Genomic DNA, 72,089 nt, shown 5'->3' with positions numbered 1-72,089 from the left:
CTATGGTAGTTTAACGAGGCAAAGCTGCGCCTGGGGTATAAGTAGACGGTAAGTAGTATGAATTGATTGAGAACATCTCAATAATCTTTAAGGGTGCCTGTATCTCGACGTTGGGTATTTTATACCGTAGGCTGTATTAATCTTGGTACGAAGCAAGAAAACGCATTCTTACATGAATGAATCGTAGCGCAAAACTTACATTAAAAGTAAGCCAGGGTGTGGCCAGTGCTCTGTGCGGTTTCCGAGTGTAAAGCTCTGATTACTCGTAGTACCGATGAGAAGGAGTGGTGAGGGGAGATATGTGAAAGGTGCAAGGGTGCGTGAAGGGTGCGTGCCATTATAAAATGATACAAGCATGGCGCCGGCGCTGCATCCTAGCTTCCCCCGCGTTTGCGGGATGCTTTCCATGCGAAAACCGCGTTATAAGTCCATAAACTTAGTTTAACGGTGTTCCACCATGGCAATTTTTTTGTGTATAGCCCCCACCAGGAAAGCGGCCACTGCGGGTGATATAGGCCTCGAGATTCGCGATGGCTGCGCCACCTGCCGCCGCTTCTCCTCGGAGTTTCCGGGATGTGTGCTGCGTGGCTGATAGGGTCGCATGCAGTGTTTTTGTCCTCTCTCGCTTCTTTTTTATTTCTCTGCTCCAACAACTTTTTATGGGTACATCTGCGGACAAATAGTACGTTTAGGGCATTTCGAAAAACAGCTGCGTCATTGTAGACTGCTGTAACGCCAATAAAAGCTATCCGGGAACGCAGTCAACGCGGTTCTGCATGCTTCTTGGCCGTTGCAGCATTGGCGGCCGCAGTAGGTCACCGCTGTCACATCAGAATACGGCATCACCAATGAATTCTATTGGCGCTCCGTTTAGACCTGGTACTGGCACAGTGAAAGGCGTGTTTCGTTTTGCAGTGCGGGCAATGAATGCGACTTTGTTTCGACTATATATTTCATAGAAAAATATGATTCGGGGATGTAACTGCCAATACATGACATTAACTTGGGCCTTTTATACGAATGAAAAGTAAGCGAAAATGTTAAGTATATTCCAAGGCTGCGCGCCCTTAAATTAATGTGTCCACTCACAAACTAGAGCAAGAACCGAGAAAAGTTAATGAAGTAAGGGAAAAATAAGCGGTCTCTAATTCTAGAAGAAACAGAATAGATCACACGGGAATGAAAACAAATCAGTGCCGCTTCGGCAATTCTAAAGACCTTCGTCCCGAAGGGCTCACCAGACCAACTAAACTAGATTGGAAATGCACTTCTACTTGGCAAGACAGATTTGAGGGGGGAAGAGGACGCTCAACTGCTGTTGTGCGAAATGCGGAGCGAAATCAAGTAATGACCGCTTTTGTAATCCCACACACTAGCTGCAGGTTTACTTTTGTTTCGTTTTTCGACATCATTGACCAGCTGATGAATCGGCGGACGCATTTTTTAAGTGTAAAGGGCGAGCAGTTCACAAGCTATAAAAGTGTCGTTAGAAGAGTGTGGTATCAGATAAGAACCTCTGAGTTCTGTTTGTTCTATATTCTCTAAACTCTCTGTGTGATATGATAATGTTTCCAAAAAGCGTTTAGCTATGGGCGCGGATAACTCTAACAGCTCGTCTCCGCGTTCCTGATGGTGGATATATGAATGTCTCCGGCCAATCACCTCACAAAAAGATGAACTCGAACTAAATTTTTGTCATGTACTGATTCCGAGTATAAGTTTGCATTATCTATCGTACCTCTTTTGTGGACTGTTCGTGAAATTTATGCAACATCGGCTTGTCCAAGGCAGTGATCAATATCTTAGCAAAATATTGACAAGCTTAACAGGCGTACAATCAGGTATGAGTGCTCCGCTAGATTATGTAAAAACTCAAAACCGTTTATGTCTTAGTGTATAGGCGTAGGATGATCATTTGAGTAACCGCTGCTTGCGGAGACACTGCTAATAAATGTCAGAGCAGTGTAATGACGACCAGCTTCATGCATATGCCAGTTTCGCGACGCCCACGTGTGACACAACTGGAGCTTGTACAACGCGATTGTACCGCGCTAAAATCGGGTCAGAAACATTTACACGCTAGTGATTATACCACATTGGCGAACAAAAGACTTATACTCATAAATATGTATTCCCAACGCACACAGGCGGTAAATCTGAGTCGTGAATGTGCAGCAAAAGCAGCAGCGATAGTGGGGAGTAAATTCGAGCCTTCCGCGCCTGATTTCGAAACGGGCCACTAGGGGGATTTCAGGGGTGCCCCTACAGGCAGCGCTCGAGGCGCATTGATTCTGCGTGTCGCGGTTGGCAGCACACGCCTTAAAAGGGGCGAATTTATACAGTCAAACTCCGCTACAACGAACTCCGCTACAACGAAATTCCCGCTTCAACGAAGGTTTTTCGATTCCCCGCCCGCATCCCATAGGCCCCAATGTATTAAAACTCCCTCCACAACGAACCACTTTTTTTATTGTTCTCCCGGTTCAACGAAATTTTCCCGGGACACAAGTCACTCGATCTGCAACGGACTGAACCACTCTAACTAATTTTGATAAGTTCTAACAATGTAAATTATTAGTAGCAACATTTTCTCCGAACATCCGGACATCGAGAAGCTGCCGCTTCTCGATGTCCGGATTACTGGCGTTGACGGCGCTCAAAAGCGGCGGCGGCGGCGGCGGCGGAGGAGGAGGAGGAAACGGCCGAAGCATGGGCAGCTTTCGAGGAAGCCGGCATTGTTCCTGAGAACGTAGCATTGAGCGACTACGTAAATGCCGACGCGGACGTGATCGTCTACGAGAAGCTGAGTGATGCCGAGATCCTCAAGAGTGCTCGCGCCGCCTCCGCCGCCGCCGCCGATTCATCCGACGACGAAGAAGTCGGGCATGGTGTTCCGACGGTCCCGACGTCAGTGACCGCGTCGCAGGTCATGGAATCCTTGGACGTTTTACGTAGTTTCCTTGGCGCCCATGACGATGATGTCGCCATGCAGCTCCTCGCAGACTGTGAGCAGCGCATTCTCCCGTTGCTCGTGCGAAAGCGCAAACAGTCAAAAATCAGCGATTTTTTCATGTTTTGGAAATAAAATGCTCCCAGAGTGTCGTGCATATCCTGTGCATATCCGTGACCGCAAATTAAAATATAAACTCCGCGCTGTGATTCACGACGCCTGCTTTTGCGCGGATCTCCACGAGTACGACGCGCATATTACAACGCTGGTCTAAGCGCCGCGAGACGCGTTGTGACCGCAAATTACGATATAAACTCCGTGCTATAAAAAGGGTGCTATTTTTGGCGGAGCGAGCTCCAAGCAAGTTGGCAACATTGGGGCGAAAAGGTAGGTGGGAGATTTCACGACGCCAGTTAGACGCCTGCCCTGTTTTCTTTATTTACTGATTTTCCGCGACAACGAAATTCTCGCTACAACGAAATTTTTTGCGATCCCCGTGAATTTCGTTGTAGCGGAGTTTGACTGTATACAGTTTCAAAGGCAATAAGGTCCGGAGCGTTCGATCTTTCGTTGTGCCTCAGAGCGCTGTCTATCTCGGAGCAAAACAACCTAGAGACATTTGTCAGGTCCCATGTGCCCCGAGTAACACGCAGCCATACGTCCCGCTTTTTTTAGCAGCTGACGCGCAGTATCTGCCTACTACTGGCTGCGCGGCGTTTCTTCTCGTCTCGGCCGGGATAGCCTCGGCCCGTCTATTTTACAATAGGGGAAACGAGATTTTGAAGGCCAGGTAGGGTGGCCCCAATTACAAAATGATCGGTCACGACAATAACTGAAGATTTCTATCAACGTCTCTTGCGTGTGCGGCTCGTCTATTTTACAATAGCGCAAACGAGATTTTGAAGGCCAGGTAGCGGGGCCCCAATTATAACATGATCGCTCACGACAATAATTGAAAATTTCCATCAATGTCTCTTGCGTGTGGAGCTGCCGCAGTGAACATGTTTCTCCGAGGTGGGACACGCAGAAAAAGCTTACTGTGACCGTATTTATTCTGTCAGTCGCGAAGACCGCGCAAACGATGATACCCAGTACAATATTTCACCGCACTATCATCCGCATTTACGCAGTTGGAAAATGATTTTCAGGAATTCTTTGGCCGGCGGCAACCATTGTTCAAGCGAAAGCTTTCTTAGTGAGACCATTGGCACTCTGCAGAAAAACTAATGCATCTTCCCATAGACCGGCTGGACGACCGAAAACCTCTTGGTACACCATTTGTGGCGTAACCGGGCTTCTATTGTGTCAGAACGATTACTCGAAAATCGCCATAAAGCTACGATTCTAGATGGGGCAATATATAGATCACGAAGATGGAGTAAAATAGCATACCTCCATCTAACAAACAATGCATCGGTATTTATTGCGATTATTCGTAGATGCGTTTAATCAGTCCGAGAAAAATCGTCGCATGTGTTCATTGAATGAGTAGCGCGCGTACTGTTTCTGCCTCCATGTGACGTTTAGGGCTTTAACGCGTTATTCATATCTCATAACCTACGCGCTATATCTTATAACCGTCAAACTCAGCTACGTTGCGAGCTAGATGGTGACTGTCGACATGCGTCCCCACAAAGATACGCTGTGCCAGAGTGTCGGCCGCACAGACACTGCTCGAACCGCTGACACCATCGGCGGGTTCCCGATATCCGGAAACGCTTATTGAATGCAGCATTTTACGGAACCCATAAATAGCGGCGCCCTAGTCTGCAGCGACATATGCGTCATAGCGGCTACGTCACGGACGAAATGGTACGTCCAGGCTCTGTGGAATGGCGACAATTCAGATGTAAACAACGACAAAAAAAAGCACACGTAATATTGCGAGCGCATTTTTAATTGCGAGCTATTTGCGTCCATTCAACCACGGAGCAACCGCGGTGGCTATATTTGCGTTTTGCAAGGAGAGTTTTGCAAGAAGAGTTTTGTAGTGTACGCCCCAGGCGCCAACTCATGGCAAAATTGTTCGCTGATATGCGTTCGGAAACTCGGGAATAAATCCCGTGTACGCCACTTGCGCGTGCCCGTTACGTTTATGTTCGCTGATATGCGCCCCACGCAGCACTGAATATTTGAAAACTGTCCTCACAAAACTGATTGAAAGTGCTACCATTCGGGAAAAAGAACCAGCTTGTTATCAGTGATGCTCACCCGAACAGTGCATGTAATCTTAAGCGCTTCAGAAACCAATAACGCGCCACTCCACGCCACACAGTAAATTGTGTAAGTTTCCCTTGGTGTTATTATCGTTACCGTGCAAAACAGAACACTGTTTTGTAGCCTTTTGCTCATTTTGGTCGTAAACTGCACAAAATTCTCAAATGACATCCAAAAAGCTGCTGATCCGCCAGCTGTAGGAAAGTTCTCACATGTACGAGAGGCGATTCCTATGCAAAGCCGACCACGCGCCCGCTGCGCTGGCACGAATTTGGCAACAAAACCCTAATGGTGCCCGCGTGTTGCCCGCTGATGGCGGTACTATCGTAGTTCCAGTGACTTTAGTGAAGACCAACAGCTTCCCTGTTTCTTCTGTCTTCACTGCTCATTTGTGAAGAAGGTGCCCGATTTTTTCTGATCTACTGAGCGGAAATTTTGAACACCTGCTGTGATGTGGTCGCACCTACTGGGAATCTCTGGGACAGCTCAGCCGGCGCCATCATGATCTGAAAATAAAGAGAGAGGGCTTGGGGACAGAATTTGTTGTACGCCGCCGAGAGAATTTGGCGTTAAAATATTATTTCTGGGTGGCTGAAACGAAAGTGAAAGGCTGTAAATACAATGTTTCAAGAAGATGGCGGTCATCGAATAAGGTTACGCTCGGATGGCCCTGATTGCTGTGGGACGGACTCTCTAACGTGACGAGAAAAGAACAGAGAGATAGCAAAAAAGGCAACCTCGATTTTATTTCCCGCTAAATTCATGCAATCTTAACCATAGGATGAAAGATTGCAGGCACACACTATTCGTTACCCGAAATTCCATTACCTTATTTGACCCGTACGTGGGTGATATCACCAGCTCCAACCAGCATCACCAGCAAATTCAGGTAGAACGGGCGAGACAGGCCTCCTAGATCCAGGACTTGAAGACAGTCGTCCACGTGGGGGTCAACCAAACACCTGTGACTGTTTTAATACGCGTATATATATTTTTCTGCACAGCTGAGAAGGCGTCGTTGTGCATGGAAAAAAACCTGGGGAACCCATGCAACGTCTAATATTTCAGTTAAAACAAAACAAATTATTCAGATTTCGTGTCCCGGCATGCTATCGTCCAGAAGCCCTAAAAATGAACTAAATTGGGCTCGAAAATGACGCTTCAAAACCGAATACCGAATATCTACACGTGTTTTACAGCAAAGGCTTCGAATACAAATAGATTGGTTGCATACGCATTTGACGGTTCCATAAAGTAGGCCTAACGCAGTTGCGGTTCCAGTTTAAACCTGATGCGGAGCCTACAACAGCTGCACGTAGTGCCTTTGTAAAACTCGTTTGAGTTATTTCGGTAAACACTTAGCACACATGTTCTGGCGCAGAGATTGCGTAGTGTTTACCTCAAAATGATCGCTTGCACAGCTGCGAGCAGACGTTGTTTATTGATTGTTGGCCTTTGTGCGGCATTGTTGAAGAAAGGACGCGCTCCAAGACCACAAAGCGTCGGTGAGAATAATATGACACGTTACTTCACACCCTTTTCCCTCCGGTTTTAACTAACGGCGCCAGTGTGCATGAAATCCCGCATATGAGTAGCCGTTCTGCTCTATGTCTCACTTTAAAATTCCGCTTTTTCTCTGATTAAAACTTTTTCGGAGAGCATATTGGTGGTTCTGTCTTGCAGGCTTCACGTTTTATTAATACCTAAACTGGTATCTATATCCAGGATAGGGTCACATTTTTCGGAAGGGTTCTGTAGTCGCGGATGGACGTATATTATTTGATTTATGAGGATGTGGCGATAGCGCTGTCACATTTACCAAACTCCCTCGAAGGGAGCCTATCGAGTGTCATGGTTTGTTTTGAACGCCATAAAAAGCGAAACACGTTAATCTAGTGGGTCGTGTTCACTCCACAGTACAGTAGGCATTGACTTTATGCAGTGCGCATGCACATCCCGCTATTCTTGTGCTGCTTGTACTGCCAAAGAAGGGCAAGGATTTTTTGAGACCATCTGACCTTTGGTACCTCAGACCAACAATTGCTGGCATCGCCGTTTTTGTACTTCGCATCTATAGGAGAAGCAATTGTCACGCATCTTCATATCTATCAGCGCACCATAGCCACAGAGCCGCCACTGCTGATGTTTTCATATTATAGCACCTTTAATTAGAAAATTGGAAGTATTTAAGAATGCAGTATTGATTTGGGATCAATATTCAACTGGGAATAATTTTAACTGCTACCAATATTGTAATATGCAGTACCTTTCTTATAAAAACATTCGTAATCAGCTGTGTTTAGAGACCCTTCCTGCAAAAACTTTCTAGGTAGGTAGTGCCCTCTCCTGAGTGACAGGTACGAAGCAAACCGCACGTACCATTCCGAGAGAAATAAAAACAAAATGTATCGGTGTCTTTTAGCCTTCTTGTGGTGGTGCCTAACGGAGCCTTCTAGTCAACAAATAGTACCCGACTGAACAACTGTCTGCCGGAAGGGGCTGCATGCGACCAGGAACTTACTTGTAGTTAAGAATTCCATCGGAGCCAAAATTGAAGCACCCGCCTCTTTGATCATTTAAATGGCAGCCATACCGACAATGTACAGAAAAACTCCGCTTTTTTACAATTGATATGATGCTGAGATGCTTTATTTGTCACCGTTCTACTTCATCTTAGCTTCGTTCGCTTTTCTGGTAATGATTCTACATAGCGTGTTCACTTCGTGAAACGTTGATAAAAATACCTTTGCAGTAAACTTGATAGGATACCTTTCAGCTTTTTGCCCACATGGTTTGTGTACCGAACCTTTACCATTTGTTGATGAGGGCTTTCCTGCTGAGCTTCTGGCTGTGCTACGTTGCGCGCGGTTTTCGCTTGCCAAACAGTAGTCCGCGGACGCCAACAATTCGTAAGAAACGCTGGTGTTTGTTTGGCAGGGTACTGGAGTAGAAAAGTACGGACTGCGATCTAGGAGGACATCAAGATTTAGTTTGAAAGAGAAGCTCTTCACGAGTATGTGTTCATACCAATAATAAATAGCTTTAATAACGAAATTAAAAGTAGCTTTAAACTTCTTAAACAAAATTTCTAACCCCTTGAACTGACTCTGAGGCTTAGTACGCTGCTTCAATTCCAAACATAGCCCAAAGACGCTGTTCCACGGGCTCTGTTCTGCTGTGCCCACAGACGGGTGTTCCACGGAAGTAGCGGTGGCTGCGTTTCAATTAGAAGCAAAAGCGAAAACGTTCATATGACGTTTCGGCATAGATTATATTCCCAGGTTGTAAAAAAGTAATCCTGACACCTGCTTTGACTACGGCGCATCTTATAGCTAAGACACGCCACTCGATATCCCCTCTTTTGGCTCGATCTGGCGATCGGTCTCGCGAGCGAAAGAACGCGCGTGCCAGGAGAACTTGAAGCACTGGTCATGGTGGCAGTTGGGAGCGCAGCGTATCGGCGACGACAATGCCTTGCACCGGCCTCATTGCCTTGTGCGAAGGTGGTATTCTTTCTACTTTGTGATACGTTCACCCTACCTCCACCTGGTCAGTCTGCAACCTTGATATATTTTTTATGACTGCTGTTCGCTTTTACCCGTCTGTGTATGAATTGCACTGCAAGGGTTGCCTCATATATATTTACGTACCGCCATGTAAGCCACACGCCTCGCGAAACCCAGAACTGTGCTACCAGCTGTCGTTGTAAGAAAGCCACCAGAATGATTGGCTGTGAAACATATCCCTACAAGGGGCTGACAATGGCGGCCAGTGACAGCCAAGCTGTCAGCCAAACTCTAAGACCGTCGCGTTTTCGTCAAACTTCACCGCAGACGATTACCAGGTAGGAATGAAACGTAAGTTGCTGTTCCCTCACCTTCGCCGAGTCAGTTCCCGTACCATACGATAATAAATGTGGCCGTCTTGTTCCAAGAAGCGAAGAACTATCTTCGCGTTCCACGGAAGGCGTACACACGAGCGAGCAATTTAGGAGACCCAGCGTTCGTGGCAGAAAAGCAAAGCATCCTTTTATAGAAGAACCCGAAGATGAAAGCGCAGACACTGCATGCCAACAGAAAAAAACGTAGCTTCGGGACAGTATGCCAATGGCGGTGAACGTTTGGAAAATAGATAAACAATTGAAGTATGCAAGACCTCACTTGACCTAGATATACTGCAAAGACAGACAGACATGTCCACTGGCTTTAAGTGGAATACAGAAACTAAACAGGCGATTGAAAAAAACGTCCGCAAACATTTGACCAATATAGCGAAAAAGCTCAGCAATGTCAGGACAAACCAGTTGTGCAGGCTCTAAAGACCTTTTCGGAAGCCGACCAAAGGACAGATGGGAATGCGAATATTGTCGTAAAACAGATTATCAACTCTTACAAGGCGTGGCTTACTTGGCAGGAGGCCTCACTGTGGGAATGTTTGTGATGGAAGGCGGCATCTTGCAAAGGTTACCATGAAGTTCGGGGAAGAAAACTGCTGAAGCCGCCGTGTCCAATCACACTGCAAAAGTTCGCCGTATCTGCAACAGGGGAGACCGGGGTAGCCAAACCAGTGAAAAAACGGCTCCAAGTGTAGAGACAAAGCTTGCAGGCAATAAAAGAGTCATACTGCAGCCTCATTACTGGTGAAATGTTAATAAAGCAAAACGTAATACGATTGTAAAGCTAACAAAATTTTGAGGCGTTTCAATATTGGATATGAACATAGAACTGGTGGTTCCACTAAAATACCCAACAGGCTCATTTGTTTTGCCCTTCGGCGGCTTCCCACGGCTTACGTTAACCCCGTAGGGTATTTTAAATGCAGAGCATTTTTTAGCCTCGCCTCTTCCTGCGTCGGACGGCGTCCACAGCTCCGCGTCCGCAGCAGGTGCGCCTCTACTCCTTCCCTCCTCTCTCTCAACAGCAGCTGGCGCGCGCATGCGTCGTCGCGGTCTCGCCGTAACAGGTGCGTGATAGCAGTGCGGTGGGGTGTGGAAGGGCGCGCGCTGCTTGCGCATGCGCGCTCTCCCCCCCCCCCCCCCCCCCCCCGTACTGCTCTCCCTCTACTGCGCGCGCTGCAAATATAAAGCGGCTAGCGGTCGCTCGTGCTTCAGTCACTGCGTTGCTCCATCCTTCCTTGGTTGACGCTCGCTCCACCCTAACGCGACTTTACTCTCCTCTCTCTACCCCAAACCAACACCAACGCAACTACGACCCAACTACCCACCCTAACGCGACTTTACGTGGCGTTAACGACCCCCAATGCTATGCATTTACCCGTGTTTCCCTCGCGGGAAGGCGCGGGAATTTTTTTTTTTATCAGAAATTTGGAACATGAACGTCTCCGCAACCTGACACTCACTGTGGATAAAGCAATCGAAAGGGCGGGGTTCCTTATTATGCGTATTGTCATGGACCATAACCAGACAAACCCGGTCATGTTTCGAGGCATGTCCGAGGATAACACAGTATAGCTTGTTTTGCCCCATGTATGACGGAAAAAGGAGCCATCATTCCTCTCATTTGACCGGTACCACCAGTTCTTAAACCTTAGAATAAATTTTTTTTGGTTCCGCCGCGGATGCTTCGATTTTCGATCCGGCTCCACGTTGCAAATAGCGAGCGTCACAGGTGAAGCGACGCAGTGAAAGGGAACTATAGCTCTCACAGGAGGCAAAAAGCACTCGGCAGGCCGCACGAAAACGGGGACGTCGACTTCCCGCGGCTCAGATGTATCTTCCGCGTGTTCAATCGCGGAATCGGTCTGTTTTTCTAATACCCTTCATAATTTAATGCGTTTTAGGTAACATCCATAATCTGTACTAATCTGCCTAAACCAATTTAGTTTGGAACCGCTTTAAAACGTTGAGTTCCACAAATTGAATAAAAACGATGATCCCAGTTATGTACGATTCCTGTATTTCTTCAGCGACCATTTTACAATTTTCGGTAAAAGAAAATTATTGTAAGATGAATTCCCAAACCTACTTTTTTTAAGCGTCTTGTGTACATACCTCCCAGGAATGTGTTGTGGTGGTTGTTCTGTGGGACCAGGCGGTAGTAGCCTCGCTGGACATGCCGCAATTGCTCCGCTGGAGCTCCTCCTAATTAGTTAATGTTACTGTCCTTTCACCATGAGTTTGCCAGTTCTACAGTCCGACCCGGCTATAACGAACACGGATAGAGCGAATTATGCTATATATCGAACAAAAATAATTCAGTTACGGAAATACATGGGAAACATATTCCTTATAACGAAGTTCACATCCGATATATCGAACTCTGGGCGCCTAGAATGGCCGCAGAAATGCATGATCTCGGAGCGGCGATTGAGATGTGGATTGGCCGCACCAACGCAGCAAGAGCCGCGACTCAGACATTGCACCTCGCACGGAGCGACGTGACGCCCAGTACTTTCCGCAACTATTTCCGATGCGCGGGACTCGCGATGGAACCCGCCCAGTCAGCGAGTCCGGAACAAGACATCAGCATCGGTGAACTGTGGGAAGAGCTCGCCAACGTTCCCGATGATGTCGCGAGTGAAATCCGTTCGACGCTTATAATGAAGCTCTTTCGGCAGTCGATGCGCTCCGCAAATGCTTCTTAGATTTTTGAGGACGCGGACTCGAACTGGTGCAAACAATGTTTCGTGTAGACACTGCTATGCTAGTTGAAGCCGCCAAAATGAAAGTCAAAACAAAAATCACCGTTTTTTTTTTGCAACGTGGGCAGTTAAGGTGGAAAGTAGCTTTGATGCTTGCAATAAATGGATTATTTTGGTATGGTCATGCCTACTGTACTGTGTTCGTTTCTGCATACGCTGATGACGGAGTTGGGGAGGGGGCGGGATGCTCCCGCAGACTGCGAACTCGTAACAATAAGCTCGTTATAGGCGGGTACGGCTATATCGAACTGTTGGATATATCGAACTAATCGCGGTGCATATTGCAGTTCGCTATAAACGGGTTTGACTGTATCTCCCGAAGGAATCTTAGTAGAAGGCGCGACACGTCTCTCCGCAGCATCCAATCTCCCTTTGGAAAGACGATGTTGTCCAGAGAGCTGAGTGTGGCTGCCAGCTTTCGAATCGCTGAGATCATTGCAGTACGCTCGACATCGTGCTCTTGATAACATTTAACGTAGTGGTGTACATTACCTATCACTGCACATGACGAACACAGAGGCGATCGCACGAGGCCCTCCTTGAATACCCATGCTGGGGTCTTCGCTGAGCCCGTTCAGAGGCGTTACTGCAATGTTTTCTCCGATTTTGTACGTCCCTCTGTGACACAAAGCTGTTGATAAGAATTTCCTAAGGGCTTGAAATGTTCGGCGACTGTTCGCCTGAAGTCGTTCAAGTGATTGGCGGAAACATTAATATTCGGTTCAAATTGCAGCAAATTCCATGCCATCTGGTCAGCGTTCTCATTGCCCTTGGCAACTACATGGGATGGAGTGCATTAAAACCGCACATTAAAACCTTTGCTGCTGAGTTCTTGCACAAGCACTAAGGAACACTGGCAGTCCCTTTTCGTGGGATCCCACGCGGCAAACATTGTAGGGCTGTTTTGAATCCGTCAGAATTACAACTCCCTGCGGCTTAAATGACTTCAGTTTCCTCGATGGAAATAATTCGGATTCGTTCGAGGACACCACATGATCCGGGTGTGCTGCCCAGGAAACCTGGGCGTCAGGAATGACCCCGATTGTGGAGTATCAACTTCCACCTCCCATCAAGTTACAGTACACCACAGGCTAACATCGAACAGCAAGTCAACAGATTTCGCGCATAAACTCGGAAGGTGCCTACGGAAATTAGAAAGTTAAAAAATGATTTTTCACATACACTAGAATCTCGATAAATGGAAATCGCTGAAACGGAATTTCCGCTTAAACGGAACTGTAACCTGTGAGCTGGTTGGTTTTGTATTGAGTTAAAAAAAAAAAACTTTGGGTTATAGGAACTAAAATTTCTCCCTCACCATGTAAACGGAACCGGAAATGGAATTTTTTGTCAAACTCATGGCCAATAGCATCAGCTTTTTCCTGTTTCGGCTGTTTAGTTTTTGTTTTCTCTTCTCAGCCCCGTCGGCCTCGTAAGCCTCGTCTCCTTAGTAGCCAGCCGTGTTAGCGAGATGAATACAACATCACAGTACTTGTTCTGGTCATTCGGTCTCCATTCAAATCGCCGAGGTCACAGGGCTTAGCTGCTGCCGCCTCGTTAGTGCCATCGTGGTGCTATTTGTGCTTTCTTACCGCGTTGCCGTCTTCTGAATACGGTAGCTCGTAAGCAATCGTGAAGTCGAGGCCGGAGGCGTGCGCCCCATGCGGTTACGCTTAGGTCATTATTCTTGACTTCGAAAGCAGCTCTTTGATGCATTTGACGCGTTTCCATGCATTGTCTAGGGCACAGCGACTAAATGTTGCCAAATGAACTTTGTGCATGTTGTCCTAAATCTTTTGTAGTATTGTTGCTTTCTGAAAAACTCTCGGCTACATTCACCTTCCAGTGCTTAGAGTTCCATGAAATGCCCTTTAGAATGCGTACGCATATAAATATGCGCTTTTGCATGTATCTCTGAGTAAATGAAGCTCCTTTTAAATAGAACAAATTTTTTTTGCCCCTTGAGGTTTCGTTTATCGATAGTGTACTGTAGTAGAATAACGCAGCGTACGGTCATGATGTGGCGGCGCGTGTTTGACTCATAAGTGACAATTTCACGAACCCATTGAATGAGCCAATAAACCAAAAACACTTTCACGAAAGCAATCAACAGAGGAATTAGTACCAAATAAGCAATTAGCATCCAATAAACATTTAGCAACACACTTAACGAACCTTGTTTTAAAAGAATTTCAGGACTGGAAGAGTGGCAACCTAAGCCCAGTGCGCCCCACGCAGGTTGTAACATATGTCAATACTGAAGCAACAGGGCATGCTGCCTTGTATTCAGATTTGCCACAGGAGAAACAACAAGAGTTAGGAACACCACAGGGTCTATAATCCTACATGAGGGGGCCGAGAAAGGAAACTTTAAACGAGCAATGAACCTAAAGACTTACATTGTTTCCCCATGTAGCATAAATAAGTTATCTTCAACGCATATTTGTTATGCAAGAAAATTCTATTAGAATAGAAGCCTTAGTTTTTTCCTAATAAACAACAAGCTAACATCCAAGAAGCAGATTTTGGGGCAGGTAAACAATGGGTCAGTCGAAAATACGTCTGTTTCATGCTTATTGCGCGTTTGAGCGCATTGTTGCTCTGAAACTGTGTGAGCGGAACCTTGAGGACACTCGCAATCAGTCATACCAGCAGGTGGTCACGCTTTCGTGACCAAAGCCTAGACCGCACAAAAAAAAAGGAATTGCATTGCGTTCGCAAAAAAAGCGTTTATGCTTCCCTACATTGTTTACGACAAATGCATTCGGAAACTTTCCTTAGACGATTGTTGCGACTAGAGGCAGCATGCGCTATCTTCCTATTGCTTGTGTTTTAGGACTGGCTGCTTACGGTTACTGCCTGTCTTTAGCCTACCTCTATCAAGTAAGCCATGATTTTATTTTCAATTTTTGAGGAAAGAGAGTGCTACCACTGGTACTTTTTTACAACTAAACTGTGGTCCCCCTCTAATAGTAAATGTTCTCTATTACTAGTACAGTTGTCAAGTAGTGTATCGGGCATTATCCCTGCTTACAATATCTAAGTAAAGAGTGGAGCTACCATGTGTTTCGTAATAAACTTTCAGTGTTGGACAAAACACCATTTATCTGAAACAAAAACTTCACGCGACCAGCTCATCAACAGTGAATACATGTTAGATGTGAAAAACTGCTTCAGCGAAACGACACCCCTAGAGCAAAAGAAGTCACGAGTGCTGACGTTAAACTAAGTATTCTATGATCAAGCGCTGACCATTAGCAAGCCCCATTACCCTCAAGAAGAACACGAAGAAGAAGATTCTCAACCAAGCCAAGTTTTTATTGACAAGTACGCATAATATATTGAGGTGCACATGCAAAAATCAGAAATATTCAGAAAAAACGCAATAAAGAAGCGTAACCATAAGTTCACCGTGTGTACCTAAGCCACCAACAAGTGCTTCTCTTATTTCTAGATAGCGTTTTTTGCTTTATCAGAGGCAACAGAGGCTGCCCTATGCCTGCGTTTGCCGCTGGCAGGGATGTTGGAAGCTTCTACAATATGTCCGGCTGTATACCTTCTTGCCGATACAAACACATCGTTTTTTTTAACTTCGGAAAACCGCTCCACGCGCGGCAATTCTCTGCTGAATGCTGATTAACTCGGCTTTTTAGGCTGACACGCGCTGTTTTAGTATGACATTCAAACCCCTTCTTGCGTGTCCAACGGGCGACCGCCAGACGTAGAAGGGACCATTGTACACAGCAATGCTGGCGCAATCCAAGCAATTGTTTACGTGTGAAACTATCCAGGCTACTGTGCGCATGGAATAATGAGAAAGATTAAGAAAAACTCAATAAAGAAGCACTGCTTTGGTGGTGATGCTACTATGAATCAGAGGGGATCCTGCTGATAGCTGGCCAAGTTTACAACAGCAAAGCCGTTGATCCGCTGAGCTGTCCGCCGTACACAAGCATGCTTCTGGCCGGCGGAGACACTCAATGTGGTCATTATCTTATGACACACACAAAATTGCCACCAGTATATCCGCTATTTTTACCCATACGTATTAATGGGATATCGTACGCATATGTACAAAACATCATTCACCCGTTCGTCTAACGATGACGATGGGTGTTCGCCAAGCTTTCTTGTGAGGATCCCTTATTTGCCGCCTGAGGTGGAACTTTGACTCGCTTTTGGTCTGGACTTTGAATCGTTGAGCTTTGACTTTGACTCACACGATGTTACGACTTTTTATTGCAGCGGATTTGGATTTGAGAAGAATAGCTCGCGTTCAACGATCGTCGTCCTTTGACGGAGATTTGCATGATTTGTGTCTAATTTTACACGTCCATGCATGCCTGTTTAAACCGAAACTGGGTTTGTTTTGTCGGAACGCCTCAATCGGATAGTCGTCGTCTTCGTAACGCCAGGGACCCACGTTTGTTTCTGACCCCATGAAGCGTTGTTTATTTAGGCTCCTCCATGATATCATCATCGTTAGAGAAAGTGTGCTTTCCTACAGTGCGCTTTCGTCGCTCATGCACTGATATGTGAAAAATCGAAAGCTTTGATTGAAAATACTACGATACCTAAGAACATGTCATGAGTACCGTATGCGAAGGCAATATTGTCCTATTGAAATCCCGCTGACTGCTCCTTCCAGTTTTGCCCTGTTAGTAATTGTGACTTTTACGTCGCTGTATACCAAGTCAGCGAGGCGTATGCTTGGGAATTAGCGAAACAGCGCACTCATGCTCACAGCTGCAACGCCCGCTTTTCACGTGGCTCTTCGTTGCCGAGCAGCACTATTCTTTGGTTCTTTTTGATTGTGAAGCCGGCACTATACACGGCTTGTGCAGGAAACCATGGCAATTTCTTCTGAGTCGCAATCAGACTTCTCAGCACAGCTCGAGATAAGGGCGGCAGAGAACTTCTAAGCATTCCCTCGTGGACTAAGTGCCCCATTCTGTCAACCACAGTTACTTCAATGCAAGCTATCCCAAGCAGCCCACCCCAAGGGAGAGAGCTTTTTACTGCACGACAAACACTGAACTAAATAAATGTACAGAACAAGTGAAGAACGAACAAACAACTACAATTTATTCGCAACAGCAAAGAATGTATACATGATCCATCAACTTTTCCAACCAGTGCGCGCATACTTCAAATGTATTTATTTATTCTGCAAAAACCTTGTTTGTCTCCCCGAAAAAGGTGGTACTGTAGTTTAAAAGCGCTCTTCCGTCGAGTACGTATCCATACTTGCGACCCCAACATAAACCGTTGGTAAACTTAAGAAGCTGTTTTTTTCTCTCAGAGGTTAACGACTACGCTTACTTTTCGCGCAGTGACCATCCCATCCTTTCGTATGAATATGCCGTGCTCAGACATTTTCTTTCTTTGTCGCCTATTGCGATGCGTCACATTCATTAAAGCTTCAGTTTTTGCAATCGTCATTGCCAATAGCCCAGCTTGTGACAAGTATGCCACCCAAGAGGCGATTGAACTCATTTTGAGCCACTGTTCCGGATTTCAAGCGCTTAGGCAGCACTTCTAAACCCCGTTCTACGTACAGATACATTGTACAGCCCTGCAGAATGCACTTGATGTTATCCCGGCATTTGAAGCAAAGGTTGGTCTTACTGTCTACGCCGAGAAGACGAAGTATATGACAGTCACTAACAAAGCTGGCGGCAAGAAGCTCACCGTCCAACTTCCATCTATGCTCACCGGCACTCATCAGCTTGCGGAAGCAACAAAGCTCCATTTTATGGGTCTGCATATTCACCAAGCTGGTGCCGCTACAGGATGGCTGAAAGCTGTGAGGCAAACGACGGCGAATACCATTTGCCCAATCCTCCGCATTGCGACAAAAGCGGTTGGTACAAGAACTGAGGTCTCTCGGATGCTCGTGTGCGCTGTGCTCCAACTAAGTTTGGTTTACGAAGCCCAGTTTCAGCGTCTACCTGTTTTCCAGCGTGCTAAACTAAAGGCTGTTAACCGAGAAGCCATGCAAGCCATCACCGGCCTTCCTCGCATCACCCCAATACCGGTCCTTCAAGAACAAGCTCAGCTCAGTATACAATTCAGGAGCTTATACCTCGACTCCGAGCTGTGCGTCTGTCAAAGTATTCATGTCTGCAGAACACCCATACACGGTACGAGCACTTTAATCGGGGTACCCGGGTCCCTCAGGAAAGTAAGGATGGCCTTCCGGCGCAGGGTTATGCGATTTTATTCTCCAACAAGAAAAGCCACGGCAGAAAAGGTGACCAAAAGGGTCATGGTTTGGGCCTGTTGGTGATGCATAATGGAAACTGAAAGCGCAAAATAGACACGGACAAAGAAAGGGGACAACAGGACGAGCGCTAACTACCAACAAAATGTATTTGGAAAAAACCACAATATATACATGCCACATTGTGGTTTTTTCCAAATACATTTTGTTGGTAGTTAGCGCTCGTCCTGTTGTCCCCTTTCTTTGTCCGTGTCTATTTTGCGCTTTCAGTTTCCATTAGAAAAGGTGAAGCGAGGATGGTAAAGTACAGCTCGTTCCCCTCGCAAATAAAACGGGTGCAGGTGATCAAGGCAATTTATACACTGACACAGCATGCAGAACGATATATGGAATCACAGTGTGAACCAGCCCCACTCATGCCAGCATCAACGGCCGCATTCCCTATGCTTCTGCCACATGCACCCCGATCCTGCTATAAGTGAGGCTATGCACGACGCCCTGCTACGTGCGGCCTCCTCCAATCAAGTCTTGACAACCATCAGTCTTCGTACCGATTTTACGCAGTTAAAGTATTATCTGAAACAGGTTGCGCAGACTCCTATTTTCTGCCAACGAATTCATGACCTCCACTGCAAAATGCCATCAATGGTGATTGTGTCATGGGTTCCTGGTCACACCAGTACCGTAGGAAATGAACAGGCCGATTTCCTTTAGCACAACTGACCGGCCCCAGCATCCCCCCCCCCCCTCCCAGCTCCGAAGTGGCCCATAAACCACATGAATTTACAAAGGGGGCTCTTCGACGCCGAACGCGTGCTGTCAAACCTCCGTGTTTGGTTCGCCTCCCCCTGAACCTTTCCAGGGTGGAGAAGTTTGTACAGTACTACGAAGGATCCGGCTCTTGCTGCTACCCGCACGAATGGATGGATAGGGCCCTTCTGAGGGCGCTTGAAATGTGCAGAGAGAAATAACTTTTATTTGTCCAGTTTGTGGAGGAGAGCTAGACCTCCACCCTAGGCGTCGGCCAGGAGCCCTTAGGTCCTAGCAGCGTCTTCGGCTAACTGGATGGCCCAGACGTGATCCGCCGGGTCTGAGCTGAGCAGTACGGTCTCCCAGTGCTCATTACTGATAATTTTGCGTCTCTGAGTAGTCGCATGAGGACATGCCGATAATATATGTGCAAGATCGGCGCGTTCCTTGCATCTCCTACATTTATCTTAAAACTGTTCAGGATAACAATGACTATAGCCGACGGGGTTTGGGTACGAGTTCGTCTGAAGATGCCGCCAAACCACATATTTCCTTTTACTGAGGGATGGATGAGCGGGGAGGAGGGGGGTGGTTGCGGGCTCGTTGAAGCCGGTAATGAGTAGTCAGCTCCCTGTAAGACACTCTGCCCGTCCAGCGAGGCGAGTGAGCGTCTCGGTCAGGAGTGTCCACACCAGCTCGGTCGGTACAGCCTCGAGCCGCATCGTGCGCACACTAGTTTCCGGCCAGGCCCGAGTGGGCTGGTGCCCATATCAAGTATATCTTCCCGTTCCGCTCGTCATGGGATCGGGATTTTAGGATTTGGGACGCCTCGGGTGAAATTCGCCCTCTCGAATGGTTTAAAATAGCCGAATTAGAGATGCTAACGACGAATTTATTTTTTGGAGAAGCTGTCGTCGCCAGGGCGATGGCCGCCTCTTCGCCCACCTCGAACCACCATGAGGCAAATGAATCCCCACAGAAACTGACCACTGCGAGGGCCATGGCGTCGCGAGGAATGTAATCAGCAGCGTCTACGTATACCCCATCCTCAGATTTTTATGTATTTTGTGTAGGGCTTCGGGCCTGGCCTGTCGCCGCTCTTGGTTATGTACGGGGTGCATATTTTTCGGTAGCGGTGGTCCTGCTCTGATGAAACGGTTCCGGAAGACCATCATAACCTAATATGGCTATCCACTGGACATGAAGACATTCGAAGGAAATGTGTGATGGCAGCGGGCGTAAATTTTCTGCAAGACACGCATTCCATCGGAGGCTCCATGGTTCTGCCTAGCGTTTCTTGCTGGATTGTATCCTGGACGCCAAACTAGTTTTCTGAATATAGATAGGACTCGCTTAATGTCTACTAAGCCTTGAGGCTATTCACTAAACGAAAAGACAACAGCAACCATTCGTCAACCACGCATTAACAGCATAGGCCGTGACGCAGTCGTTGCACGTGGGAGTATTGCGAAAGTCTGCGAAAGTCTTACTTCTATCTTTGAAGGCCACAGGCATGCCTCAGAGCGCGAGCGACGTTAAACGTCAGCTTGTTACTAGTTTTGATTGTTTACGTGCTCTGGTTTTCATGCTTTTTGTGTGGTTTAGACTTCGTATTTCCACTCCTATACTAGGTTTTATTGATCTTCATCACACCTCATTTTTATATATGCCGCGATTATATACCGCAATTTTACACTTCTGAAGTGTACTCAGGATTCTCCGAAAAAAAAAAAACCTCGGGCATAATACCTTGATATACTGTTGATTCACGTTAAACGAAACTTACTTACGAAGAATTCTCACTGATGCGGAAAAACGTGAGAAGGTTTGTTTGTTTTTTCATAGACCCAATTAAAAAAAAAAAACGCCTAACACGAACAGCCTTGCACGTATACTCTTTGGTTAAGACAAGGAACACACGTGGTGACCACCCCGGCTGTTGATTCTGCGTTGCGAACATAGCAGTCGCGGCGGGGGTGCAGCGGAGCAGTTACGCGACCAAGGATAATGAAAGGTAAAAGTCAACCACGAAAAGAAGGGTAGGGAGAAAGGCAGACACGCCCATAAAACTGCCACTTCTCCCACGCTTTAATTTGCCAGCCAGCGACAACGCAAACAAAAAGCGAGTTTTGTGGCCGCTCTGCCCTGGAGGAGAGAGGGGCAAAGATAGGCGGATAAAGAAAGTTAAAAAGAAGCGGTGATGGATAATTCCAGTTCACGAACGTTGCAGCTCTCCTGACCAATGCTGTCTCTCAGCGAGAGCTGCGCGTCGCGATTCCCACCGCGTCACTGCGGAGAAAGCGAGGAATTTCTTTTCGATCTCTGCTGTGCTGTTGCTTGAGGTAGCAACGGTACGCTCTCCCTTAGACGCTAGTACTAGATAAAATCAGACAAGAGCCCTTCAGGACATCTTCTATGATGTCACGCACTCGAATAAATGATTTTTTTGTCCTTTTCCTCTATTGTAAGTCTACTTCATTCACCGCGTCGAAGCAAGAATTTTTCATCCACCTGGGTGTGGTGCCGATTCTTTTTGGAAGGGCTTTTGATAAGACGAACCTCTTATAAGACACGCAAACCACCGTGGTCACTTCAAGTTCGTCTTAACAGGAGTTCACAACATTTTGAAGTTCCCTTTTTGCTCACGCAAGTTTGACCTTCCATTCGAGTCCCAGACATGACTGTTAGAAAGCGAAAACTTGTTTTGGGGGCGCTTTTCTAAACATGGACAGTGACATAATAAATAGTCCATATATCAGAGTCCAACAGCCGCAGCCCAACTTTGGGACGCTTTGCTCAGTGCAAAATGTTTTATATATATTTTTCGTCAACAAATTAAGAAGGCAAGTACACACAATAATTTTCGTGCTACCTATTCGCCGTTCATTAAGCACACACGCACACAAACACACACACACGCGCGCGCGCACACACATACACATGAACCCACATACCACACGGCCATACACACACACGCACAGACGTGCACAGGCGCGCGCAAGCAGGCACACACACGACACGTACGCACGCACGCGCGCACCTAGGCACAGACACACACGCACACGCGCAAACATGCAGCGCGCACACACATACACGCACCCTCACGTGCCCACGCACGCGAGCACCCATGCACACACAAACGCAAACACACGAACGCACATGCGCTTGCATGCAGCCCACGCTCGTGCACATAGAGATACACACACACATAAATATTATTATTGGTATTAATAAATAATATTTTTGTATGTAAAGTGCTGCCAACGTTTCGATTTGCCTTCCTCGCGCCCTGACGGAGGCAAGTCTCTATGCCTTGTACATTTTATGAATTCATATCCATGTGATACTCCTTAAACGGATCGGGCAGTTGGACGCATGGCGCCGCCACTCGGTGCTTTCCTCGTTGACGGAATGAGCGGGTGCATTGAAGTACGCAGCCTTCTGTTGTTTGTGAGGTTTTTGCTTCGGTGCTGTGAATGTTCTGGGGGTGTTGTGAGCGGTTATGTGCGCTGAAGCGAAGTCTAAACAGATGTGTTGGGTTCTTAGATGCACCAACAGCTGCGTAGCTGTGCTGGACGCTTCTAATGTTGCGTATCTGCTACAATAACATGGGCGCTTTTTGTTGCGACCTACGCTTGGCTCCACTCGATAAGAGTGGAGCACGCGCATTGTACAGTTTCATTCACCATTAAAAAGACTCACCCACGTCCCGCGGTCACCCGCTTCCGTTTCTTCGACAAATATGGGGCCATAAACAAGATTGAAAGATCTAAACAGTTGAAGAACGTAGTTTGCGGACTGCCATCAACGATGACGTGAGTGACAGGACTGCGATGGCACTGGACTGCTGCTCCTGACCCATGACCGCAAGAGTCCGCGAAGAAAACCCAAGGGATTGAGGACGCGCCAAACGTGTACCGCATCCCACGGCCTCAACAAGACTGCACCGACTCTGAATGAACGTCTTTAGGAATCAGCGGAATAAACGGCTTCGACCTTCCACTTTACCGATTCTTGGCGAAAGCCTTGCGAAGACCAACGTACAAATGCTTCGATTCCACCGACCATGACCGTTCTCGTCGACCCACCGACACTAACGACGCCGAGCGCGGGCATGGAGTCTGTGTACGAACGACGAACCCTCATCAGAAACGACGCAATTGCAGTGATTAAGGACATAAGGGCAGAGATGAATGCAGAGGCCCCATCAATTGGTAAGGTGATTTTGCTCCGGAAAAGCCTAATCGAAAAACACGTGATTATAAAGAAGCTGGATAGCCGGATTGAAAAACTGGTCGGCCTGGATGACTTAACAAAATTATGTGAAGCATGATATGAATTCGAAGATTCTATCCTGCTGAAAAAAATTTAGAATGGACCGAGTGTTCACGGAATTGCAAAAGCACTTCTACCGATGACACTGCAAAAATAGCCCTAGAGGAAGAGGACTGTACCGTAAACACCAACGAATCGACTTTGCAGAACGGTGACCTTCTGAACAGAAACGGTGATTTAACGATGCCTTTGAAAGCAGCTCATCAGGAACCAACAGTCACCCCACCAGGTGCTCTTTTACAAGGAATTGTCGCATCAACTGACGAAGTAGAGGGAGCCACTTGTTTTGAATGCTCAGATAATATCGCTCCCAACGATGAAGTTTACCGAACTAGTCATAAGAGCAACGCAGGGGGGGGGGGGGGCGGGGAGAGGGGGGGGCATCTGACTAGTTGCCCTGTTTGTGCAGTCTTTCCTAGGCGGGGAGATCAGCGCGCCAGGAATGACCTAATGAACGCCCACGAAGACCACAGGTTAGCAAAGTTGCGCATTATAAATATAGAAACCCTAAAGGAAACCAAGGCTCACCGATGGAGACACTTGATGGAGTTCGTCATCACAGCAGCACAGCTTCCATGGGAATTGTGTTGGCCAAGGTACAACGTGGAGATTTTAGGACCCCGGTGTCAAAACAGAAAAAGCGAATCAAGGTGGACCCACAAAAAGCAGGTGCAAGTACTACAAAGACGGCTCCACGGAAGTGCGTGAAAAATTGCCGACTGATCGGGAATACGAGGAAGAAAGGAAAAACCCCGTATAAATGGATCGATGCCCACATTACAGCCAACCGATACCCGATATCCTCCAAGAAAATAAAAGCGATCCGACGCAAATATCACGTGACGCCTGCACAAGCACTGCAAGGTCATCCAGGACAAACGACGGTCGAGACAACCCACTTACCGCGGCCCGACTCCACAAACCGCAGGTATCACCGAAGCCTCAAGCATCGATAAAAGCAAAAGTAGGGACTAGCACGGGTGGCAAAAACGGGCAGGACATCGTTTTGTATCATGGACTGCTTAAAGAATTTGGTTGCGACAAATGCAGTAGCGTGGAATGACCGCTGAAAACTGTTTAATGTCAGCTTCAGCCTTGTTGTTGTTTTTGTTCCTTGTGACGTAGCTCATACCCACGTGGGGGATTGGCCAGGAATCAGGCGTGAGAAGGGCTAATGCTCCCGCGTAAAACACCGGAAACTTATACATCTCGCCATTTATACGCAAAAAGAAAGAAAATGGAATTGGTTGAAAATTTTAAGTGGATTTTTCAGTATCATCCTGTGCTAATCGCGCGCCCGCGAGGATGTTGCAAATATTAGAGAAAGAAGACGTGGCTATTGTCTGCTGCCCCCCAATATCGCCATCATTTTTCAGTTCCATTCGCCATTAAAAAAATCACCTACGTCCCGCAGTCCCCTACTTCCGTTTCGTAAACAATACTTGTTACGCATTATGAGCTGTTGCGTATTCGCTATGTGCTAACTTCCTAGTAGAAAAACCCACATGTTGCAACTGCCATATAGCGCATGCAGTGCGATGAAAAAAACCTCCGTCGCATGCCACCCGCGCGAGGGACACGAGTAAATGCAGAGCATTGGGGGTGGTTACGTGGCGTAGGTTGTGGTAGTTGGCGGTGATAGTTGTAGTTGTTGTTGTCGTACGGGTGCGTCGACGGCGCTTGAAGGCAAAGTACGACGAAATGCACGAGGCGTTGGAGCACGGGGAGTTTGCCAGCTTGGACGAGTTCCTGCGCGCCTTCAACGTGCGGTCCGGGGAGGAGTACTCGGATATTCTGCGGGCTGGCGCGTCGCGTCCGTGCGTGCTTCACGCGAGGAGCCCCGCCGAGAAGCGCGTGAACGCGTTCAACCCGTGGATCGGAAGGGTTCTCGACTCCAACAGGGACCTGCAGATCATCCTCGACCACTACGCGTGCGTGGCGTACGTCGTGCACTACGTCATCAAGGCCGACCGCGGCATCTCGTTCTCGTAACGCGGGGTCCGCCGCTCGCCGCTGACGTTTCGAAGCCGTGTCTCGCTCTCGATTCGATGGATCCGCACCTCGACGCTGACGACTGGCGGCGGCCTCTCGTTCTCGACGCTCGGGATCGGCCGCTCGACGCTGACGCTGCGCCGCTGCCTTAGCGCGCGCAGTAGAGGGAGAGGAGGTAGCACCTGCTGCTGCAACGCCTCTTTCAGCGCTGGAGCACGCGCATGCGCGCCCGCACCTGTTGTTCAGAGCGTACAACCGGTACAACGCCGAGGGACGACGGGTGACAGTGCGAGTTAAAGAAATGCTCTGCATTTAAAATCTCACACGCTTGACTACTGCCATTCGGCGCTCGCGTGCAATCGACCGCGTGCAGTAAATTTTATGAATGTTCAAAACTGGTTATCAAGCTTTGTAATCACATATAAATATTTTTGAGCCGGCACATAAGACGGCGGACATGAGCATTTTCGTATTTTCATAAGAAGTATTACATAACTAGTTTAGTAGGATATCCGACATGACACTTTTTGAATTTCCGCAGTTTTTGTTTTTACTTGTTTACTTGTGCAATTGTGCATTCTATGTTGTCCCATTTTCTGCTGCAAGTTTTATTTATCCCCAACCTAATGAATTGACTGCGATAAACAGGTATGCCGCCTATTGGAACCCAACATTCAATTTAATTACAGAGAGCTGAAATGGCAAACTTACATTTTGTGCAGCGCCAGTTTTGCTTCTGTATTAAACTACGTTGAAAATGTACCGTTAGAGAAATCTGCTTCAACAATTTCCGCAGGGAAATGTATCGCTCAAGATGTCAGATACGTCTGTTACCGAGAGTGCCCTTCGCAGGTTGCGTGATGCTCGCTCAGGGGGCACACTGAACATATGTTCCAAGCCACAGTTGTAACCGACAACGTTATTTTTCTGCTTATCCACACTTCCTCTGATCTACCTCTCGTAATAAGCGCCACATGTTGGCCTACTGGGGGCATCTGAATTGGTAATGAATGACTGAATCACGATTGGTGGTGCAGCGTAGGAGACTTCACATGCGTACGTACATTGGGGCGCTTCTGCGAACGTTCTGTTCCATTTCGCGACGGCCAACAGCAGCTCCGAATCCATCCACAATATTCAATTATGACTTTTCTTAGTGCCTAACCCATTTTTCTAACCACGAACATCGAGCGGACAATGGGAGTCTCCGGCGTAATCGAAACTGGACGAGGGTGCCAGCGCGAGTGCGGTGCTGCGCCATCTGGCTAATGCTGGACGAGCAGCTCTATGTAACCGCTCTATATTGTTAGTTAGCGCCTGACACACTGGTAAACGTGGTTTTAGCATCAATACGATGACGTCGCCACTGGAGTATTATAGGACACAAATTTAGGGATTTTTACTATTTGTGTTCCTTGTTGTAAATGTGCTTCCAAGATGGAATTGGGTAAGTTAAGTTCCACGTGAATTTTGCTTCAAACTTAGCAAAGAAGGAACTTTGTCATTATGACCTGTTAGCCACAACTCTGATAGAACGATGAAATTCCAGAAAAAATTGGCGCTCGCTGCAGTGCTTTAGATGCGTGTTAAGTCTTTTTCTTTCCAACTTTGAATGTGTACAGCATATGTTTAACAAAACTATTAAAACTGTTTCATTTGCCTTTTTCTAGTTCCTCGACACCGAACATGATATTTGGTCGCTGTACAGAAATTACTTGCGTCCAACAAAAAATTATGGTACAAAATGTGTTCGGTATAGAAAAACATACCTCAACAACACTGATTACAGTTTTAACCTTACCTATCAGGTTGGAATCCAAGAGTGAGTATGCACATTCTCCATATACCGAAATGGGCTGGAACATTGTTTCATTATGTGAAGTAAGTGTGAGAAGGTTTTTTTAGAGTTAATACATTTAGGAATAGCAGTGGCATTGTAGGGCATACCTCAAAATATGGATACCAGAGAACCAAGCCCGAAAAGTGCCAAACGAAGGGAAAAAAGTTACCTAAATGCTTCTGTAGAGCGCATGCTACGGAGGTGTTGAAAGGGAGGAGACCCGACCACGTAGCAAGGCCGGTTTATTCGGAACGCCGTGGGGTCTTTATCTACAGATGCCAGGGGCGCGCAAGGGCTCCGACGAGTGAGCGCACTCGTTGGCCTGCGGCACCTTGCTGCCGCTGGTACGGTGGCTTGTTGCTACACTTCTTCTAAGGAAATGAATGTTAGAAAGCGATGTCGCTAATTTAGAGACATAAATGCTGATAAAAAAGCAGACAGGAAAAAAACTTAGTTAGTGCAAGCTGCCTTACAATATTTTTAACGATTGAAGAGGTATTCAGAAAATCAGGATTACCACCTCAATAGCGTATTTTTTGGCATAGTAATTTTTCGATCTAAATACAAATATGGCTACTTGCTCCTAGGGAGAAATACCAAATGTTGGGTACATAAAATGGTCAAACCAATATACTCTGTCGCTACAGGCCAGAAAAAGAGCGACATTTTATTGCAAAATACACCCAGAAAAGTACTTCTCACCTGTAACAAATACTGACAGTGAAGTTGACATCATGTATATCTTGTTGGTGAACTGGTGTGAATAATTTCACAAATATTAACAATATTCGCGTGCGCCCTAGCTATCTCCTTATACGTGAATGCCCATCAGTGTCACTTTCAGTTTTGTACAGAAATCACATGTTTGTGCGTACGCGCGCGTCACTGCCAGCTGTAATTGGGGAATATGTCGTCAGCCTCGGAAGGCTGCAGTTTTTTTAAATATAAAATTACTCTGAGTGGCTACGCGAACAGTCCCGGATGGTATGTTGGCGACGGTCCCAAAATAAAATGTGCAAATCGGCCGGAAGCATAGCATAGTAGCCGACACCGCAGTTAACCAATCACCTTTATGAGCATGTGTTGGTGGTTGTGTGAGTCCCGCAGCCAAAAACACTTGATGAATCGGCATTAAACTTCTATCGGCTACTGTCCTCGTAACTGATATTTTTAATATAGGGGTTTAAAGGGCAGCAGCTACATGTGGGCTATAAGGCAAGCCGTATTAAAAGGCTCCGGTTCAATTTTTATCTTTTGGAAACATTTACGTGCTTCGAAATATAGACACACAGCCGAATATGCTGCTCGCCTCCTCTTGATGACATCGTAGCTGACCTCATCACTTGAGCTGGTGTGATGTTAGACTTTTATTCAATCTTAACTTTCGGTATTCCTAACTTTAACAGTAACGAAATGTAAAGCAAGGGAAATCCCATTGTGTTTCATGTTGTAGTATTGGTTCCTGATGCTAAATTTCAAAGTCAACGTTATGGTTAACATTAAGACACCGCACCACAATGAACGGGAAATAAAGCTGCCCATCCCCGCTGGCAGCAAAAAAGGAATCGTTGAATGTTCATGGAACCTATGATAGCTACTGTCATCGTCAATGGTATATTTACCTGAGCACGCATTTTTAGGCCAATAGACGCTACTAAAACTACTAAGGCAGTTTCAGGCTACGGTTCGCCAAGAGAAAGTTTGAGAAGATGAAGTAGCCAATTAGGATATTCATAAAAAGGATCTGGCCAGGCTGCTTTGTGGCGGTTCAGTTTTTTCCCAACCACACAAATAATGCTTCAGTTTGCATTACTATACAAAATATTACGTGAATGAAGTAGATTCGTTAGTTCCGATACTAAACAACCGTACAGGAGGAACGTTAACGTAAACGTCGTTGCAATGTATATCAGATCACGGCGTGCGTTGGATCATACCATTAAAAGAAACAATGACATCTCTTTGCACTTGCAAATTCTTAACGCGGTGAAATGTTTCCAAGGAAAGTTACGTATTTCATGGAGCACTTTCTTACTGGCTCAAGGTGACAAGCTCTCGACGTCACAAACAGACACCAACGCACCCCTCACGTAGATGTTTTTCGATAAGAATATTGGGTAAAAATGCCAAAATTTTCGAGTTAATAGACTTCACGAGCGCAAGCTACAAATATGTTTGGGCGGCATGTAGCGGCGCGCCGCTGCTTTTATTTTCACCCGTAGTCTGCACGTCCACTGAAAGTTCCACAGACAGGAGTTTTACTTTTCATATATTAGGAACTGCCACCATGGACAGAACTGAACTCAATTCTTTAGGCACAGCGAGCGAATCCTTTAACCACTAACGATGGCAGCGGGTAAAAGACGCTAGGTGTGGACACAGATTGTGAGGATTTTTTCGTAACCACCCTCTAATGTAACCAAGAACTTTGTTTGGCGGAAGTAGAGTTTTCTACGATCCGATTCAGCCAAGCTGTTTGCAATAAAGTATCTCTCTATTTCTATTGTGCCGTAATGTTTGCCACTTCAGCAAAACACAAGGAAACCTTAAATTCAAAATTCCCGAATGTTACCTACCGTATAGAATGTTATTGAAAGAACCCTGCAGCGCGTTCACGATAAACGCTTTCAATTTTTTGTACATGCCTGGAACAATTGCTTATGTTATAGTTTTCCCTAGGACACAGCCGCCCTGCGTGCTTCGCAAAGCGCCGCAGACATGTGTTAGAATTTCTGGTTCACTTTTGTTGCATTTTGTAAGTGCCTATCAAATGCATTGGGTGCTTTCTCTATACATGTTCAGGTCCGCTCTACGTAATTTCGAAGACGAAATGAAATGAATATCGCGAATTTCTCTTATGGCTGTGCAACTGTACTGAGTTTTGATACGCGGTGTATTTTTAAATGCGCTATGTTGGAATGAATTATGCAAAATAGAAACAGTTTTCCTATCTTAAGCAAAAATACTGGTTCATTTTAATACCTCATTGTTATTTCTCTGCCCATTTTCTCAGGAAAACTACGCCTCTCTTTGGGAAGCTTTTAGAAGAAAATACTACAAAAATCCCGGAACTGGATGTCAGAATACTTCAAGGTGAAAGCCACATATTCTTTAATAGAAATACTGCGTAATCAAAATTTTTGGTCTTGTCCTAGCAATGGGTTTGCTATAAAACCGGTGGTTAAACATTTTTTGCATCTCTTTTTTTAACCTCAGTAAAGCTTTGAGAGCACGTTTTACGTTTTATTACTTCGCGTCATGAGCAAATATTTTATATTGGTAAGGAACCACGTGCATTATTATGTTTGGTCAACGTCTATTTTGTAGGCACCATTCGATGACTGCATACGAATTTAGAGATCATGCTTATGAAAGCCCTGAAACCCATGTTGTTTGTCAAAGTTTAAGAGTTTGACGAATTGTATAGACAGCCCACAGTTTGCAACAACCATAGAGGTTGTTTAAAAAAAGTAGTAGAAGAGGTTTTTAAAGATAGCAAGAAGAGGCAATACAGTTCCAACTTGATTGCATTGCCAAATTTCCAAGATCTATCGGTTTTCTGCAAAACAGTCTTGCTATGTATAAATGAGTTGTTTTCTGCCAATACAAGAATACGTTTACTCAAAGAGGATGCTTCGAGCGAAGACCCCTACATTGTCAGCGTCCCGTATCTAGTGTTTTTCGCAAGACGACTGCGCAAAGCCTGGGCTTGCGACCTTTCTAGTACTTCAGGGGAACTGTGGTAGTCTGCAGTACTGCACAAAAAGCAGACGCAACTTTACTAGCGATTGGGTACGTCTTGTATGAACGTCTGTTTCAATTGCACGGGGTGTCGTGCTCAGACTGACGTCTGCACCGACAGAAAACTCTAAATGAGCTCTCTGGACGGCGGCTAAGTTGGCGTTATCGGCGTTTTTTTCTGAGCACCATGAGGGGTGATGGCTTAGGAATCGATAGGATGGACCCGCCGCGGTGGCTAAGTGGCTAAGGCGTTGCGCTGCTGAGCACAAGGTCGTGGGTTCGATTCCCGGCCGCGGCGGCCGCTTTTCTGATGGAGGCGAAAAGCAAAAACGCCCGTGTGTACGAGATTTCGGTGCACGATAAAGATCCCCAGGTGGTCAAAATTAATCCGGAGCCCTCCACTACGGCGCGCCTCATCGCCTGAGTTGCGTCGGCGCGTTAAATCCCACAATCAATCAATCAAATCAATCGAATCGATAGGATGGGCGACGCTGCAGAATCGCGCAAAACTAACGAAAGTAAATCTGGTGCTGGTAGTGATGCCTGAAAGTTTTGTTCTTCATTGTGACCTGCTGATAACCTGCTATCGGTGGACCTCTTTGATTATAAGTAGCGGTCCATCCAGGGTCAGTCCAGGACGCAACCGGGCGCTCAATCTTCTTGTGAACTTTTATGGGTACCCAGTGTAAAGACAGTCTGGGTAGTGCGCCAGGACTACCTGGACGTGCATTTAAATTTTATACCCCGTGGGGATCGAATGACCGATGAAACCAGCAAGGGAGGCGTTAGTCGATTTATATGCGTGCTTTTTCCACTCTCTTACCCAGCGTGTGGCGGCCGGTCTCGAGGTCCAGAGGTTCCGCTTCTTGTTAGCGATCGTAGAAATCAGTTTAAAATCAGTAAATAGGCGACTTTTTAACAGCAAAGCAAGCAGGTTAAGCCTTTAGTTCGGCCTTGGAGCGTTACCCGAAAGCTAAGCCCAGAACGGTATGAAGAAGAAAAAAGCAATTCACCTGCCCCGTGGGGGGGCTCGAACTTGCGATATTCACATCATGATACTGCCGAGTTGCTTTGTACGGTGCCGAGGCTATCGACAAAGGCAACTACTGAGTACATAAACACAGCAGTGCATGTCTTTGCAACAACTTTCCAAGTCAGAAATTTTAAAAGCGGACCTGTTTAGTTCCGCCGAGGGTTGTTACCAGAAAACTCAGCCCAGCCGAGAGCACGTGAGCGCGCGCCTCGTGACGGACGTCCGGCGTTCTCTAGGTATGCGCGTGGTGTTGCGCCACGTGAGGAGCTCGCAGAAAAATACAAAGAAAAAAGCCGAGTGCACGTGAGCACGCGCCTGGTGAGGAGCGCCCGGGGTCGGGCAGTTTGACCTTATAGAACACACTGTCTTGCGTTCGTAGCGTTATATCTGGCGTGCTGTTCTTTTCGCAAATTCTCGCTTGTTCGCCTCTGAAGTGGAAAACACAAACGCTGAGTTCGCGCTACGGATCGCGAGTTCGCGAAGCCGGTGCAGGGGGTTCTAGGGCACGCTAGCGCGGTCCACTCTGGGAAAGAAAGATATGAAAGCATGTGGACAAAATGATCCATGCCTGTCAGCCATGGTGAACGTTCAGCGGCAACTTCGGAAATGCACGTAAGGGGAAATATCCGGGTCTCCGACGAAGAAAGGGTAGCCGCCACCTCTGATGTTTCTCTCGTCTTCACCCCACCTAGAGCAAGCTGCGCTAATTGTTTTACTGCGAATGCGAAGAAGAGCATGTCTGACCTCCCTTTTTACAAAACGTTTACAAAAGGCTTTCCTGAGTCCCTTTAAGATAGACTGAGAAGCGAGACCACAACGACGCCATTTGAAGCGACCAAGTTGAAGCGGTAGATCCGCCGCGGCCAAAAAACGAGGCTGGTCAAGGTAGTAAAGTCCGCCATCCAGTCTGGCAGATCTCCTGTGGTAAACCTTCAGTCAATGCTTAATCGTCTAACCACTTTCAACGCATATCTCACCGCCATTAACGCTGAGTTAGAGCCCCACCTTCCAATAGACTCCATGGATTCAGACCTTCAGCACTGCATGGAGAAAGACGAGCAAATTCTTGATAAAATGTCGATTCTCCGGACTACAATAGACCCAAACAAGACCTGTTGTCTTGCAAACAGCTTCCGGAAACAGCGCAATGTCACATGAGCAATTGGAATCTAGGCACATAAAACCTACACTTCCGCCACTTGAAATGGCACCATTTAGCGGTGACACTATGAAGTGGTTGACCTTTTGGAAGCAGTTTGAAGCAACCATCGACCGCAACAACACCTTGACAAAAATCGAGAAGTTTTACTACTTGCGAACCCTTCTTACAGGTAACGCAGCAGCCTCTGTACCGTATTTGCCGACGGGCGAGGCGTGTTATCCGACTGCCAAAGATATCTTGAAGCAAAGATTTGGCGACACCAAAAGAATTGAGCAGAAATATTTATACCGGCTACGATCCCTGCAAGATCTTTTTCCCTTGTCCAACACTGTAGCTTTAAGAGGCTTTATTATGAATTGATGAGCCACATCGAAGGTCAAACTGCGTTGAACGTACCGACTACATCATATGCTTCTATGCTCATTGATATTCTTCTGTGACCTTCCCCCAAGATATAAAGATATAAAAGTGGACTATCACCGAAAGAAGGCTCACAAAAGAACTCCCTCAGCCTCTTCAAGGACGGACTCAGCCGAAGAGCGCTTGCAGAACCTTCAAGCTGTGAACTAACGCGAAAAGGAGACAAGGGCCGGGTGTTCTCTAATATCGCCTCAGCTACCTCTCCCTCTTTATTCTCTACTAATCGAAAACCGTAACTAAGCGCCTCTTCTGTCTGAACAGTAGGCTTCAGGTCTTCTCTGAAGACATCCAGGAAAACGTCCAGGGAGGTAACGGAGGAGGCCGTCGTCTGGGAAAAGGCAATATATTTACATTACGTACAGGGAACCGTTCTCAAAGCAGCCATCTCGTCGCCTCGCTTGCTCGTCTTCCTCTTCTTCGTCTGAGTGTCTGCTGAGCTGCGTGCGAGCTTCTTCGCCTTCCATGAAAGTTCCAACATCTTCCCGCCCCACAAGCGTTCGTGTATGCGGGATAAGACAAATCGATGAAGGTACTGCCCCAGTCCTAGCAATGGTGTTTCGTCCATTGATGTCCAGCCGGAGTCTCAGGTTCGTTTTTTTTTCTGATCTTCGGCCTTCTCTTTCTTCGTGACTTTGCCTTTTTTCTCACTTTTGCCATATGTTTTCTTTTGATATCTGTGTCAGGCGACTGGTCGCAGTCGTATCTTCCTTGGCAGTTCACAATGGGAAAAGGCTGAGAATGTAGTTTCCTTGACATCTTGCCTTTGCACCTGATGCCCCGGTTAAAACCCTGAACGTTGACATCTTGTTCTGTGTGAACCTTCTCAGGACCACGCTGTCCAGGTTTCATTACTTTGTGAATACGTCTGGTGGCCTGCTTAGTCGTACATGTGATCATGCCGACGACAGCGTTGTCATCTGGCCTATTTCCTGGAAATGGGGATGCGTAGTCTGCAGCAGTGGCGAAGTCGACATAAAGGTGCACGGTCATCGAGGAATCTGAGTCTTTACGGGCAGTGCGTTTAAACAGTTCGTTTCTTGTAGCACTGATATCATGTTGTTGTAGCCGCTCCACTAATATCTCGGTCGTAAGTCTCACTCCGTTAACGCACTCCTGTCGCGGACACACATCCGGAACATGGTCGCGATTCTGTCTCAGTGATGACTCGCTATTGCCCTGTGTAGTTCCTTGCACTTTTTGCAGTAGCCCACTAGTATCTAGATTCACTTCTTCCGTCTTCAGAAAATCCTCCTGGATACAGTCTGCACGTACATATTTTGTATGGGCAGGGCGGGTCTCAAGCACTTCAGGGGCGTAGGCTTAGCCGGTAAGGCCTTCGGAAGCCGGTTCGTCGTCCACAATTTTCTCTTCGGGCACGGATGTGGTGTACACGGGCTGCGATGATCTCAATTGATTCTGGCTATCTTTCGGTGGCTGGTGTGGTGTATCCAGTATTGCGGCGTCTTCATTTCTGAGCGAGGGATGCACCGAGGTCTGGGGTGTCGTTTCAGCCGAGTGGTCATCAATAGAGGCCCATGCGTAGTTGCGGCTGGTGATGCAAATATGCTTGATGGTTCTTGTGTTTCATGAGCGATTACCGAAATGCCCATCGATGTCGTCGAAGCCGTTGGCATCCTGCAGGTTTCGATTCCCTGCTCAGGCTCGTTACTCTCGCTTGTAGGACTCGATTCATAAAGCGGTAGGTGTTGCCTTCTTTCCTCTTTAGCGAGATGTCCCTCCTAAGGGGCGAGGGCTTCTCGCCCGTAAAGTCTTATTTCCAGGTAACAAATATTTCTGTATGCTTCTCTGACCGAATCTAGACCATCGTCGTGTTGGCCATCGACACTGATTCCGTATGCAAGGGCATCTACCTTCTCGCTGATTGCAGCAAGCCGGTCGGCACTGTGCTGGAGTCTTTCTATCGAAACTGCGGCCTCCACGTCTTTGTTGTGCTCTAGAGTAGGCGTTATCTCGGGGCAATAAGCTTACGATTGAATTTGAAAAGGCTGTTCTGGGAAATGCGGAGCCGGTTCCGCTGTCTCGATGCCTTCTCTTGGCTTCGGGGTGAGCATGGCGGTAGAAGAATATAATTCCGCTGCATGGCTCACGTCGTCGTGTGGCTTGACGCCCCGGGTGTCGGCACCATGTGGAAAACGTCCAGGGAGGTAACGGAGGAGGCCGTCGTCTAGGAAAAGGCAATATATAAACATTATAGAGAGGGAACCGTTCTCAAAGCAGCCATCTCGTCGCCTCGCTTTGTCGTCTTCGTCTTCTTCGTCTGAGTGCCTGCTGAGCTGGGTGCGAGCTTCTTCGTCTTCCATGAAAGTTCCAACAATAATCATTTTCCCGGCGGGAGATTTAAACGTACGCATCAAACGGACCAATGTGACCTGTCCGCAGCCTCCGTGGTCGAGCATAGTCGATTGGTGACCCAGAAAATGATGATTAGACGCAGGTGGGAAACAGACAGTAACACATTTGTGGAAAAAACACTCAAGTTCATCCATGTTTCCTTCAGCTAATTGGCTAGGAAGTAGGCAGAATCAAAAATTATAAACAAGCGTATTTTGTTGCGTGAACTCCGTAGACTGCATGTAGATTCACAGGTATTTCTTCTTCATAGAAAAAAAGCACAATATTTATAGTGTTTTAGTTGTTTTGTTTGATTTGAAACGCAATTTGTATTACGCGTGGCATTTTTTATGACACTTTCATGCCTTATGAACAATGTTATGTGTAGGTTTGTTTCGTCTAGCTCAGTCGCAGCTCTTGTATCATATTTCAGTGGTTCGGAAAGTTTCCTCGCAGTTGCGATTGCTTTTTTGGAACATGCTTAGATATTAGTGCGAAGTACTGCGTGGTTAGCTGGCTTTTATTAAAAATCTTTTTCATGTTGAGGAGTTTTCTCACCTTTACATACCCAGCTTTCCCGCTCAAAATTCTAACCTCGCCCGAACCTAGGAAAATTACTTCAGGAAAGTGATATTTGGCACAAAGCAAGACTTCAACGGGAAGATAGAAACACTAGAACTTTTCAGGATTCTGAATAGTTTATGTGTAATTCGCGATCAAATTTTACTCCCCATGCATTTATATGGGATAGTTTCTATGGCTCAGGAACCTAGCCGCAAAACGTGCAGGTCTTGAAACTGTGCGCAAACCAAGTTTTCACCCCCAATATTAGCAGTGCGAAAGAATTTACATTAATCTAAGTAACTACAGATTAATCGCTGTTGAACGGACTGCCATGAGCGGGAACGCTGCACATGGTCGGTTTCAGCTATTTTGTAGCTACCTGTGACAGGGATAACTGCGGAAAGAAATGTCCATGGGTGCTTTTGTAGCGCCAGCTGCACTGGCCGAGGTTGAGCAGTTTCGTGTGGCCCGTGAAGGGCCGTTCTGCGCAAGCGCGAGAACAATTGTATTAGTTTGGATTAGAACGGATCGGATTGGATTCGCTTGGATTCGATTGGCTTGGATTAGAATAAATTGGATTGTGTTCGATTGAAATCCAATACAATTGCAGTACGGATGTGTAGAGAATTGGGTCTGCACATTTGCCGGTCTGCGCCTTCCAGAGGAGTGACGTCATAGCCGCGGCAGAGGCACTGGCATCTGCGCGTGTCTAGCTGTGCCCCTCCGTTGCGCAGTAGCTAAGTCTCACGCTGCGCAGGAACCGCTCGATAGCCGTTTCGCGTGGTTCCTCGAGAGCCATGCTCCGCATTCGGGAGGAGCAGTGACTGGACTGGACTGGACTGGATTGTATTGGATTGTATATTGGATTGAATTGAATTGTATTGTATTGGATTGGAAATCGTTTTAGCAGCAGTAAGCATAATCAGCTAATCCTAGACAACCATGAAACCTAAGAGTAACCAGCTGAACTTTCGCTCATGAAGTATGGCGTTGGGCTAGTTGGTGCATAGTGACCATATCGAAAAGTGAGCATAGCGCTGTGTCGTCGTTAATTCTTCTTTTGATCCGTCCTTTTTTGCGCTGCCTGTTCTTTATGGTCATTTAGCTCACGGTACGTATACCCTGGCATAGCCGAGCTATGCCACTGCTAATTTTTCTTTAAACAGGGAAGCTGTATAGCAACTAGTAAAACGAAGCTGTTTAGCAAATCGTATTTTTTGTGTCCGCAGTTAAAACTATCAACAAATTTCTAAGCGTGCTCACGTGACTACACGACTCGTGGCAATCGCCCGGGAGTGTACAAAACGACGAAAATGCCTAGCGCTCGAGTAGGCGGGCCTCGCGGCGAGCGCCCGACCTCCCCAGAGCATGTTCGTCAAGCCAAGCATAACCACTTAGGAAGATTGGCGATGATGGGCCAAAAAAAGTTTCAGGGGCATCTACGTTTGGATACTTCGACTCCCACGGAGCGTTTCCATACGTAGTTCCTGCATTTCCGATCTATGCTTCATGAGCACTAAAGGCCATCGATAAGAGAAAGACTAGCAGCGAGGGTTATCAATCGCCGGGGCCCAGGAGAGACAAAGGCTCTCCGCGCTTCTGTGGCTTAAAATGTGAGCGCGAAATATTGCGGATGTGAGGTGTTGGTAAGTTTTAGCGAGCTTGCGTCAGTGGGTCTGTATAAAAATATTTATTCTGTGATATCTTGGGGGTGTGAGCAATTTTCCTTTTTTTCGAAGAGAAACAGAGAAATAGAAAAAGAAAGAAAATCCTTGTTCAGGAAGAAATAGTTGGGATAGAAAATGGGGTGAAGAGATGGCTAGAAGGTCAAAGGTGAAACCGGAAGGGTATGCTGACGGGCCAGTTGGTACATTGTTAAACTACAGCGCCTGTAGTTTAGTCTTACCTTTCTTCGTCCTGTCGTTTGCGCTGTTTTTCTTAGTGAAACCGGAGTCTACGGCCCTAGATGCAGCAGCTCCGTCCCTTGCTTTCTCAATCAGCTCGCGATGATCTTAAAGTAACGAGCTTGTCAAAGGTTCCTCCCATGTCTCGAAGAAAAGGATTTTATTGTTTGTTTAATTTGTTCTCCCCTAACCATAGCCTGTCACCTTGCTAGTTTACGTTAAAAGGGTGGATATTTCTCTCACGTTAGCACAGCTTTAAGCAAATATCTTAACTTCCCTGTGAACACCTCAACGCACATTCATTTTGAGATAGTGGGGTTGTTTTTTCGTCCCCAGAGTTTGTAATTCTATGGCACTGATACCTCGTTGCAGCAAGACGAAAAATCGCGTATTTAGGCATAGGATGATGGTTCCTTCGTAACGTTTTTCGGCGAGGGAAATATAGTAGTCGTGGTCACAAGGAGTACGGCATGTGAGCTTGATTTGTTTTGGGTCACAGCGTTGGTCTCTGCTTAAGTATGCTGCCTGCAGAAAACAGTATAATGTCCTTTGAGAGTCTGTAATCACGTTACTCTTTTATTTCATACTTCTGCTGTTCCGATTCCCACGACTATGATTCCAACTCTTGTTTGTTCTTTTATATCTGATGGTCATGCAGTCACGATGATTTTCAGAGTAGTCAGCTACCGCAATTGGAGACTCGTGCTTTTGTACAGCCCGAAATCAGTGCTTACTGTGGTCTCATGGTATTGGAACTTTCCCCGAATGAACTCGTATTGCTATATCGCCACTTTGTGTCTACAATATGATCCATATTACTGGTACAGGAATGTTCTCACGCGGTATCACTGGATCGGTGCCATGTCTGACATGGAGTGCAGTGGTTTTTTTTTTAAGGTGTGGTGCCGGTCGGGGTAGAATGGCCCTCCTGAGTTTGTTTTAAATTCGACTTCTTGGTGCTAAGAGAGAGATTTCATCGCATTCTTAAAATGCGTTTAAAAGACACAAGTTGAGGACATATTCATCGTCATTATAACCAACATCCTATTTAGGACGACTGCATAATGAAGGACGCTCCCACTCACCTTCACTGGGCCTTGTCCTGCGCTTTCCAAGTCGGTTCTTTGCTCCGAATATTGTTATTTCATATCTGCAGGGAAAGTATGACCTTCTCTTTCTTCTATACCCGTGCATGCAAGTCCCTTCTGTTACCCGGATGATTCACTGTTTGCTTAAAGGGTTGCGAAAATTGCGAGGTTGAGAACTCCCTTATATGCTGTCCAGATGATGGTTTTCCTTGCACTTTCTTCGGTGCGGGTAAATTTTTGGCGGGGTAGGTGCTGCAATATTCGGGTCATGATCAATTGTTGTATGAGTATTATCATTCCTTTTTCACTTTTGCTTGCTCTGTTCTCGGTTGGGCGTTTGTTTGTGGGCAACTGATTAGAGTTTAGATTTTCGCGATATGGAGTATGGCACTACCGCTTGTCTGTATAGCAACGCCGATCCTTCTTACGGGACTTTTCTCTGGGAGGACATTCGTACCCATTTTTAGGGTGATGTTTACCTTGGCCGCGTGTCGCCATTGGTCGCGTGCAGACCGAGCATTCAGAGGAGACGGAACCGTGGAAATATTGAAAGGCTTTTCAAAATGTTCGAGAGTAGATGACATATAGTGGGCTCTTTTTTTAGTTCAGTTTTACTTAGAATCTATTCCTTCCTTAATTTCTTAGAGACCGGCGTTAATTGTTTGTCCACATGATTCATTTAGGCCACGCAATGTTGGTTCGGGCGTAAGTCCAACTGTAAAACACGCCGAGGTGGCTCAGTAGGTAAGGCGTTGAGCTACTGATCCCAAACACGGGTTCAATTTCTAGCCCCGGAGGCCGTTTTCCTGATCAAAGCACACACAAAAAACGCCATTGTGTCGAGATTTCGATTAACGTTAAAGATCCTAAAGTGGCCTGAACTGTTCCGCAGACATCCGCTACGGCGCGCCTCGTAGCCCACGTGTAGCTTTGAGGCGTGATTGACCGGAAATATATTCTTGTGAAAACACGCTTTGATGCGATGGCGTAAGTTGCGGACACGGCTGGCGACCGTGTCGGCCGGGCATGCTACCACGAACTGGGCGTGCTACTGCAGCATTTTGAACCAAAGAGCAAACGTAACTGCGCAGGCGCGGCACCTGCTGAAAGCGCGTGTCCTTTCATTCGTATCCGACGTTGTATTATTGTCCTCCTTTGCAAACATCTGTTACCGTTGTGCCACATTACAAATTCCGCGGAGCCGTCAAATCTGGCCGCCTCAGTCGTAGCCTTCGGGTGGCATCGGTGACGTATTTCCGTAGACGCCCGGTGAATAGAGCTCAAAGCGGACGTCTAGGAGCCACGGATAAATCGAAAACTGAGCCTAATAACGCTATCGCGTTAAAACTGGTCCTTTCGTCGTAATCGTGGCTACACTGTCTCGGAACGAGAAAGACTTCAGCATTCGCCGTTATTGTGGCAACACATTCTCGTAACGAGGAAGACACGCCATAGCGTAGGCCCATTGAAGCTGCTGTTCAATGTTTATTTCTTCCAGAAAATTAAAAAAAAAACTCACTCCTATAGCAGCAACAATGGAGGAAAGGTAGTTGCGGCAGCGAAAACGAAGCAAATTGGCTGCAGTCATAGACTTAAACTTTCGTGATGGTTATGAAGGTTACGTACGGCTTCGCTACCTTCTAGTCTTACGCGTGAGTGTGAGCTTTATTCATTATTTTATTTGTAAGTGTTTTTGCCGTTCCAGTTTGGTTTCACCTCATAATAATTGACCTAGGGTTTTTTATCTGCTTTAGGGAGCTTTCTTCTGTGAAGCGTTCCCCAGGCAGGCGTAGGTCATTACTGGACAACAATTGACAAGGCGCATCTAGGAATGGTAAATCGAATGTGCCTAAAGTATGGCGATCACGACGAAACCCCCCAGACTTTGTCACTGTCAAAAAATGCTAAAAACCCGCTGTGGTGGCTCAGTGGCTAAGGTGTGCTGCTGAACCGAACGACGCATAATCGATTCCCGGCCGCAGCAGCCGCTTTTCTGTTGGAGGGGAAAAGCAAGAAAGCCCGTGCGTACGATATTTCGTCTTACTTAAATATCCCCAAGGGGTGAAAAGTATTCTGGAACCCTGCACTACGGCGCGTCTCATCGCCTGTGTAGCGTCGCCGAGTTAAACCTCATAATCACAAAATCATGGTTACAAAATGTGGCGGCTAAGCTTGTGAGCTAGGTCTATTGAAGCATCTGCATCAGCTAGTGCAACACGTTGTGCAGATGGTCGATGGGGCTTATGAACTTGTGCTTTCATACGTGTAGCCATCAACCGATACACAAGAAAACTATGTGAGGTGTATCTGTTGATGTGGTGAAGAGGACAAAGTAATGGTATGATCCACGCCATGACACTTTTCTCACTTCATTCTAGAGCTACAGGCCTCAGTGGACCGGAGCGATCACATACCTGCCCATATCAAAATGGTCCAAACAAATACACTACCTCACCTGGCAAAATGCTGACCTCGCTAACATAAAATTAAAGGCCCAAAGCACCTGAAACAACTCACCGAAGGCATCAGAAGAGTAAACGCGTCGCGGAAAGAAATAAAGGTCTTAAAAGAAGAACTCAGGAAAACCATTGGGGAGCCGTATATCAAAGGATATGTTTAACTACTTATTGGGAAGCTGAGACACAGCTAGATAAGGGAAATATAGTACATAAATTCTTCCCGAGCATAGAACTTGAAGGGTGAAAACATGCTCCTACTAACCTGATAACCGAAACAATTCTTAAGAACCGTTAAACATAAGAGCTGCTCCCGTGAAAAACTTCAAACGCGAGTCACAACGCACAGGCTGAGAAGTCATATCCTCGGTCTTGCAGGGTACGATGTAAGGCATCTTCCTTCTCTGCATGTACTTATTCGTATGTGGATTCACGTCTAACAGATTATCTATACAACATAAGATGACATCGCAATAAACAAATGTTGGCACAAAGAAAACGCTCCACTGCCACTCTATTTTATGTGCGTAGCTTCACAATATTCGTATTGAACGGTGACAGAAGTTTTATAATCAGAGCGCACTAGATACTCCGTGAATTCAATTGTAACTCCGTAATTTCTTTTTCCAAACAACGTAGCAAGGAGAGTTCTTTTAAACGTTTTATATTAAATATATATTAAATACAACAAGCTGGTGTCAAGTAACACAATTTTTTGCAGATGATCCTGGCCTCACTTTCAAATTGATGTACTGCAACCACACCCTGCATTGTGCAATATTCAAATACGAATCTCAAGGTAAGCTAATATTTCTATTTGTGTGTGTAAAAAAGTGCCGAACTGACAGCGCCATATTGATCGATAGGGAAGCTAAGTTGATACGACCAGTTAATAGTGCTGTACATGTGCCGTCAAAAGTACTGGGAACACGTTCTCGTAAATTAAGAGACATTTTTGCTTCCTGAAACTTCCTGGCTGCACTGGTGTTTGTTTAAAGGAGTCCTCCATAATAAAATAATCTTTCTGTAAACCGGTAATGTCGGCCCCAAAGCCAGTAAGACAAAAACATTTGTCATTTTCACCAATCGTTGTTTAATTATAAATGACCGCCCCGGCATATACACACCTGAAATTTCAGAAAAATAGTTCTATCTCGACGTATATGCATAGTAGGACTAATCGGACTTCACCCACAATTTAAACTGTCTTATTGCGCTTCGAGGAATCGCAGGGTAATTCGCAGCCTCATTATTAATTTGAACTTATATATATATATATATATATATATATATATATATATATATATATATATATATATATATATATATATATATATATATATATATATATATATATATATATATATATATATATATATACAGATCGCCAGTCTACAACGCCAAAGTAGGCATCGGGGTGTGGTTCGGCTCTTTTTTTACTATGGGCAATGAAGTTAACATTTTTTTAAATATACGCAAGAAAGAAAGAAAGAAAAACACGCGCCCAGAGTGGGGACCGAACCCACGCCTTTCGATTAGATATCGAATGCTTTACCAATTCGGCTATCCGGGTGACTGTGTTCTCCTCCACTTCCTGGGCTATTTATATTTACTAGAAGTGTGACGCTTGAGGGTGGTAGTCAGCGCCACTCTGACTACACGAGGAGAAGGGGACCTTCTTTTCAACCCCTGGGCGTGACGAACACGTCTAAAGCCTGTCATGAGCGGGTAACTGGTGGGAAACGCTCTTATGCTACCTTGGCATCAAGGCTGCCAGAACCGGCACCCTCACTAGGCTTTCGCAGAATAATATAGTAAGGAAATGAGGGGCTCGTTGAGGAAATACAGAAAGATAGCTCGGCAGTCTACAACGCCAAAGTAGGCACAGGGGTGTGGTTAGGCTCTTCTGTTTACTACGGTTACTGAAGTTAACTTTTTTTTAAATATACGGAAGAAAGAAAGAAAGAAAAACACGCGCCCAGAGTTGGGACGGAACCCACTCCTTTCGATTAGATCTCGAATGCCTTACCAATTCGGCTATCTGGGCTACTGTGTTCTCCTTCACTTTCTAGATATATATAAGACAGAAAATAAGGGTTGGCAGTGGTTGTGGTGGGTCATAGAAACAGGTGAAGAATTTTTTTAGTCAGAAAGAAAGTGGTGAAAAAATGCCCGCCGGGTGTCATCCCAACCCACGACCTCCAGAATACTGGTCTGGTGCGATAACCACTACGCTACTAGCGGGGCTGTTTCTCAACCACTTTCTGGGGTATTTATGTTAAGGTATTTTTTTTGCTGCACTTGGGGGTGGTAGCCAGCGCCACTCGGACTAGTCGGGTGAAGGTGACCTTCTTTTTAACCACCGGGCCGTGACTCGAGTGTCTACGACATGTCGAGAGTGGTCCACAAGCATTGAACTGTCTTAAGCTTCCTTTGGCACCAAGACTGTCAGAACAGAGGCCCTCGCTAAGCATGTAGCGAATCAGAAAATGGGAAATGAGGGCTCGCTGAAATAAGACAGAAAATACATGTTGGCAGTCAAGAAAACCTCGGAAAGCAAAGGGGAGGTTGTGGTGGGTCATAGAAATAGGTTAAGAATTTTTGGCGTCAGAACGAAAGTGGTGGGGAAACAGCCCCGCCGGTAGCGTAGTGGTTATCGCACCAGACCGGTATTCTGGACCGGTATTTCCCTGTTTTTTTTCTGCGCTTAAGATGAATGGAATGCAGTTGGGGCTTGGGGTGCGGACTGACCCCGGCGACCATTGGCGGTAACGCACTCCCTCACCAGAGGAGCAATGGCTCCACTGGTGTAGTAACGGCCACAGCCTGCCATGAATATACGCCAATTAACCCACCGCCCTCAGTGTCCAGTGGCTGCGAAGCAACAAACCACGGCGGCGGTCAGACCTGTGACGCAGTGGGGGGGTGCTAAGAATACCTGAACCCGGATAGGCCGCCATTGGAATCTGAACCTGGCAACGTTTAACACGAGAAACTTATCTAGTGAAGCGAGTCTAGAGGTGTTGTTCGAGGAATTAAAGAGCATCAAATACGATGTCATTGGGCTTAGTGAGGTTACGAGAACAGGTGAAGCCTTTACGGTGCTCAAAAATGAACGCGTTCTATGTTACCGTGGTCAGAGAACAGGAAAGAACTTGACGTGGGATTTCTAGTCAATAAAAGCACAGCTGGCAAAATAGAAGAATACTATAGCATTAACGAAAGGGAAGCAGGTATTGTAATTAGGCTTAATAAGAGGTACAAACTCAAGGTGGTACAGGGCTATGCCCCCACATCCAGCCATGACGACCAGGTAGTGGAACGCTTCTATGAAGATGTGGAATCCGCAATGGCTAAAGTAAACACACAGTATACCGTACTTATGGGAGATTTCAATGCTAAAGTAGGCAAGCATCAGGCTGGAGACAAAGCAGTTGGGAACTATGGTCTGGGGTGTAGAAATAGCAGGGGGGACCTACTAGTTGAGCTTGCAGACCGGAATAACCTAGAAATAATGACTACCTTCTTCTGTAAATGGGAGAGCCGGAAGTGGACGTGGAGGAGCCCGAATGGGGACCATAAAAATGAAATAGACTTCATATTATGCGATAACACAGGCGTCGTGAAGGGTGTGCAAGTGGTCGGAAGGGTAAGTGTAGTGACCATGGTATGGTAAGATCTCGAATTGACCTAGATATGAGGAGGGACCATAATAAGCTAGTACGAAAGAAGCCGATTAATGAGCTAACAGTAAGGCGTAAAATAAAATAATTCAGGATCGCGCTGCAGAACCGGTACTCAGCTCTTACCGAGGAAGCGGAGCTTACGACACTGGAAGCCAGCGACAACCTTACACGCATTATGACGGAGTGTGCAGTAGAAGTTGGGGATACGACGGATCGACATGATACTGGTAAACTTTCCCAGGAGACGAAAGATCTAATTAAGAAACGGCAAAACATGACAATCTCCACCTCAGCTGACAGAATAGAACTAGCGGAGATGTCGAAGTTAGTCAATAAGTGTAAGACAGCTGACATGCGGAAGTATAATATGAAGAGGATAGAATGCGCTGTAAACTACGGAGGTAGCCTAAAAGCAGTAAAGAGGCGTCTTGGAGTGGGCCAAAATCAGATGTATGCACTTAAAGATAAGCAAGGCAGTGTAATCACAAATAGGGTTAACATAGTCACAGTGGCCCAGGGGTTCTACAGGGATCTGTACTGTAGCCGGGACATCTAGGATAATGCCGAACGAGAAAGTAGTTCAGAGAAGATAGGCATCCCACCAGTAACGACCGAAGAAATAAAAAACGCTTTTAAAGAAATGAAAAAGTGCAAAGCACCTGCTCAGGATCAAATAACAGCAGCCCTCTTGAGGGATGGCGGAGAAATTGTGCTTGAAAAACTGGCAAACGTGTATACGCAATCCCTAATTACCGCAAGCGTCCCGTAATCTTGAAAGAACGCGAACATCATCCTAATTCATAAGAAATTTGTAATGAAGTACCTGAAAAATTACAGGCCGATCAGCTTACTGTCAGTCGTGTACAAGGTACTTACCAAGGTAATTTCTAAGACAATATCTGCATCGTTAGATTCCAGTCAACCTAAACACCAAGCAGGGTTCCGTAAAAATTATTCAACAATGGACCATATTCACACGATCAATCAGGTGATAGAGAAGGGCGCTGAGTATTTTGAACACCTATATATAGCCTACTTAGATTATGAGAAAGCATTTGACTCGGTCAAAACCCTAGCAGTTATTCGGCATACCGGAACCAGGGGGTAGATGAGCATTATGTAAAAATACAAGAGAATATCTAGAATGGGTCAGCAGCTACCATCATACTTCATAATGAGAGCAGTAAAATACCTGTAAGGGGGTCAGACAAGGAGACACAATCCCTCCAACGTTGTTCACAGCATGTTTTCAGGAAGTATTTAGGACATTGGATTGCGAACAGGTGGGAGTAAGGGTTAATGGAGAATACCTTGTAACCTCAGATTTGCTGATGACATTGCCTTGCTAAGTAACTCGGGGGACGAATTGCAAAGCATGCTTTCCGCACAAGACGAACAGAGTAGAACCGTGGGCCTGAAAATTATTATGCAGAAAACTAAAGTAATGATCAATAACCTCGGGACAGCACAACAGTTTGGGATAGGGGGCGAGGTAGTGGAAGGGGTAAAAGAATATATCTACTTAGGCCATGTGGTGACCCCGGATCCCAACCATGAGGCAGAGATAATTAGAAGGATCAGAATGGGGTGGGGTGCATACGGCAGACATTCTCAGATAATTAATAGCAGACTACCATTGTCTCTGAAGAAAAAACTGTATGACAGCTGCATCTTACCGGTACTCACCTACGGGGCAGAAACTCGGAGGCTCACTAAGAGGGTTCAACTTAAATTGAGAACGACGCAGAGGGCAATGGAGCGAAAAATGATAGGTGTAACATTAAAGGACATGAAGAGAGCGGAGTGGGTCAGGGAACAAACGCATGTTAAGGATATACTAGTAGAAATTAAGAAGAAGAAATGGATGTGGGCAGGGCATGTAATGCGCAGGCATGATAACCATTCGTCATTAAGGGTAACAGAGTGGATCCCTAGAGAAGGCAAGCGTAGCAGCGGGCGGCAGACAGTTAGATGAGCGGATGAGATCAAGAAGTTTCCTGGGATAAATTGGTCACAGTTGGCACACGACCGGAGTAATTCGAGAATAATGGGAGAGATATGGGTTGGCGGGCAAGGGCTGGTAGGAAAGAAAACACAAGAAAGCAAAGTGGAGTATGTGGGAGGTCATTGAAACAGATGATGAATCTCGAAAGTCCGAAAGAAAGTGCAGAAAAAATGCCCGCCGGGAGGGATCCGAACCTACGACCTCCAGAATGGGCATCTGGTGCGATGACGACAACGCTACCGGCGGGGCTATTTCTCCCTCCACTTTCTGGGGTATTTATGTTAAGGTATTTTGCTTCCTGTGATCAGGGTGGTAGCCAGCACGACTTGGACTGCTCGGGGTTGTCCGAGTAGTGCTGTGTAGTCTTTTTACATTTTTTACAACACGCGTGATCCTATGTTACATTTATTTACATTACAAGCATGATTCTGTTTGTGAAATCGTAGGGATGTAGTGTATTAAGTAGGATAGCGATCGAGAGAAGGGGAAGCAGTTGTAACATCGATAAACTTCATGCGAGGGAAGTGATGACGGACACTCGAGGTGGACAGCAAGGGCAGGCGTGAAAGAAATCTTAAAAGTTGTTCTTGTTTTACCAGGCAGCAAGTGCCAGGTATTTAAGGACACATTGCCATCACAAAATTGTTGAAATGGCTAAGCCGCGCATCGCAGCGAGTTCTTATTCAAAGTAAATTTGAGTATCGCGCGACGCTGCTTTTTGACTAAATGTTGCTTCCTAGAGCAATATATTGAATGAGGAAGTGCACATCTGACTTTTTGTTCGGATATCTTTTCGAAGTGACATTTCTGGCACAATTTGGAAATGAACATAAAAACTAACTGCCTTTTCTGCGTCACCGAATATTTCCTTTTTCAGGTTTTTCTCTCTGCGAAATGCACGTATGGAATGATATGGTGGCTGCTCCTTTGAAAAATTGTGCACGTAAATATATACAAATCTGCGGCAGAACGAGGTTCCGCGTGTACAGGAAGGTCTGCCGGCCCCAGAAACCCTCCGACAAAGGAAAACCAGAGTAAAATGATCGGTGTTTAATACTTATGTTCATTAAGACAAAACGAATAAACACTTGCCGGATTTTCTTTGTGCGTGACATATTTTATTTTCTGCCTAAACTACAGCGAGCAAGGAACATCAATTTACAACAATTTTTACATGTTTTGTTTTCCTCCATGCAAACAAATTTGTTTTTGGGGACTGGGGTAAAAAACACTTTCCTGAGGTAAATTTTATGACCTTCTTCTAACCAAATAAGAACAAGCAAATAGAAAAAAAGGTATGTAAGTAATCATTTCTTCCAAGAACAAACAACAAAGGTCCTTGTAGAACCATGCCAATAGGTCCTTTGTTAGCGCAGAAAAAAAAGTAGTAAAGTATTTGAAAGACACAACTCCGGTATAACCATACCAAGAGTTTTTGTTGAGTTTAAACCAAAACTTTCTTCAATTGACTCAACATATTTCAATATTTAAAAAGTTCAATTGAAATTTTGTTATCGATTTGTTGTGGTTCTATAAAAATGTGGCCATTGTGTTTTTACTGATTTTCCGCCGAGTTCATCACATCAAATTTCCGTCGAGTTTGAGTTGAGCCTCGACTAAATTTTATTGATATTTTGTCGATTTTCTTGCGAGTGCCCACGGTTTTTTGTTGATATATACTTTGAACATTGCTGTGCCCAGTTTCAGTTGGGTGATGACGTACATTTTATTGCGCTACCAACACAGACGGATTTATGGTGTGGCAATAATGCATGCACGTCATGTGACTAGAGATTCAGCCTAATGCAGAATGCACAAAAAACGAAGGGTAAATTTTACATTTTTATTTTGCTTCCTTTCGCCGTTCAGCAGAGAAGACAGGCTGCTTTTTTACATAGCCGGTGCTCACGAGAAACTTTTCGCTTGTGTAGCCTTCAAAACGTAAAATGCATTTTGGATTTTCTGCACAGTTACCCAATCAATTTTTAGCGATTGCCAAACGTAATTGTGTCTAGGGTGCCTCCTGAAGTGAAGGCGCCTCCCTTTAAACCTGCAGTCGTGCTGCCTCAGATAACACACATCCACAAAGATTGAAACCAGGACTATCACCTGAGCCCTTTGGACGGACGGTGTATTGGGTGGCTCAAGTTTGTTGTTGCGAAGGTGCCCAGCTAGGCAGTTTGCATTTGCTTGCCCATCGTTGTCGCCGCACTTTGTTATCGTCTAAAAACCGATACAAATTTCGTAAAATCTCATATTTCTGGCTTACAGGGCTGGCTCACGGTACCAGTTTTTCGCTCCACTGCCCAGCGTGGTTATTCCTAAGGCGGTTAAGCGGAAAAGCACCTCTTTTCCCTCGCGGATTCTGCCCGGACCAGCGGGGGTCACACAACGTTTTGCAGCACGGAAGGGTGCAGCACGGAAGGGCAGCACGGCAGCCATCGTGGTCACACCACAGCGCAGTTGCAGGACATTCGCCTCACTTCCTCAGGGCTATCGTCAGATTGTTTCTCTCTACGTGTGAATGCGCCATCAAGCTGTAACATCCAGTGGCGTTCTACAATGCCACATACACTACCGTTTCTGCCAGCCTCCTTGTCTGTCTCGCGATTCTCCGCGTAGCATGGCCTGGCACAATCCGCAACAAACACATTAAGATTAGAATAAAATCAGCATCTCTTCGGAATTTTTTTGTTCGCTCAGTGGTTCTATGAAATATTTCTGATTTAGTAAAAAATGCTGTTTGCAAAAAATAGAACCTGTCAGGCAACTTCTGAAAACTGAATAACCCATCTGAGCAAAAACACAAGCATTCTAAAGAAGCATAAAAGTGATGCACTGATCCTCATTGTGCATATCGAGAAAAGGGGGTGATATGCTAAAAAGTGAGGAATATCAAGGAAACAGTTGTCTTTTTGGAAATATCCAAGGAAATGATGGGCCACCTTCACAGCCTTCACCCGTACTGGGTCCAACTCTGGATTTGGGAGCGTTGCTCTTCCACCCGCACAAAGTTCTCCCCTTCCCATCCTCTGGAGTTCAAACGCACCCCAAAATATCCCTGGCAACTCAACCAGGGCCACGTGCACACTTCGCAAGTTGGATCAGGTAGGCCTTCTCAGTGAAGGCGCCACCACTACGTCGACCTGCAAACAGAAAATCAAGCCGGAATAATTGAACCAATATAAACTTCAGTACAGGCTTGACAATGAAGGGTTTCATGCACAATGCAGAGAGAATTAAGGTAGTGCAATTGGTATAAATACTGGCTTTGCACAATAGAAATTTCTCGGCGTACATTAAAAAAATGAAATGTGTACTTTCAGTAGTGCGGGTCAACATGTATTCACCTCAACATGTTTTCGGCTCGTTCCAGCAAAATGTATTCTAATGAAATCACAACACCACCTAAAATGCATGTATTAAGTTGGCTAGCTGTAACCTGAGCAATTAACCAATATCTATCTCTTATGTTTTAGCCTTGGAATAATAATGCCGCTGAATTACTGGCCAGAATATGTCAAACAGAGAGCAATATCTGTGAGGGTTTCGGATTTCCTTTGGTTGCGGCCCTCGGCACTGGCGTCCCATAGATTGTCTTCTGAAAAAGACAAGGCATCCTCGTCGACGACCATCGGTAGGTCGCCACTTCATGCTCCTCATGCTATTTTTAAGCAGCTTGAGAAGCAACAGCTGTCAAAACAAACGAAGCATGTGATTTGCAAAGTGTGCGTCCAAGTGAGACTGGTGCAACAGGGACTCTCTGTCGTATCCGGAATTAGTTCGGTTATTCATCTCGCAGACGTCAGCAACGATGTTCGTGAGCGTGTGTTCATGCGGCTCTCTCGGTATACGACGCCCGCAGTATGTTTTCACGCTGCACATGTTGGTGGTGGTGGTGCCCAGTTTTCATCTCCAGAAGTTTACAAATCAGCTCCTGCCCTAAAAACTTCATCTTCATCATCATCATCATCAGCAGCAGCAGCAGCAGCAGCATTGGCCTTCTCAGGCCCATTGCAGGACGAAGGCCTCTCCCATTGACCTCCAACCACTCCTGTCCTGCGCTGCTCCGGTCCACAGTGTTCCCCCAGAGTGCGGTATTTCATGCCTCCGTTGTGTTATAGGCCTCCCCTTCTTCATAACCCTTCTATTCGTATCCACTCTGTTAGCGTAATTGACCACCGTTTACATGTTCGTCTCAGTGTGCATGGCCAGCCCGAGTCCGTGTCTTTTTCTTCATTTTAACTATGATATCGTCAACTCTACCTTTTCTCTGACTGATCCAGGTTGCTCGTTTCGTATCCCTGAGTGCTATTCCTGATATATTTTGTTCCATGGCCCATTAGGCCGACGTAGATTTCCGTTCTAGGTGTTTAGTAAGGCGCCAAGTTTCAGCTCCGTACATCATCACCGGCAATATGCACTGGTTCTAGATTTTTTTTCAGTCAGAGAGGTAGCTTAATTTTCATTATTTGGGAGTACTTGCCGGGTCCTCCCCAAGCCATACCTATTGTGAGCCAGATTTCTCTCTCGTGGTTGTTGTCTATACTAACCATCTGTCCGAGGTAATTATATCCTTTTACATCTTCTGGCGTTTTGTTTCCTTAGCTCAAGAAGATGTTCTTGGTATGCTTATTCCATTTTACTTTAAATTTATTCATATTTATTTTTATCCACGGGGCCGTGCTTTCTGATTGTAGTTCCTCAAGCATTATTTGCATGTGCTCTGCAGTCTTACTCAGCAAGACTATGTCATCCACAAGCCTCAAATGGCTCATGTATTCCCCGTTTATCCTTAATACTATGTTTTCTCAGTTAGGCTTTCTAAGTACCCGCTCCAGACATGCTGTGAATAATTTTGGAGAGAGGGTATCTCCCGGTTTTATTCTTTTTAAATTGTAAATTTGTCGCGTGGTTTGTGGAGGGTTATCCTACCCGTGCATCCCTTATATAGGTCTTCTAGAAGTCTTATGTGAGTTTCCTCTGTTCCGTGCGTTTTTAGTGCTTCTTCAATGGCTGCAGTGAATATAAAACCAAACGCTTTCTTGTATTCTATAAAAGCGATGTAAAGTGGCTTGGGGTACTCTGCGGATTTTTCTATGACTTGGTTTACGACATGGATGTGAGCTATGGTTGAGTACAAAACTGCACCTCTTACGAAATTCACTTCACCTCTGCACTATACAGAGTTGTACGGTGTAGACCACGGTGAGACAGTTGTCCAGTCAAAGCTTTGGCTTGTGTTCACAAAAAAAAAAGACGCACGGGGAATAAGACACCAATATGCATATGAACTGTAGCAAACTCGTATCTGTTACGCCGAGACTGAACCAGTTTTTCGGCAACTACTTTGGCTCACTAACACACAGCAGTTACTTCCCCCTCCGCCTATCCCCCGTAGCTTTCTCTATATTGCAACAGGTTGTCCCCGAGTATAAGAGTGTTTCTATAGGCAGAGGTAATGGGTCATTCACGTAACAGCCGTTGGAAAGTAGACGTTGTGTCCCCTGAGGCAGTCAATCATGTTGCGCCATTCGGGCTCAGTAGACTACCGAATGGCTAGTCGCTCTTTGGCACAATGCCAGTAAACGTGCCATATTTATTAGTACTTTATTCGTGATTATACGGCTATATATAATGGGCAGATGGTTGGTGAATGGTTCCTTGCTGATTTCTAGGCAACAGTTACGCCTCTTTGCTGAAGGCGAAGGGTATAGCTCCTAAATGACCACAACTTTTCTCCAAATCGTTGAACCAGCACAGAAAATTATGGCCTTTCACGACATTATTGCTTATAACGGCCATATAAGGTATGACTATTATGATGTCAAAGAACACAGTCGACATAATGTCAAAGGGCGAATAGTTTTTTTCGTCATCTCGCAGAGCATGAATGGTGTCAGCGATTACCTTTTCGATGCAGTTCCGCGTTTTAAAAAACCGTGCACATGTTCATTTCGCTTGCCTCTGTGCAGTTGTGCCTCGGCATAATCGTCAAACTCTGCAAGCACAGGTGGGCGCTGTGGGCGGTTCTGAAGTAAGGAGCCTACATGTGCGGGCCTCCGCTCCTCCGGAGGCACACACACGCGCACATGTAGCCACGGAGACGCGCCGATGTAGGCTCCCTATTTCGAAGCGAACATATTACTGCTTCTGCATTTTTACAAGCTCAAGGAAACGCTGTCGCGTGCCTAGCATGATATTTGCTCTGGTATTTACGGGTTGTGTTTACAAACGCGGGTTACGCGCCGACCCCTAAACTCCGGTGAACTGCGTTAGGCTTAGTGGGAAACTTTTAGAATATCTCGTTTAAAGGAAGACGAACTGGGACATATGATTCTCAAGGTGTGTTTGCAACACGTAACGTAATACTTCCGGTTGCTTTGGCAATGAGTAAAACACTTGTATCGTCCATCTGCATGCTCTTTTAAAACAGTATGAAACTTCACCTTCGTTCTTTCAAATAAATTCCGGATTTCCGCTTTCGCGATTTCCTGAGCGTGAACAAGAGTTTGTTGCCGGTGCTTTAATGTCTCGTCTTAATCCCTTCTTTTCACTGCTGCGTATACCCAAGTGACAAATTTTACACGCCCTCAATCTTCTTAATTAGACTGTCTGGAGAAGCAAAAGTTATTACATGGTCAAAATCAATAGAATATTTATTCAACCCTATCTACGTTATAGTAGTTGATAGTGCAGCCCAGTACGAACATTTTGTCCGGTGGTTTTCCGTACAACAATGATTTTTTGCTCTCCTCTAGCTCCGGCGCATTGCAGGACAAATATAGACGTGACTGCGAAATTCACCCCCGTGAACGTCGTACCCTCATTGCAAGAAGACGTAAACGGCGGCCAGTTGCTTTTTGTGTTTGTGTCCATCCTTCCACAGAATAAAAGCAAATTTCAAAAGACTTTCGTAAATACCAGTTCTGTAGTCGCTACTTTGATATGATAAACATCCGTAATATTACAATCAAATGCATCGAAATATTCATGCGTAAGCAACATTCACAATTACAAGTGGAGACAACAATATTTTGGCTTTGACTAAGTTCTGATTTTTCTAAATAGAAAGTCATTTTTAATGTTTGTCATCCGTATGTAAAAGATATCGATTTCCACCAATAAAATGTATCCTAAGATTATCATTGCAATGTTGTCATGAGCTGAGCAGTGCATGCAGTTTTTCAGGGTGCACAAATAATCGTCTTTCGATGTGACAAACTTTTATGTGTTATAAGTAATCGAGCAGTTATTCCAGTAAACAGAAAGTAGTGTGCCGTTGCAGATGCCGGGCTCCATCGATTTATTCTTGCACTCTTCCGCCGACTGTATTTGGTTTGCGCCCCATCCGTGTATTTCACAAACACGTTTCCCTGAAACAGAGGAAATATTTTTAGAAGCAACTGTGCAAAGGATGCAAGAAGGCAGATTGTATGTGCCGCACTATTTTGTATGCGATAAGTGCCGATGCCCGCGTTCTACACGATAGGAAAAAAGAGCCCATGCACTCCCCACAGATTATTAACCGGACGAAATTGTAACACGCGCCCCCATTTATCCGTGTGTTATTGCCTGTGGCTCAGAAAGCCTTCTTTAGCTATACATTTCCGTGCTAGTGGTTTTTCCTTCCCGTTCCCACCGCCTAGTAACAGCGCAAACACGACACATGAAGATAATACGCCACAAACACGCCACCTGCATCTACATTTTATGGCTCTTGACAGTGCTTTTTGTACTAACTTAGACAACAACAAGAGAAGGAGAAAAGTAGGAAACACGACCACCTGCATCTACATTTTATTGCTCTTGACAGTGCTTTTTGTACTAACTTAGACAACAACAAGAGAAGGAGAAAAGTAGGAAACACGACCACCTGCATCTACATTTTATTGCTCTTGACAGTGCTTTTTGTACTAAGACAACAAGAGAAGGAGAAAAGTAGGAAACACGAATTCAGTGGGTTATCAGTTCAGAGGGTGTGCACCCCGCGCGGCTGTGAGTTCGCGTTTTCTTTACGAGGAAAAGGAATCTACTATTCAGGCAAGAAGTAAAGTACCCGAACCAGACGTTTCATAAAATGGGGCAAAAGCTGGCGTAAAGTGCCAAGTTTGGCTTCGACTCCACGATCGTGGTATGCCCCAGCAATCTTTAACAAAGCGGGAATCGCTGCGCCAAGAAGCGGCACTCTTTTTCTGAGACTTCAATGGAAGGGGTGCTTGCGGATTTATTATCTAACTTTTTGTTTCGGTTGAATATATGATTTCTCACACGACTTGGTTGTCATGCTTCCAAATCTCAATAGTCTGGTTCAGAAGCGGCTGACATTTGCTATCACAATCTGGAAAATAATGGTCCAGATTACCACTGAACGTTCTCGAAATTTTGTAGTGGTGCTCCCTCAGTCTTTCATTCACACAGATTTTATTAATTGTCGCACCAGCCTGAACAGTCACACCAGCCTGTCGCACCAGCCTGCACAGTTGACGCGGCTCGTTATTTATATCATGCAGTTCATCCATGTTTTACCCACTTAAGCGCTGGCGCAGCCGACGCCAATGACAACCGATACTGGCGCAACATAGCTGACGCCATTGCTGGTGTGAAGTTTCCAGAGAAATAGGGGTAAGATAAGCGATGGCTGCAGAGCTGTGCTTGTGCCGACAGCGCTGCAAGGCGTAAGGCCCGGTGCGGGAGCGGTAAACTACGCAGATTGCGGGTTTTGGATGGTGTGTGGCGTACCAGAGGGAATACACAAAACATACCTTCTGGACATCTCGACTACCTGTTGCACTTTAGCAGCCCCAATAAAACTTAAAATCACAGATTTTTTTGAAAACGAGATTTGTTGCAATCAATTGTTGAGAACTTCGTATAATATCAACAGGCATAATAAATTGCTTTGCACATATCTAAGCATTCAGGCTGGGTTCCAAAGTGCTGTTCGAAGTTTTAGGTGAATATTCAATTTAGAACACTTTCCGTTAAGTGAAATACTTTCTTGCTGCCTTGAAGTTCACTAAAAGAAGAGTCCACTCGGAAGTGGTGAGTACGCGAATGTGAATGCATCCCTGGTGATCTTGCCGACCTATGGACTGAGTGCGTTACGGTAAATAAAGAACGCGTCAAAGTGTTTACAAATTTATCGACGCAGGCAACAAATTGATTTGATTTGATTGATTGTAGGGTATAACGCACCGACGCAACCCAGGCGATAAGGCGTGACGAAGTGGAGGGTTCCGGATTAATTTTGACCACCTGGGAATCTTTAACCTGCGCCGTAATCCCGCACACACGGGCGTTTCTGCTTTTCTTTTCGCCTCCACCACTAAAGCGGCCTCCGTGACCGGGAATCGAACCCACGACTTGGTGCTCAGCAGCAAACGCCTTAGCCACTAAGCCACCACGGCGGGTTCTGGCAACAAATTCTTATGAGGCTCTGTTGTACTATAGTGTTGCGCCGTTAAACCTCAGTTAACGTTTCGGCACATTTGCGACATTTTCATGGAGGCTGGGACCACCGCATTCACATTTCCGGCAGTTCCCACTTTTTTCGAGCCATGAGCCACTTTGTGCATGTATGGTACCGCTCTGACGCGTTCTTTATTTTTGGTAACGCTCTCAGTCCATAGGTCGGCAGGCTCACTAGGAATGCATTCACATCCCCCAAATCACAACTCACGAATAGTGAGTGAATCTCGCCATCGTTTCGGGCTGCAGAGGGTGACTGAGTGCAACTGCTATTCGCGCTCAGCCCTGCTCACCACTCGCCATTCGCAGCCACATTGACCGTGAGTCCTGCTCACCACTCGCAAGTACGAGCGCTACCTGCGGCGAGCCCCGGTCACCATAGGCAATTGCAAGAGACATTCGCGTTGAGGCCTGCTGACCACTCGCGAGTGGGAGCGCCACTCGCGGCGAAACCCGCTCACCACTCGCGAGTGCGAGTGCAGTCACGACTCGCGAGGGCTGAGCCCCGCTCACCACTCACGAGTGGCTATTTAACTCGCGCTACTTGCGTGATGAACGAGGCTTACCGGATGGAGCACCACTCTTTCGCTTGTACACGCCGTTGGTTATTTATCGCTGGAGCTGCTCGGTGTAGTGCTTGCGGCTGGTGCTATCTAATGGCACTCACAGCCAATATAGTAATTGGCGCGATTGCATTTAGTTTCGCGAAGATATCGTCACTGCACTCCTGTTATGGCACAAAGTTGAAATAACGCACCATTGGCGTGTTGATTTAGGAGTGCAATTTTGATGGACGTCTGATGCCTGAATGCTCTGATACTCTTTCGTGCCATGACTAATGGCGGTACTGCTGCGCACACTCACACGTAGTGATGTTTCGGGCTCGTAGCGTTGTGGCAGAGTTTGTAGCGGTGAGGAGGGACTACTCATACACACGACCACGTCAACCAAAGGTTTATACACAAACAAACATTTTATCCACACTCTAGAGCTAACTTTAACTCAAGCTTCAAGGTATTCGTGAAAGGATGAGTAAATAACTAATAAAAACCAACCGACCCATAGCAACACCGAGCGCTGGCCATCAACCCTCGGGCGGCCTCTATAAGTATTGTTCCTACGACTCGCGCCAAAAATATCCTCAGCGCCGAAGACATTCCCGGCTTTGTCAACCAGGCGTGTCCATTACAAATGGGGCTGTCAGTCCCTCGTCACATATATCGGTCGTAGTGGTGACGCTGTAGACCTGTTACGAATTTGAACCTCACTGCGTACCTTGGCCGGTGCAACTTTTCCAAGCGCCGCGGCGGGCCTTTCTCCTTTCATGTCTAGCCCCACGAATGACGCCGCATCGAGGATAACCCCATCGGCCAGGACGCACCCGCTCTTTGCATGCTCTAATGCGGTAATTACCCCCGGCAACTAGAGAGACCTTCCGCCAGCGTCAAACCGTACCCTTGGCGCCGTATAGACCTGAGACAACAAATGTGCGGCGCCCCCCAAAGGGATAATAACCACCCTTCCCTGGCTGCAATTATTTTTATCGGCTAGACGCGCTACCCAGCTTCCCCAGAAAAACGATGAAAAGCGGAAAGCGCTTCCGCGGCTGCTCCTAGCGCCCCTCGAACACTTCAGTGGTGCCTGCATAAAGAAGCCGCGCAGGCTTTTATGCAACAACAAAAACAAAGGACAGAAAACCCCCTGCGTTCTCGCAAAATGTGTAATTGGCTGAGTTAACACATTCAATCATTATTTTTGCTTTTTTAAGTCTCTCCTATAAACATATTTGATCTATAGATCTCTCGAACCCGAAGACAAGGCTACGCTCCACACAATGAGCATAAGAGTGGCTGTTAGATATATTTCAGCGACATGTACGCACACCAACTGCATAAAAATCCAATGCGTGCATTCTTCAAGATATTGGATATCTTTCTAGTACACTTTCGCAGGTACAAATATTGTGTCATGTGGGCAGTATCGGCCTTAGGCATTCGGAAATTTTTATCGGCCGGAAATATCGGTCGATTCCGGATAAATTGCTGCATACAAGTTTTTAGTGCATGACCTGTTGCTTGTAAGAACATTTTGGGGAACAGTTTCGAAGACAGTAACGCATATTTTCAGAAATTCAAATGGGTTGGAACGATGTGGGTTCAAATGAGAAGGGCGCTTTGGGAGCGGGTTGAAACGGGAAGGGCGTTTTGGGAACGGGCTGAAACAGGAAGCGCCCAAACGGGAAGGTCGTTACGGGAGAGGGCGCACACCGGACGGATCAAGCGGGAAGGGCGTTTCGGGAATGGGTTCAAACGGGACTGGGTCAAACGGGAATGGGTTCTTTCGGGCTAAACCCGCCATTCCTTATCTGGGAATGTATGCCGTATGCACTCCAACCCATTCTTATCCTTCTAATTATCTCTACCTCATGGTTGGGATCAGGGGTCACAACCTGGCCTAAGTAGGCATATTCGTTTACCACTTCCATTGCCTCGCCACCTATCTCAATCGGTGTTGCTGTCCCGAAGTTTTAAATGATTACTTTGGTTTTCTGCACATGAATTTTCAGGCACACGGTTCTACTCGGTTCGTCTAGTGCGGAAAGCATGCTTTGCAATTCGTCCCCGTGTTACATAGCAAGGCAACGTCATCATCAAATCTGAGGTTACTGAGGTATATTCTCCATTAACCCTTACTACTACCTATTCCCAATCCAAAGTTCTGAATACTTCTTGTAAACATGCTGTGAATAACATTGGAGAGACTGTGTCTCCTTGTTTGACGCCCTTCCTTATAGATACTTTGCTGCTCACCTTATGGAGGATGATGGTAGCTGTGGGCCCATTGTAGATATTCTCTAGTATTTTACATAATGCTCATCTACCCCCTGGTTTCGTAATGCCTGAATGACTGCTAGGGTTTCGACCAAGTCAAATGCTTTCTCATAATTTAAGAAGGCTATATATAGGGTTTCAGTACACTCAGCACTTCTCTATCACCTTATTGATCGTTTTAATATGGTCCATTGTTAAATACCCCTTACGGAACCCAGCTTGTTCTTTACCTTGACTGAAATCTAACGTTACAGAAATTCTGTTAGCGATAATCTTGGTAACTATCTTGTACACGACTGACAGTACGCTGACCGGCCGGTAATTTTAGATGTCATGCATCTCATGCTCGCCCCTCTGTCCTTCCTGCGTCTGTCCGGCGTTGCCCGCACATCTGCGCCTCTCCTCCTCTCTCCGATAGCGAACCCTCTCTCCCAAACAGCTGCGGGGAGGCGCAGCGCGCTCTCACTCCGTTGCTAGGCGCCGGTGGGCGGCGCTGCGCTCGGCTCTGCAAGCGCTGCGCATGTGCAGTACTCTCTCTCTCTCTCTCTCTCCGCGCTGTGCTCTCCTTCTGGCGCTGTGAATATAAAGCGGCATGCCGTGCTCCGACGGTCTCAGTCGACGGTCGTCCGCGTTACGCTTGCACTCTCTCGCAGTACTCGACGATTGCTTGATGCAATCCTCGAGCCCCTAACTGTGCACTTTACGTACCACAAGGCACTCATTCTCGTCTGCAATACCGACCGTACCTGAGCACACGTGTAGTGCACGTGCGTTGCACGGTGAAAAAGGAAAATTACGCCCACCTCCCCTTCGCGTGAGAATCCCTGCCATAAGTGTAATCAATACGATGGAAAACGCCAATGGAACACCCCATGAGATGCGTTGCATCACACCAGGGTTCACGCGAGGGGAGGTGGGCGTAATTTTTCAAGTGCTTCATGTTACCTTCCTTATGGATTAGGATGATGTTCGCGTTTTTCCAAGATTCCGGTACACTTGCGGACATTAGACATTGCGTATACAGGTTTGCGAGCTTTTCTAGTACAATTTGTCCGCCATCCTTCAAGAGGTCTGCTGTTATTTGATACTCACCAGGTGCTTTGCCCCCTTTCACATCTTTCAAAGCTTTCCTTTTTTTTTGGCCGATATAAGTACGCAAAAATAAGATGGTAAACCCACCGCCCAAAGGTACAACAGTGCTACAAATGTCTAGCGTTGGGCCACCTACAAGATGTTTGTACCCAGCCTACAGAGAGATCCCCTGAATGGGGTTTCAAGAACAAATCGAAAGCAAACAATAACTTCTTTGCCCCCCCCCCCCCCTTAGCACTCGATGAGTTATGCCCTGCTCGTATCGCGTCACGCAAAATAACTAGGAAACACGAGTATGCCAAACGATTAGCCACCGGCAAATTCCAGCAAGCGCATGCCGAACGACAGAGCCCTCCAAACAGTAGCCAAACACTACACATAACCCATCGAAGCGCCACAATGGACCTAGCTACGCGCAAGTTATTCGACCGGCCCCATGAACAAAACTAGACAACCCCTTCGCACCCCTAACAAAAACCAAAGAACAGACACCACCCCCGATACAGCAGAATGTTTTTCGCAACTTGCTCAACTGCTAAGAATCTCCGCATGCCCTCACTACCACCAAGTGAGCCCAACCCAGCGTAAGTACCTAGTCCGATGCATCCACAAACCGGAAATGTACCAACATATAGACGGCACCGATATATGAAAGCGCTTCGTACAACCAGCATATCACATCGATGGACACTCAGAACACAGAGCACCTATTGCAGTAGCAAACCAGGAAAGAGCTTGCACACGACAAGATTTCCCCAACGCTAGATTTCATTCAGAAAGCTATTGTTTCCATCAAGTCTGCTACATATACACTCGCTGCATGCGTACAAGAGATAAAGAGGGAAAATTGCATCCATCAGAAGAAGCTGACTCAACTCGAATCCATCGTGTCATCCATTCAAAAAGAAAACGAAATAAACGCCCTATTCTAACAACATAACAACAACGCCGAATCTCCATTCTCGGAATTCTTCAGCAACGACATGGCGGCACAGTCGCTTACAGTGCCTTAATAGAATTTTCGAGGCCTACCGAAGAAAAAAGAAGAGCTCATGGCATGGCTTCACACACAAGACAGAACCACGGACATCACCGCCCTTCAAAAACCAAGCCAACCACCGAACATAAGAGGATACGTAGCGCATCAATACGACCCCAATCTTGTAATACTGACGAGCAAGCAGCTCTTAGCTGGCATCACTTACCACGACAAGCATGTTCTCACATTACTAATCGGCCCTCCTATGCAGATGCTAATATGCTAATAATTACGATTATCTACAGCCCCCCTAAACACAAACTGCAAGATTTCTCCACCCATCTCCTCCAAGTAGGAAGCCACCCATACGCATGTATGGCTCGGCGAATTCAACACGCCCCATACCTCCTGGGGATACATCGGAGATATGAAAGAAGCGGCACTATTGGTGAAACACACCCCTGCCAATCAGTACGTGCTGCACAATGACCTCCGTAAGCCCAGACGCCGCGGGAACTTGGTAGAGCACGATACGTCCCCCGAGCTAACGTTTTCTACTGCAGGACTAGACATGCGATGGTACAACACGCAAGTACATCTCGGTAGTGATCATAACATGATCCTAACCGACATCGACTTCGCACCACCTCGCATCAAGTGGAGACGACAACTCACAGACTGGGACAAAGTCAGAGCCACCCGCTCGCAAGTCTCAGCAAGAGGCATAACAGAGTGGACCGATCAGCTCAAACAAGCGTGGAAAAAATTTAAGCAATATCGAGTACAATACGAAGGAGAGCCCGTTCGAGACAAACATCTACTACACTGCTGGCAAATTTGACATAGCTTAATGAAACGCTGGAAAACAAACAAAAAACAAATAGGTTACTTCGTATTTGTATAAACAAAGTGAACAATAACATTCAGCAATATCCTTCAAAGTTATAGCGGAGCAATGGTCGTATCTATGTGACAGCCTTAGAGGACCACTTAGCATGAAGAAGACATGACAGCTACTTAGACACCTGCTGAATCCAGCAATTTCCATGATAGTGGGAACCCAGGAAATCGCCCAACTGGTCAACAAACACGAAGAGCTGCAAAAGCTAAATAGAGAAATCCGGCAAAAACATATTCCACCAATGGCCTCCCCCAAGTATGTGCACTATCAAAGCCCTGAAAACAAATACATGGACGCACCCATCATCATGAATGAACTAAAAGTGCCCTTCAAAACATACAAACGCTTCAAGAACCCGGGGCCTGATCAGATCACAACTCCGGCCCTCCGCAAGCTAAGCAATGTCGATTAGGAATGTCGCCTGGAAAAAAATGAATGTCATTTGGACCTGCAAAATTCTGCTCCCCGAGAAGTGGAAAAAAGGCCAGATGATCTTCATACCAAAGACCGGAAAACCCATCTCCAACACAAACCTCAGCCTCTCACTCTAACCTCCAAAATGGGACAACTATAAGAGAGGATGACTCTGAGATGACTTCAGGACCACCTTGATGACGCTCACCACGTCCTGTAAAATTTACTTGGGTTTCGGTCAAAATTGTCGAACCAGTACGCCCTGTTGTGGCTATCTAATGATGTTACAAGGGATTCCAGCTTGGCAGTGGACCTACAAAAAGCCTTCAATGACATAGCACATGGTACAACCCTACGCGAATTGGAGGCTACAAAATGCGGGCCAAAGATGTGTAACTACATCCGGGACCTCTTCAAGGAACGTAAACTGACCCTACGGGTAGGATACCACTAAGCACCTACTATCCAACAGCCACAACGAGGAGTTCCCCAAGGAGCAGTGATCTCCCCGACCCTGTTCACGTTGGTCATGCAAAGAATGCACAAGGCCTTAAAGAATATACTCACCTCCAACGCCTCTTATACCGGCACGATATCAAGATTTGGACCTCGAAAGGCTCCCCAGGACAAATTCCAGATAATCTACAAACAGCCCTTCTCGCAATCCGCTCAGCCGCCAAAGAAATTAGTCTCCAATGTAGCCCTGAAAAGTCCGCACTCCTCCCGGTTCACCACCCATGATGGAATCCCCCAAGTATTCAACTGCAGTTAGCCAACGAACCAGTTTAAACCAGGAAGGAGATTAGATACTTCGACTCCACATCCAATGCAATGGCAAAGCACACTCGGCGGTAGCGCATATATTAGGACAAGTAGCGCAATTACTAAATGTCTGCAGAAGAATTGCAAATCGAAAGCACGGCCTGAAGGAAGCTGACCTGCCCAGACTACAGGATGCTCTTATTATCTCCGGTATTAGATAAACCATACGAGCGGATTAACTCCCTCATTCCAAAGACTGCTAAATTTGCCTTAGGCGTTTTATCTGCCCGGCGAACACCTACATAGACAACACGGTGCTCTATGTTACGTGCAATAAAATTATCGCAGCCCATCTCCACAATCAAATAACACGGCTCCGGAACCCCCAACCAGGCCGGAAATTATTAGGTTCTTTGGGATTTTCCGCTCATCATGCTACCACGGTAAACGTAGCCATTTCCCGCGAAGACCACAGCCGCATCACTGTAGTACCCATAGCTAGGCAAATGGTGGCTCGCAAAAACGACGAAAGACGCCAAATCTAAGCCAAAAATTTTTCTAGAAAGATCCGTAGAACCCTTAATGAAAATCCTGTTTTCACGGACGCGGCATGCCACCCTACTAAGAAAATCTAGGCCTGGGCAGTAAGTACGTACGAGGCTCGCTCCTCCTCCACCGACATATGCCCCTGCCTTAATAACACAGAAGCACAAGCATACGCTATTGGAAAAGCCATTGACCACCATGCCTCCCCACAAAGAACACTTAACACCTATACTGATTCACAAGAAGCATGCACCCGCATACTACACAATAACATGCCACTTAGCGCACACAGGCACTTTCGAAACATAAAAGCAGACGTAAGGATATACTGTGTGCGAGCTCATGCCGGGCTCCAGGGCAATGAAGGGGTCAAACAGCTCACCCGTGGCACCGCTCTCCGGGATCCCTGCAACTGCACCCAGCCCCAGGAACCTACGCCCCCTAAACCCATTGCTCTCTAAGACCTCCGCGATGACCAACTAGCCAGGAGGCCAACGAACCGATGGATTTGATTGATTATGAAGTTTAAAGTGCGGTCGCTGCTCATGCGGTAACGCGCGGCGTAGTGGAGAGCTCAAAATTAATTTAGGCCACGTGGGAATTCTTAATGTCCGCGTAAATCTCGAAACCATGGCACCAAGCCGACCCAGGATGCTGTGGCCCAGAGAAAACACATTTGCTTGGAACGGGCCCGCAGAACGCCCACGCGTCATCAGCAGGATGAGCTAATGGTCGGTTGCCTTTAAAAGCAGAGAGAGAGAGAGAGAGAGAGAGAGAGAGAATTGCTTGATGCAGGTAAGGAGGCCAGATTCCCTGGGGGGAGAGAGGTAAAAAGGTAGAGGGAAGAGCAGAGTTCAGCGGTGCTCACTGTTGACACAGTTCTCTTTCTCTGCATATTATTGCGCATGCTCACTGTTCATATGGGGTTCACAGTTCACTAGCTTTTTTTCTTCTAAGTTTTCGCACACAAACTGGGCAGATGGAGCGTGCTTGGAGCACTCTTGAAGAGTCGTACAAGCTGCTACACCATTTTAAAGAGACCATTCTCAAGAGCGCATTCAGTAATCAATTCAAGGGTTTGTGGATCTTCCCGCACCCGGCGTATGTGTTCGAATTCGGATATAGGTACCGGGCCAATGGCTTAAAGCTGCTCATAGCTTCTGTCGAAGGCGGGACAGAGCCAGATTAGATGAAACAAATTTGGTGTGCCATTATAACCACAGTGTGGGCGGTGGTGGAGCTCGTACCCTGCAGGGGCTGTTCATTTGTAAATGACGTGAGGGGTGTAGGCCGCATTGGCGTAGGCTTTGTTTGCGAATATTTCCCCCGAGCGTGGAAGAGGCTTTAGAAAGTGGAGGACTCCGTCCGGTGTCGCATCCTGCAAGCGTTGTCGGATTAGTTTCTTTAGATACCGAAGCCCAAGTTGCCAATCCGACTGGAGGGAGGGAGTTGGTGCGTTGGGAACCACGGGAGGGGCTTGAAGTCGCTCCCTGGAAGCAGCGTGTGCCAAAACGTTGCCATGTGCACTCATGGTATGTCCCGGTGTCCAGGCGATGCGAATCATGAAGGTCGCATCGCCTGGACACATCGCTTCTTCTTGTAGGTCGCGTACCGAAGTCAGAATTCGGGTCGCCGTGCTATTAGGCGCGAACGCACGGTTCAGCTCCCGAAGTGCGACGTGGGAGTCGGTGTTTTTTCTGAACTTCTTAATGGAGAGGGTGGAGGAATGTTCACCAATGTGCCGGATTGCTCCCAAAATTCCCAGGAGTTCCATTTCTTCCACAAGTCCGTATGTATTGGAGACGTGACAGGATCCATTTATTTGGGGGATATCTGTAGATGTCCAGACTATGGCCGCCGTTCTTCCGTCAACTGCAGCGTCCGTGTAAATGTATGCCTTATCTTCGGCCTTGGCGTTGACGAGGGTTCGAACATACTGCTCTCGGGCAGTTTGATGAGTTCTCCTAATTGGTCTGTGACGCGGGATGCCGATGGAAGGTCGCTCCCACGGAGGAATGGGCGGTGGAAAGTTCATTTGGTTAAAATTACTTTTTAGTTGATCCTATTCGGTAAGCACTCGTCCCTGAGGAGAATGCTCCACATTATTCTCGAATCACAGCTTTGTTTCCTCTATAAGGGTATGAAGGGGCGGAAGGGGGACCACTTGAGGCAGAATATCGACTCGCGTGAACTTGGGAAGGCCACTAACCGCACGGAGAAGATGGCGATTTAGCTTGTGAAGGTCATTAACATGGGACGGACGTAGATCATACACTGGGACGCCGTAGCATATTCGTCCATGTGCCACTGCGCGAGCGTGTTGGTATGCCCCACCACTGGACAACCGGGTGACCAGGTATAAAGTAGGGCGCCAGGTCTTCCTAAGTTGGGCTACCCATTGTTTCGGGCTGTGGCAATTGCTAACGGGAACACCCAGCAGACGAATAGTGCCATTGTGATACTCTATTAGAGTGTTACCTACTTGAAGAGAGAAGTCTTAAGCTTGTGCTTGGTCCGTTGGCGTTCGCTGAAAAACAAAAACTAAGAGAACTCATCCAGCGCGAGGCTCCCGGCGCAGCCTTCACACAGCGGCTTTAAAAAAATACCGAGCTTGCGTGATCGTGCACCTTCTGAGGGGTGCCGTGCGTCGTATCGGTCTGCGCGTGGGCTTGCGCAACTGGAGAAGTTCCCGCCTTCGTCGTCATCGTCATCGTCGTGTATATACTGCGCAACGGGTACGTCACGCCGAAGACTTCGACGACGAATTAGTCACGACTTCTATTCCCAATTCAGACGCGGAGATGCTCACCCCCTGACGACGTAGTGGACAAGAATTTACGACGGGCCGGTGCCATCGAACGACGACGACAAATCAGGCTACAGCGATTCCTTCTAAATAAAACACTGTACATACTTTGATGAACTTTGCTTAACAATGCCGTTCCAAAAGAATTTGCACTGCTGGGGTCTGACTGCTCCCTCTCTCCTGGGATCCGCTGTCAATGTGGGGAGAAGCTAGGTTGACGCCCACCTCTGCAGTTTCTTCGGCCTTGCATCATTATTTTAACGTGTGCCATTTTTTTCTTATTGAATCAAAGGACTTGCCTTATATATTAACCTAAGGCAAATGTCTTTTAGAGGCGATAGCGTTTCTTACCCGCCGTGGTGGCTCTGTGGCTAAGGCGTTGCGCTGTGTCATCAGGTGACCTTTAGTTTTTACGGCGCATGCCGTGACCTTGCTTTGCCTTCGGAATTTCATTCATTAAACTGCTGCTAGTCCCAGCGTGTGTGCTGTCTACTCTCTCCTCGTGTACGCGTCTTTAGGGATGGGTTTCGCCGTTTTTGAAAGAACTGCTTACTGTAGTGACTTGAATGCGGACATGCCATGCACATTACCTGTGTACGTATCCCTTCACCCCCGCCGCTTCCCATTGTCTCGCGCGCAACGCGCTAGGGGACAGCACTGTATAGCTAGACCTGTGACAGACATCAGCCGTTCATCTTTCGAAGAGCAGGAGCGCGCAGATTCATAAGCGGACCGGGTAACGTACGTTTCAAAAACAACTTTTGCACAACCGCTGCCGACGAAACACGAGTACTTTAGAACCGGATAACAGTTATTGATCACGTGTTCCCCGGCAAGCGCAAAGAAAGCGGTCGCTTGGTGGCCGAACACAAGCTGATCATCTTTTGAAAATGCGCTTTCAAAACACAAGCGAGTGCTCGGTGGAGGGAAACCTACCGCCTGTCTTTTGATCAGCGTTGCTGGAGAAAGTGCCGTTCATCGACGATGGTTTATCTGCCATATAACTTCTGAGTAACTTTCGCCCAGGTTAATCCGTGTTTACGGTTACGAGCTACAGCTGACCAACTTAAAGAGACACTGAAGTGATATGTAAACATTGCGGGATTACTTGCGCAAATTGTAGTCCGGAGTCCCCAGGCCATGTTACGACCACTCTGGGCACGTTTACGCGATTTTATTTAGTAGAAAAATTAATTAGAAAATGCTGTCCTCCTCTCTTTACGCTCGCCCATTTTCTGCGGCGTTTTCCGGTGACGTCGCGAGGAGCCGAGCTCGCAATTGGCTGCGCTACTGCACGGCTCCCCGGCCTTCAGACAGAGTCAGTCGGCCCAGCGTTTCGTCCGCCGGCCGCCGACGGGTCGTCGCAATTCGTTCGCTCAGTTGAAACGAAGCCAGGACACGTTTGTGGATGGAAGAATGGGCCTTTCTTTACTTGGTTAGTTTGTACACTGTATCTAGCTCCAATTCAAGGTCGCTTCACACAAGCGCTGCACAAGCGCACATGTGACGCTTCGCTGACTGGTACGCCAGTAGGATAATATAAGGCCTCTTGAAGGCGGGAGAAGAGTCAGCGAAGTCAAGATAGGTACTAAGGAAATAAAATCGACTGATATTTTTACCATACAGCGTAAAAATAGGGTGTGGGAAGCACTTTTTTGGTCTGGGCGAACAAGCACAGCGGTCACCAGCACGACTACGCATCTGCGAACGCTTTTCCGTCTACGAAATGCAATTGCTAGACGTGAGCTATTGTGGAAACTCGGGGGACGCTTACTGCACGAGCGCAATACAACAAATAGTCACGTAAGCTGCTTGAAATGCCAAAACTAAATAGAAGTGTAAACTTGTTGTACAATATATAACTTATATTACCAAGGGCGGCGGAGCCCGTTCCGGGGCCGAGTGGTCTGGGGCGCTAGGTATGTTGCCGCAAGTATTTTGCAAGTCACTAGTTCGAGTCCCCGCGGATACGTGTGTTTTTTTGTAAGTTAACTTTTTCGTTTTCTGCCGATGTTTTCTACATTGAGTTCACCTTTTTTGGGGCCGCAACGTTCATGGCTCCACGAACTAGTTCACAGAACGCGCGCAGGCTGGCACTCGTTGGCGTGCTCGTTGGCAGCGAGTTCTCGTTGGCGTGCTGTTGCCATAAGCCCCGACTGCTTGCGGGAAGTGGGCACAGGCCAGAATGAACAGACCCTTGGCCTGGTGCGAACACGCTTTTTACGGTACAGGCATGAGTGAGGCACGCTCCAAATATGGGGGAAAAGCGCATGACATTCGGGCGTCTGCGGGTACGCGGAGGGCGTCCATGCACTGCCTAGGCCTCGGCTAGTGAATGCTACGATTCCAAGCCATCCTGGGAGGCTTATGTTTATGCATTTTTACAGCTTACAACATGGCAGAAGCGCGGTACGATGGTTACTGAGTTATTGAGAATGCCCATCCAACAACGCCACCGGTTGTGTTTTACAGAACCGAAACCGAAACCGAAACTTGTTTGGTTGCTCACCTTGGGCATCGTCCAATCACGGTGCCTGCTCCTCCCAACGTCACAGCTTTAGTTGGTGCGGCCGCCGCAAACCGCGCGTGGTAGTTTTTCTTCTTTCGCGCTTTGTAAAATAATTACCGATTTGTCAACCGGATAAACGATGAAAAGTGGGCTAATTTGAGCCAGTCTACGCAGTGCAAGCAAAAACGGGAGCTTGACAAATTCACTTCAGTGTCCCTTTAACAACATTGGCTGCCGAAAACGTGGGGAGGGGATGGTGGCCGTATTCAAACAGTTTATCTTAAGTTCAACGCTGGCCAATTCGTTGCCGATGGCCGAGCATTCCGCAGAACAGCCGTAGGTTGTCCAGTCAAGAATCGGACTGGCTGTGCTGCCTGGGTAGTGGCGGCAACATCATTTCTTGTCAGTGCCAGTATCCTCATCATGAACGGTTGCCTAGCAACATAATCAGATGTGCCTGCACGGCGGCGTCAGCAGTGCCACGCGAGAGATAGAACGCGATTGTGCAGCCTGGCTGTAGCTCGTCTTCGCCGCTCCCACTTCTGCGCGGGCCTATGCTCTCCAAATAAATGTAGCAAGCGGCATCAGCCTCCCCCAACGAGTCTGCTCCCCACACCATAATAATGCAGACTTCGGGAAAGTTACACCGTTAGTGGTTATAATTGAGAAAGTGTAAATTATTGGTGGAATGAAATTTTGAAAAAATAATGAATCACAAAAATATAAAAAATACAAAAAATGGCAAATTGTGTAATGACCTGCATTCCCACAAAAATGAAGATTTTGCAGAAGTTCCACCTATAATCGGTATATTAGCGTAAGTGAGTTGTTTGATTAAAATTTTTTTTGAAACACCAAGAAATAAGAAAAATATAAATAAAATTACGGAAAATGGCGAACAATCTAACACCCTGCATTTTCACAATACTGCAGATTTTGCGAAATGTCCACTGCTAATCGTTGTAATAGCGTAAGTAGATGTAATTGGTCGGACAGGATTTAGAAAAAAAAATTGGGTTGAAAAACTTACACTCAAGACAAGCGTCATCAGAATGCTACACATTAGTAGATAATTCTCTGAATTACTGCAGATTTTTTTTCTGGCAAAAGTCAACCATGCCCGTTTTCTTCCTCTTTGAAAATAATGGTCTCATCAACTTTTTTCCAACTTACCCTAGCGCTCCTTTGTTATTACCTCCCAGTAATATTAGGTTCGCTTTTCTTAGCTAGGTCAACTAAAACGATATGGATCTTGTAAGCACTTATGTTAAAGCACGGTGCCTCTTCCAAGCATATCAGTGTGTTCTGCTGTGAAGTAACATTTTACAGCGAAGCTATTGTTGGCCAGGTCAAACCACCTTCGTGTCAGCCAGCAGAAAACCCTCTGAACCATGGATTGCGGAGGCTCGAATAAAACCGATTGCTAGGTGTACGAAGCCACCAAAGGCCAAAGAATGTCCAGGTCTCCGACTGTTCCGTGTGTTATTGCACCGTGCCCGCGGTGAAACGTCTCATGGCCACGGGTTTGTGACGTAGATAGCGAAGCACAAAGGTAAAGAACAACACTCTCACAAGGCATCATGCCTGGAACGTGTAATGACAATGCTAGCAGCCGTGGGAATGCAAGCTTGCTTCTGAATAATTTCTTAGGTATTATTTCTGAAAAACACACGTCGGATAGGCGAAAACGTAACTTTTACCACCTTCACAAATCAAATAAGGTTTGAATAAAGCCACAAATTTTCTGTTTCGACTGTGCTGTGATTCTATAAGATGGAAATAACTGTACCTTGAGCATTTTCCCACAATGGCTACATTTAAAATACAAGCGGAGTGCAGTCTTCCCGCTGAGAATGAAAAACAACCGGAAGAGCGCTAAATTGTATCTTCAGTTTTGTCGCAGCTCTACAAAAGGTACCATTTATTGCAGGAAAAATATACCGTACAAAGAAAATTATCCAGGTGCATATTTCAAGACGGCTACCCTTCCAAAATACGTTAATCTGCATCACGGACGAAAGATGCAGTGCGAAATGACTTGTGTCGGCCTTTTTTTGTGATTCGTAGGGATTCTACATCTGCGGAGTCGTCTGACCAGCTTGTCGAAACAACGTTTTTTTGTGGTTGAACACTGAGCGCAGCCGTATTGGACATAGTGCACCATGAGGTGGCTGGAGCAGCAGCCTTTTCCAGGAGGCGGCGTTGCTCTTTTACGCAAATATTCCCTCAACGGCAAGCCTGAACTATACTAGCCTGACCTAACCTGACGAGAATGTTATACACGACTATCATTTTTAAGCGAGACTCGCTCATTACAGCGCATTCATCCATTCAAATTCCTCAACACATTCTTTTGAAGCTGAAGGTGAAGTAATAATTCACACTATTCGCACCGAGATC

General features: G+C 46.5%; 1 long non-coding RNA gene across 1 annotated transcript; it reads left to right on the top strand.

The window, feature by feature from the left end:
* The first annotated feature begins 14,555 nt into the window (after positions 1–14,555).
* On the top strand, positions 14,556–48,479 carry LOC144151453 (uncharacterized). The gene is made up of 5 exons (XR_013318879.1): positions 14,556–14,710; positions 26,798–26,949; positions 29,981–30,060; positions 42,409–42,486; positions 48,256–48,479. It is a non-coding gene; the product is annotated as an uncharacterized LOC144151453 (long non-coding RNA).
* The last annotated feature ends 23,610 nt before the right edge of the window (positions 48,480–72,089 follow it).

This window comes from Haemaphysalis longicornis, unplaced genomic scaffold (genome assembly GCF_048455015.1).
Source record: "Haemaphysalis longicornis isolate Haplotype H1 unplaced genomic scaffold, Haemaphysalis longicornis Haplotype H1 scaffold_9, whole genome shotgun sequence".
NCBI lineage: Eukaryota > Metazoa > Arthropoda > Arachnida > Ixodida > Ixodidae > Haemaphysalis > Haemaphysalis longicornis.
The sequence above is the reverse complement of the archived record's forward strand: the minus strand, read 5'-3'. Positions and strand labels throughout refer to the sequence as shown.